The 72,089-nt window shown below is 31.8% G+C and overlaps 5 protein-coding genes and 1 long non-coding RNA gene across 6 annotated transcripts; 3 read left to right on the top strand and 3 right to left on the bottom strand.

Moving 5' to 3' along the window:
* The first annotated feature begins 13,251 nt into the window (after positions 1–13,251).
* On the top strand, positions 13,252–21,233 carry LOC124919800 (pumilio homolog 1-like). The gene is made up of 9 exons (XM_047460137.1): positions 13,252–14,152; positions 14,763–16,237; positions 16,320–16,461; positions 16,609–16,716; positions 17,496–17,708; positions 17,801–17,911; positions 19,411–19,605; positions 20,509–20,683; positions 20,778–21,233. The coding sequence occupies exons 1-9, from the start codon at positions 13,562–13,564 to the stop codon at positions 20,825–20,827; spliced, it is 3,060 nt and encodes a 1,019-aa protein (XP_047316093.1). The 5' UTR covers positions 13,252–13,561; the 3' UTR covers positions 20,828–21,233.
* A 5,787-nt stretch (positions 21,234–27,020) lies between these two features.
* LOC124919801 (probable arabinose 5-phosphate isomerase) lies at positions 27,021–29,068 on the bottom strand. Its single transcript, XM_047460138.1, has 3 exons — positions 28,314–29,068; positions 27,914–28,137; positions 27,021–27,410 (listed from the first exon to the last, which is right to left on the bottom strand). The coding sequence occupies exons 1-3, from the start codon at positions 28,962–28,964 to the stop codon at positions 27,254–27,256; spliced, it is 1,032 nt and encodes a 343-aa protein (XP_047316094.1). The 5' UTR covers positions 28,965–29,068; the 3' UTR covers positions 27,021–27,253.
* A 5,258-nt stretch (positions 29,069–34,326) lies between these two features.
* LOC124943565 (mitogen-activated protein kinase kinase kinase 20-like) lies at positions 34,327–35,097 on the top strand. The gene has a single exon (XM_047484062.1). It carries the CDS (start codon positions 34,327–34,329, stop codon positions 35,095–35,097), a length of 771 nt encoding a protein of 256 aa, XP_047340018.1.
* A 12,025-nt stretch (positions 35,098–47,122) lies between these two features.
* Positions 47,123–48,007, bottom strand: LOC124933133. The gene is made up of 2 exons (XR_007098850.1): positions 47,919–48,007; positions 47,123–47,547 (listed from the first exon to the last, which is right to left on the bottom strand). It is a non-coding gene; the product is annotated as an uncharacterized LOC124933133 (long non-coding RNA).
* A 27-nt stretch (positions 48,008–48,034) lies between these two features.
* On the bottom strand, positions 48,035–48,843 carry LOC124943548. Its single transcript, XM_047484047.1, has 2 exons — positions 48,135–48,843; positions 48,035–48,078 (listed from the first exon to the last, which is right to left on the bottom strand). Exons 1-2 carry the CDS (start codon positions 48,841–48,843, stop codon positions 48,035–48,037), a joined length of 753 nt encoding a protein of 250 aa, XP_047340003.1.
* Positions 48,844–53,388: 4,545 nt separating this feature from the next.
* LOC124943534 (mitogen-activated protein kinase kinase kinase 20-like) lies at positions 53,389–54,169 on the top strand. Its single transcript, XM_047484033.1, has 2 exons — positions 53,389–53,673; positions 53,750–54,169. Exons 1-2 carry the CDS (start codon positions 53,389–53,391, stop codon positions 54,167–54,169), a joined length of 705 nt encoding a protein of 234 aa, XP_047339989.1.
* Positions 54,170–72,089: the final 17,920 nt, after the last annotated feature.

Here is a 72,089-nt window from a genome sequence, read left to right as displayed (position 1 = left end):
TAAAGATTATTTTGACATAATAAAGAATTGTTAATTCTAGTTTCCGTATATTTCAACGGGTATGAACAAAGATTGGGAAGAGTTGTTGAATATCTCTCGTCGTCGAAATAACGTGGTTACTCAAACTTATTTGGTGTTATAAACTCTATGATTTTATCTTCTAAGGGCTTTTAAGCGAAAGTGGAGGTATAATGATTTATCTAGTGAATGGCTCGAACAATGAAGATTGATGTGTGGCTCATAACTTTTTTATGGCACGATATACGTTATGGTGGAAATTCTTCTTCTTCTAAGGGCTCTTGAGTAAAAGTGGAGGTACACAAAGTTATCTCATTAATGGTTTGAGCATAGGTGAAGATTGAAGTGTTGAACTCATTTATTTCTTGATGGCTTGACTTTTGTCAAGGTGGATATTGTGGGTAAACTCGTGTATTTTCTAACGGACGTGAAATTCGTCAAGATGGAGATTGTGGAATTTATAGTTTATTCATCACATCTCAATAAGCGCGGTATTCGCCCAAGGTGGAGATTGTTGGGGTTTGGGCTCATATTTAATTAGAGTTTATATATTGTAATGGGCTTTAAGCCTTTATTGGGCTTAGGAGTAGTGGTTTAGTCTTTTAGCTTTTGATGTACTCCTATAAATAAAGACATTATAACCTAGGGTTACTTGAGCCATTATTCCATGGAAAATCAATAGAATTGACGACTCCCCGAGTATGTAGGCATTGTTGGTCGAACCTCGTTATATCTTGTGTTCTTTTTATTCTTTACCACTTGATTTCTATATCTTATTTTATCGTGTGTTTAGATTAGATATTTTCTCAACAAAAATTCCCAAATTTCTTCTATGAATACCACTAGAGCCTAAGGCATGATACTAGTTATTGTTGAGTCTAAAAATAAAGGTCCGAGAGTTGATTAAGGAGGGAGTCTATGTGGTGCCATGCCATACCAAAAATAGATGAAGGTGGGGACGTTGTGTGGCTACAAATATCGTTAATGGGTCCTCACAAGAAAGAAAGGCTCAAGTATGTTAGGTCTCAATCCATTTCTTTGACATTCTTTTTTCTTCGCCCTCTTAATAACTCTTGATGCAATTTCGTCCTTTCTCTCCCTCGGTAATTCTATTGACGTGACTCTATTTCTCCCCATTATAATTCTTTGGGTGTAATGTATTTTCTCCCTTTTAATAATTTTCTCAATAGGGTATAAAATGATAACGTAGTGAATAAAATAATTTAGAATACACGACTCATGCAAATGAACCATTTCATCCTTTGAAAATGATTTCTAAAATAAAATGTTATCCAATTCACATGTCAATATTATGGGAATTTTCCAAAATGTTTTTTCATGCAACGCGAACTATATTTGGACATAATTCCTCCAAGAGGATATGTAAATAACATAATAATTAGGCCCGATCACACTCGCCACTTTGGCAAATAAGGAAAGGGTTGTGATCTCTCTTTAAAAAACACCCGAAAAAACCTTGTATCAATATTAGGAGCATTTTTATTAACATAAAAATTAAAATAATGAGAAAAAAAGCTTTCACCAAAAAATAAACTTTTATCTAAAAGTGAAAAAACCCATATGTCAATACAATGGGCATTTCTAAGATGGTTTTTCATGCAAACGAACTACATTGTGACATAATTCCTCCAAAAAGAGGATAAGTAGGCAACCTAGTCCTTAGTCCCGATCAAAATCATCTCGACTTATTCTTTTCTTGAGAATCAGAAATTGTTTGCAATCAAATGTTCTATGAGATCCTCGAAGCAAAAGGATACATGAATCAAGTAGGTGTTAGGGTAAATTCGTTTAATTTTATGATTATTTCAAAAAGAACTCAATAGATTCCGGGAAAAGTCTATATGATTTTTTTATCCAATCGTATTATTGGTCGTATCTAATGATTGCTAAGAGATCTAGAATGTCAATGAAGCTCGTGGAGGTGATAGAGGCTAAGTCTAAAACCCATGTGGACTAGAAAAACGTCTAGCTTTCTAAAAAAGAGAAGAAATGAAAAGAGATTACTCAAGAACTCTATGCTAAAAAATAACAAAGTATATAAGGTTGAGAAAATTAAATCACTACTTAAAAAGTCAAGTAAGATTTATGTCTTCAAGACGAGACAGATTTACTAGAGATACTAAAAATAGAAAGGAGGGTTTTCGTGTTGGTTGAAGCATTGAAATAATCAATCATAATCCAAGTAAAACTTTTGTCTTCAAGGCGAGTGTACAGAGTCTACTAGATATACCCCGATTTCCATATACTTGGCGTGGTTGAGATATTGAAATCACCACTTGGTGTTCGTCAAGACTTTGTCTCGGACTTAAGTGTACTAATTCTATCAAATATACCTTGAGTATAAAGAAGATCACTCAAGATTGAAAAGTTCTAAAAATATCTCAAAATGAAAAAAAAAAAAGAATAAAAAGAAAGTAAGATAGAATTTTGAAACCACATGGCCTAAAGTAACATCCCATGAATCAAATAATTCTTAAAAATTGAGCTAGAATTCAAATGGTGAATAGAAAACGCTCAAAGAAATTGTTGGTTTACAACCTCGAATATATTATTGACGTTCTTTAAATCGAAAATAAGAAAAATGGATAATTTGTCTTGTACGTGTTTTATTTATCTCGCTCCCATATCCATCTTTTTTTAGAAAATGATTTTTTTCCTGAAAAGGATCTGTCCTATTTTCAAGGTTTTATATCCATTTGAATGCCCCGTCATAAATGATGATTTCTACGATCCGAAATTGGTCAGTCTCATGTCATACCTATCATTTCGAGTGATCCACCCGCGTCGAGGATGCAATGAAGGATTTTAAATGGTAAACTAGACCCGTGCATTATTTTAGGAAAAGACTTTTTTTCTACAGAAGTTAAGTTATAGAACCCTTTGACTTACCTTTCTCTCGAATTTCATAAAAAAGTAGATATGAAGACTATCCTTGCAGAATGTTGTCCTATCTTAGAGATGAGAAATCGAAATGAAGTTTTATAGAATAGAATTTTTTTTGGGCTCGTACATGTTTTTGATTAGTACATGTAGAAATATAGTTATATAATTGACTTTAAGAGTCGTCACTTTAGTTTACTTCACAAAGAAACTAAATGAAATAAAATCAGAGTATTCTCGTATTAAGGGTCTGGTGATTGGTTACGTATTAGTAAATGGTCGTGGCGTTGTGTCATATACGCGTATCTAAAGGATAGTCTCTACTCGAATATAGTTGGCCATTGAATTTTAAGAAGGATTTTACACATGCATTTTGAGTTCATAATTTTTTTGCTTGTGAATATCCTAATCCCGTGTCTAAACTAAGGGATTAACCATATTTCTTGTTTAAAGATGACTCTAAACTTTTATTAGGTTTAGACAAGGTCGATATAAAGCCATTAAATTCTCTTGGTTTCTAATTATCATATCTTATGTATATTCGTAGGGCTATCCCCATTCCTTGTTCATAAATGACTACAAACGTTAGTTAGATTTAGACAAATATCATGTAATGAAACCTTAAATGCATCTTGGGCACAAATGAACACACATGTGAATAAAAAGATTTGCATGTTGTTTGCTTGATGGTTCAAACTGTGGATCCTTATAGAAAATGAGTCCATGAGTATATGAAGATGTTTGTTGAGGATTTCTGATAATTGGAGCCATGTTTTTGTCACCGCAAAAATCAAGAATTTTTCTAAAAGTGTTTGATTTTTTTATGCATGTCAAGCACATTTTTAAGAACGCGTTGTACTCGAGTTTAGAATTTTCAGAGTTGTAGAACTCCATGTATGACACTATGAAAATGAGTATTTTTTCAAACATGCTCTGAAAATTACATGGAGGTTAAAAATATTTTTATGGATCCACTGTAGAAATTTTATAATTTTTTAGAATGTATAAGTCAATATATAAGTTCTCAAAGTTAGGTCATTTTCTAAACGTGTCCTAAAAATTGTGGAAAAATAATATTTTTAACCATCTTTGAATTTTTTTTGGTTTTTCTAAAATGATTTGGAGGCTCCAATTGAGAAAGAGAAGTTGTTTGGTGAAAAAGAGAACCAAACAAGACCTTATAAATTTTATAAATGTTAAAATTGGAACTTATAGTCAAAATTGGACATATATAAAGTTCAGAGGTTGATTTGGATGTGAAAAATAGTCCAAGGGCTGAAATAACTTCCTCGTGATGACGTTTTATACACGGACAAACAACTATCCTACCTTCATTCTCTAACCATAGGCTAACACATAAGAGTAAATGCATTGCTGATAAGCTTTAATTGATCGACTGCATGTTTTTGAATTGAGATTACAAAGAGAATTCACCTACTTAGAAGAGAAGTGAAAAATAGTATAAGACGTGAAGGAAGATTTGTTGACTACCTACACAAGAACTCACCGAAGAAGAAGAATGCTCGCCGAAATTCGGTTTCACAATTTCTCTCTTGGGTCTCGGAGTTCTCCATTTTCTCAAGTGTATTTATCTCTCTCTAGAATTCAACAAATGGTTCAACATTACCTCAATTGAATGAAGAAATCTTTTAAATACCTCAAGTAAGGGTAAATAAGGATCTATGAATTTTAAAATTGAAATTGGCTTAGTGAGTTGCACCGACCTATTATGGTTTTTTAGTGAGTTTTCGTCGAGTTACGCTTGTAAGCTACCAGTTTGTCTTCATTCTCCAATTTGAATCGGCTCAAATGATGAAGTATAGACCAAGTAACGAAATTTTGAAGTTTACCTTCTTTTGAGTTTCAGTTTCAGCAGACAATTTATAACCGAGACATTGAAATGTTATAACTTTTGACTCAAACCACCATTGATGTTGAACTTAAAGGCATTGAAAAGGTAATTGAATTAGCTGAAACTTTTTTCTTGCTCACGAAGTCCAAAACAAACCGAAGGTCCATGCAATTATTGATGGAACGTTAATGGTCCCGAATTGAAAAGTTTGGCTTACGAATGACCTAGCATGGGCTGTAGGCCAAACCATGAGTTCTATTTGGTGGATGACCTAGCATGGGCTGTAGGACAAACCATGAGTTCTATTTGGTGTCAACAGAAAGCCAACTCAAAGATCATTCCAATGGTAGCTAATTTGTACCAAATAGTCGAGATCAAAATATATGAAGTTACAGCTAGCTTCAGTTCGTTATAGGATCAAAATGGGTGCACTTGCATCGTTTTGTTTAGACATATAGACCACTTTAATCGTCGAATGGAGGTTGTAAACCAGTGTCATCCGATCAGGCTATGTCTTAGCTTTCCAATCGTGGGTAGAAATTCAGTTTTGAGGCCTTATGACTCAAATTATGAATTTAAGACAAAAAGTATGTCTGGTTTGATTATATTCTAGAAACTTTGTTTTGTATCGATAATTTCTTGTGGTCAAAAGTTTCAATCCAAAACAAGATTCAAACAAACTTTGTAAAAGACTCTTCGGACTTTCCAAATCATCAAAGATCATCCTATCGAATAAAAAGGCCTAGTAATAGTTTAAAGTTGGAGATTCTTAATGATCTTCCTTCTGTCGGGTGATACCGAATGAAAAACACCATTCAATCAAATATGGTTCTTGCTATGTCACGATGATATTAATTTATAATATTATTATATAAAAAATATTATATTATTTAATTAAATATTGAATAAGAAAACTAAAATAGGAGAAGTTTATATAAAATATATTAAAAAAAATCTCAAAACAAATATTAAAAATATATTTAACTAATAATATCAATAAAATATTAAATTTATCAACTTTTAAAGTTAATGAGAAATACTTTATATATTTTTAGAAAAAAATTAATATTAATTTAAATAAAGAGTTATATATATATATATATATATAATTAATTTATAAAATAACATATTAAATTAAAAAACAACTAAATCTTAATTTTAAATAATAGAATAAATTTGTAAGAACTAAAATTTTAATTAAAAAAAATCCAACAATATTTTAATTTGTTAAGAATGAATTCAATTTTTTTTTAATAATCTCACAAAAATATTTGTCAATGATAATTAACGGGAAATTTGATGAAATGGCCCCATAACATACTAAAATCCAAAAATGGACTGCGCTTGCTAATGTTGGCAAAAAAGGCCCTTTTGCCCTGCAAAATGTCAGAAATACCCCTCGCGCGCCAGATTTTACGCTCATTGACGCGAATTGACATTCACACGATTTAGATTAAATCGCGTGATTTCATTCACGCGTTTTAGATGAAACGCGTGATTTCATTCACGCGTTTTAGATGAAACGCGTGAATGACAATTCGCGTTTTTCAATTTACGTGAATTCCCATCCACGCGTTTCATCTAAAACGTGTTGATGAACTCACGCGATTTATATTAAATCGCGTGAATGGAAATTCGTGTCTTTAGTCTTATATATAACTTTTGGCCCTAATTTAAAACAAAACCTCCCCGATTCTCCCTCCCACTCTGACTGCGGCCGACTTTCCATTCCGACTTCCTTCAACATCCATCAAGATCATCGTTCCTCAACATCATCGTTCCTCAACATTATCGGGATCCTTCCAACATCATCGTTCTTCAACATCATCAGGTCAGTTTAGGGCTTAAGGTTTAGATTTAGGTTTTGATGTATATTATACCGTTTATATTCATGGATATTGGTGTATTTAGGGTTTAAGGTTTGGTTTTGATGTATATTATGTCGTTTCCTATGTATATTGATGTATAGGTTTAGGGTTAGGTTTCGATGTATATTCTGCCATTTATATTCATGGATATTGGTGTATTTAGGGTTTAAGGTTTGGTTTTGATGTATATTATGTCGTTTCCTATGTATATTTATGTATTTAGGTTTAGGGTTAGGTTTCGATGTTTATTCTGCCATTTATATTCATGGATATTGGTGTATTTAGGGTTTAAGGTTTGGTTTTGATGTATATTATGTTGTTTCCTATGTATATTGATGTATTTAGGTTTAGGGTTAGGTTTCGATGTATATTCTGCCATTTATATTCATGGATATTGGTGTATTTAGGGTTTAAGGTTTGGTTTTGATGTATATTATGTCGTTTCCTATATACTGATTGATTGTTGGTTTTCCTATATATACTGATTGATTGTTGGTTTTCAATTACATGAATATTGTATGGTTAGCTATTGATGTATATTCTACTGTTTATATTGATGGATATTGTAGTATTTAGATTAGGAGCTGCCACGACCGCCACCACAACCGGTTTTCTCAGTTCGTTCAACAAAATGGTATTTAATATGTAGGCAACAAACACTGTTATGACCTTATGTCCCAATCAATTATCACCTGAAGATAATGTATGTTCTATTCTCTCTACTATGTCCATATTAACTAGTTTTGAATGTAATAACCATTATATTATTGTTTTACACAGTTGTTGATAGTTGAATTTGCTCGCACTTTTGGTGCAAGGGTGTCTCCGAAGTGGAGAGAAGATGTAACCCATGTTATTTCTTACACTGATCATAATGGTGCATGCGGCCGAACTCAAAAAGTATTGAAGACAATTCTAAACGGGAAATGGGTCCTTACTATTGATTGTGAGTCTCTGTTAACACGATTTGTTTCATACATATGTCTGTTAAATTAATATAAAAATTGTTTTGTGTAGGGATAAAATCATCATTGAAAACCCAAAACTGTGTTGATGAGGAACCTTATGAGGTTAAACATGATAATCATGGAGCACAAGGTGGTCTTAGAAAAGGCAGACTTCGGTTGTTGAATAATGTGAGTTTGGTCTTATTCCTCCTATCTGTACTTTTATTATTTTGCTTGATAACTGAAATTATTTTCTTTGTTTATTTTTCAGCGTTCGAAACTGTTCGACGGTTACATTTTTATATTTGTAGGGAATTTCATCCCACTTTACAAACAGGATATCATTGAGTTAATAGTTGCTGGAGGTGGTAGTATTAAAGAATCGGATAATCCAGATTATCCATTTGCTGAGCCAAGGGATGCGAAAACTATAATAGTATATTTCGAGATAGACATCAGGTATCGACCAATTGAAAAGGATTTTGATGTTCTTCCCGACAATTGGCTTTTTGAGACAGCGGCTGCTATGTCATTCATATTGGATGAACATATTGTTCCTCATACAAAGTTGCTTCAATCTGTTGCTGCTTGTGATTTGCAGCATTTGCTTACTTAATTTGGAGTTGTTTAGACTTTTGTTAACAATACTTATTGTTCTTCTATTTATGGTGGTTTATATTACTGAATATTCTTCTATTTATGGTTTATTACTTTTGTTAACAATATGGTTTGTTGATTTATTGCAATATGCCTTATTTATCGTTGTTGGCTTTCTAATAATTTAGGTGAGTTAATCGATTTGATGATACACCATACTACAAACTCACGTATATTGTGTAGAATGCTTGAATGTAGTATCATAACTTATGCTTATTTAGAACAATCCAACATAACTCATGTGTATTGTGTATAATCACGCATATTCGCTTTCTTTGTTTACAACATAACTCAAACACAAGGAACAAGGAACAATGTTGTTATTCACGCGTTTCATCTAAAACGCGTGAATAAACTCACGCATTTTAGATGAAATACGTGAATGACATTCATCGTCTTTCAATTAACGTGAAATGCATTCACGCATTTCATCTAAAATGCGCGAGTTTATTGACGCGTTTTAGATGAAACACGTGAATTTCAATTCTCGTCTTTCATCGTATATAATATTTTTGTGCCCTAATTTATAACAAAACCACGAATCACTAATTTCCCCTTCTCTCTTCTCTCGCTTTCACCACTCCGACACGACCCTCAAACCGTACTCCCCTGAAGAACTCAACCACGAGCAGCAGCAGCTGACGACTACGACGACACCACGAGACCTCTCCGTTTGAATTTGTGACCCACTACTCTTCGTTCTCAAAATGGGTATGTTTATTTTATGGTTTTTAGTGATTATGAACACTAGGTTAGTTAAATTATAGTTTAGCTAGGTTGTATTCGAATGAATGGGAATCAATACTATGTTGTTATTCTAGTATTAAGGTTTAGGGTTTGCTGGCATAGTGTAGCTGATTCACGCGTATTTCACTCATGCTTATTGATTCCCACTCACGCGAATTAAGCTTTGAGGTAGAGTTTACTGGTATGTTTCGTGGAGATACAATATGCCAGGAATTAACCACAAGTTTGCTTCAATGGACCTATTGGATAGGGAGCTCTTATCCCATTAGATTCATTGAAGCAAACTTATGGTAAAAAGTTGCTGCATTGGATTTCCTGAAACTCTACGAGCAAACTCTCCTTGGTAATGGTAATGTTGTTGAACTTTTTTCAATTCTTGTGATGTTGTTGAACTATTTTCAATTGCAGCTCAAGTACCTGTACTTCTTTACTTTGATGGAGAGTGGAAAACTACGGATGATCTTACTCATTTTTCTGCAAAGTCAAACAACGGTATGATTGTTCCCCAAAATTCTACGTATGCCCAATTAGTTGATCAAATTTATTCTACTACCGATGTTGACAAATCTAGATATGATTTATTGCTTCAAGCCAAGTATAATGCTCCTGGAATGATTGCCAAATTTTCTTATATAACTGATATAAAAAAAGATGTGGATGTGGAGTTCTTTTTACATGAAGCAGTTTCAGTCCACAACCGCACTCCATTGTGTGTATCCTTAGTAGAGAAGTCACTACCAACTCAAGAAAGTGTAGCGGTTCCAGAAATTGATGACCCCGACGTCTTCCCGAAGCAGCGTGAGGTTTTCTTCGAAAATGAAATTGAAAATGAACATTTGCGTCTGAATGTGGGGGATGATGCTGATGATGATTGGGTTCCTATTACCCAACCTAGTAGTTCTGATTGGGTTCCTAGTACCAATCCAAATCCAAGAAGTACTTGGGTTCCTAGTACACAACAAAACAATGTTGTTGTTCGTACTCAACCAAGCTGCAGTGAATGGGTTGCTAGTAACATACCAAGTAGTGAAAATCTTATACATGAGGCAGTAAGTACCAGAATCGGATTGGAAGTCAGTTCTTTGTTTGAGAATAAAAAAGAACTTCAACTGAGGTTATATAAATATGCCATGACTAATCATTTTGAATTCAAAGTGGTGAAGTCAAAAAAAGAACTTTGGGTTGTGAAATGTTTGGATAAGAATTGCAAGTGGAGACTGCGTGCTGTCAAAGTAAATTCCTCGGAAATGTTTGAGATTCGTAAATTCGTAAAAGATCATACTTGTTCAATTGTGACGAGGCAAGAGAATCAAAGGCAAGCACCAGCATGGGTGTTTAGGGAATGCATGAAGAGCAAGTACATGGACCATCACCATGACCACATGCCCAAGAAAATAATGAAGACATACAGACTACTTATGGAATAAAGTTGTCTTATAATAAGACATTCTCCTTCTTTTTCTCCCCTAGTGTGGCTGATAATATGTCAAAGTCTTGTTGTAGTTGGTTTAACATCCGTTTAATGAGAATTATTTCATTTCTCATTTCAGTTTTGATGAGAATTATTTCATTTCTCATTTCAGTTTTGAATTCATTTAGCTCCTTCGAAAGTTCATCCAATCTACATCTATCCTGGGGAGTTGTTACTGTTGGATTCGGGGGAGAGGATTCTTCGTCTTCGTCTTCGTCTTTTCTACTCGTGGCGCTCTCGACAGAATAAGAGTTGTTGGTGCTGGTGCTGGTGCTGGGGGTAGGGTTGCGGGTTGTTCTTCTCGTGGAAGGTTTGGCTTTGGCTGGAGTAATTTGTCTTTTCTTCCTCATGACAGTTTTTTTTATGAGGAACTCCATCGTCAATATCTCCAAATTTCCTCTTTATGCAGTCAAGATAAAAAAAGACATCATAAACATTACCTCCCATATCTTCAAAGTCATCCCCAGCATATAAGATCTTCTCTTCTTCAGACAATTCCATTTTCTTAACAATCTTGCCTTGCAGGGCAGTGTGAAGATCAGAGGCAGTGCTCTTCCTCTTTGATTTGTACTATATTATCCTTGGGCAGACAGGCTCTTCCGTTTGAAGCGTCGTTTTAATTGCAAGATTGGGGACAAACGTTTGGATCACCTCATAAGTCCACACTTGTAAGGATAGTGCGAACCCATATACGGTATAAGAAACATCGACATCTTTGTCTTTGTCTTTGTTCTTCTTCCCCGAGGCGGCATTCTTCTTCTGCAGATATAGCTTCCTGTAGCGATCAAGGTCTTTGGTCAAACCCTTGATGGTTGCTCTAAAGGACACCTTTCCCCATGGAAAATTGAGGAAGGTGTCGATGTCATCGACCATGCTGAAGAGTTTCATATTTATTATCCTCTTCGGGTCAAGGGCAAAGAGATAATGGGAAACAAGGTATACCAGCCCCAATTTCCATGCATCTTCCCTATCAGAGCAGGACATAAATTTTGAATGAAGGTCTACTATTCTAATAAGTGGAATACTTTTAAAATATTTAAGAACCAAAGTTGGAGATTCTTCAACCTAATTGAAAATTATTTGCTCCATAGGGAATCTCCCAAAATTGAGACCTGTAACCAATGCAAACTCCCTCATCCTGAAGCACAGCTCTTCTCCATTCACAAGGAACTTCATCTCCATAGAATTTGAGCTGGACTTCCTGAGGAGCATGTGGTGTATAATCGTTCATGAGAACCGCAGTAACGGGTGCCCTTTGAATAAGAATCTGAATTGGGTTTCCTCTACCCTTTCAGTTAGATTTATCTTCGCAAACTTGGCCGCAATATTTCCCATATTGGTTTTCCAAGATACCCTCCCAGCAAACTCGGATATTATAGTGGACTCCATCTACAAAACAAGGAACAACATGAGAGTAAGCAAATCGAATTAACCATTGAGAAATGCTTGCAAATTTCTTAATACATTAAGGTGCAATAAAGTAAAGGTGCAGTAATGGACAGTAATACAATAAAGGTGCAGTAATATATTTCTCAATGGACAGTTCTAAATTTCTTAATATAACATAAAAACCTGTCTCATTGGCATTCTATTAAGGTGCAGTAAAGCAGCAAAAGTTAAACCCTAAGCCTACACAGTCAAAGAAAACACAAAAATACCATTTCTTCACAAGCACATAACAAACACAAAAATGCCATTTTTTAAACGAGAAATGAATGAATAAACGTGAAATGCATGCATGCAGAATAAGAACACTGTTACAATACTCGTCATATACCCTAAAAGCATTTACAGACATAAACGAACCAGAACCAAACCTTAAACCCTAAATACATCAATATAAATCAATATAAACGACATAATACACATCAAAACCTAACCCTAACCCTTAAGCCCTAAACTCACCGGAATATGTCGAAGAGACGGTGGAAAGACAATGATGTCGAATAGACGGTGGAAAGTTGATGATGTTGGACGAGGAACGATGATCTTGATTGATGTTGAAGGAAGTCGGTAGTTGAGAATAAGTGGTTTTGGAAGTCGAGGTGGGATGGAGAATCGGGGAGGTTTTGTTTTAAATTAGGGCCAAAAGTTATATATAAGACTAAAGACGCGAATTGTCATTCACGCGATTTAATATAAATCGCGTGAGTTCATCAACGCGTTTTAGATGAAACACGTGGATGGGAATTCACGTAAATTGAAAAACGCAAATTGTCATTCACGCGTTTCATCTAAAACGCGTGAATGAAATCACGCGATTTAATCTAAATCGCGTGAATGACAATTCGCGTCAATGAGCGTAAAATCTGGCGCGCGAGGGGTATTTCTGACATTTCGCAGGGCAAAAGGGCCCTTTTTGCCAACATTAGCAGGCGCGGTCCATTTTTGGATTTTAGCCTGTTATGGGGCCATTTCATCAAATTTCCCTAATTAACTAACTATTATAAAATTTTAAATTTATGTGATAATATAAAATTTTTTAAATTTATGTGATAATATAAAAAATAAAATAAGATACTATATGTTTTAATAAAAATAATAATTAAAGTTTAAAAGTTTCCCAATTTCTTCTAAATATAATAAAAATAGGAAGATATATAATTTAAGAATAAATAAAATAAAGGTAATAAAACCCTAAAAGTTAGCAAATCTCCTCCCATGACCAAATCCCAAGCGTCATAACCTCATCCAACGGTACATATTTCACCACCTCTCGTGCTTATCCGTGCTCTACAGTCATTTCTTTTTAATTTTTTTTTTTGTTTTCTCACTTCACTCTTCATTCTTTCCATCTTCCTTCTTCTCAACATTCCTCTCTCTGTCTCCAAGATGCGATACTAACCGGCGCTGGTCGTAGCTGCTGCTAAATTGATGCGATTGTTCTTATTTAGTCAATCCCTGTACAAAAGATTTCGTTTTTTAGCTTAATATTCAAGCTTATCTCATTTCATACAAATGAAAGATTGAAACGTTATATACCTTTTTCAGTTAATGGACCAATCTTTGTTAACTTCAGCTGAAAATTCTTGATCTTTTCTTGTTCATATAACTGTTTGTGTGTGTGTATATATATATATATGAATGTTGGGTATACACAATGATAACTGAAAGTTATTCTAAGATGAGGTCGGACAGTGGTGTCCGATCGCCATTTCAAACTGATTATGGGTATGGGGACGAGTTGGGTTTGTTGTTACAGGGAAGACAAGGTGAGATTAGTGATAGAGAAAGAGATATGAATCTGTATCGGAGTGGTTCAGCACCGCCAACTGTGGAAGGTTCTTTGACTGCTGTCGGAGGACTGTTTGGTCATGGCGGCGCTGTTGATTTTGGTGGTTTGTCTGAGGAGGAAATGAGGTCTGATCCTTCTTATATTGCGTATTACTACTCGAACGTGAATCTAAACCCTAGGCTTCCTCCTCCGTTGTTGTCGAAGGAGGATTGGAGGTTTGCACAACGACTGCAGGGGAGTAATGGAGGAAGCTCGGGTCTTGGGGGGATTGGTGATAGGAGGAAGGTGAATAGAGAGGGTGAGGATGTGGGTAATGATAGGTCTCTTTTCTCTCTTCAACCTGAGTTTAATGGAAGTAAAGAGGAGAGTGCTGCTGAATGGGGTGGTAATGGACTCATTGGACTGCCTAGTTTGGGACTTGGGAGTCGTCAGAAAAGCATAGCTGAGATCTTTCAGGTGAATGTTGATATTGTTTATTTCTACTTTTAAGTTTCATTTTTAATATTTGTTTCTTTGTTTATCTCTCTTACTTCTGAAAGATCTTGACTTTTTGATCTTTTGTTTATTGATAATTTGTATCATGTACAAAGTTAATGGAAGATGACCAACCCTGTCTTTGTTTCATGGTGTACTTAATTTTGCTGGGTGAACCAATTTAGATTTGAAATTTTGGAATTGTGACTCAGTTTTAGTATTTTACAGGTGAAACTTGGATAATGAAAACATCATCTACAATATAATATGAGCCATGAAATTTGGTACTTAGAAAGAAAGTATACCACTCTCTGCTTCGAGCATTGAGAATTGGAATTCCATTTTGATCGAAGGCACTTGTTTATTTAACCATTAACTCCGTGAAACAATTGATTTATATTGAGGTGGAGTTTTCTTTCCTTTGCGGGTCTTGTTATGCATTGGTTATGGAATAGCATTTTGGCAGTGATGATAGTGTCTGTATATATGATCACTTTTATTTTTTGACTCTTCTTCTAGCTTGGCAAAACATGTTCTTAGTTCTTACTTTCCTTCTACACGATCATTTAATCGTGGAATTCTCTTAATGTAGGACGATCTTATCCACTCATCATCTGTTTCCAGAAATCCCTCTCGTTCTGCCAGCCGTAATGCGTTGAATGACATTGCTGAATCGTCTGAATCCCATTTTGCCAAACTGCATCATGAACTGGCATCAATAGAGGCCTCGGGCTCTTCTGGCAGGCCAATGGTTCAGAATACTGTTGGTGGATCTGTGGCTCATACCTATGCTTCTGCATTAAGCAATTCCTTGTCAAGAAGCGCATCTCCTGACCCTCATTTTGTAGCCAGGGCTTCAAGCCAACATATTACACCTGTAGGAAGAATTAGTTCTACGGATAAAAGAAATCTTCATAGTCCAAACTCATTTAAGGGCATGACACATTCTATGGAGGAATCAGCTCACCTTGTGACCGCTATGTCTGGATTGACTGTAACAGGTAATGGAGTGCCGGATAAAGCAAACCATATCCAGTCTTTGATTCGAGAGGAGACTAATGATCATCAGAACCTTCATTACATGAAAGTGGATCAGAACCATGCCAAACAATATCTACATTCAGAAACCTTGGAATCTCCACAATTTCATCCAAATGCTAGTTTGCAGTCTACAAAATCGTTGTATTCAAATTCTGGTAAAATAGATTCAACTAGAATGGATATGCATGGGCAATTTGAACTTCACAGTCCTTCTGTTTCCTCTGGAAACACCTATCTGCAAGGTTCCTCTAACTGGGCCCACAACAATGCAGTAAATTCCCCTAACGCTCATCAGAATAAGGATGGCCTGAATCCGTCATTGTCAAACTATAGTTTGAATGGGTATATTCTAAATCCTGCATCACCTTCTCTTATTGGAAACCAAGGCAGTAGTCTGCCTCCTTTATTTGAAAGTGCTGCTGTGGCCTCAGCCATGGGTCTCTCTGGCATGGGTTCTAGATCTTTTGGCAGTAATCTAGCCTTAGATCCCAATTTTCTCTCTGCAGCCTCAGAAGTACAAAATCGTAGTAGAGTTGGGAGTCAAAATGCTACTTATCCAATGCCCCATGTAGATCCCATGTATCTTCAATATATGATGAATGATCCGACGATGGATACCAATGCATATAATACAGACTTGATGGGTATTCAGAGAGCTTATTATAACTCATTGCTTTCACCTCCAAAGTCTCAATATAATCCAACATATATTAATTCTGGCAACCATAATTACTATGGAAGCCCAACATTCAGCCTTGGTATGCCAAATCTAGGAAGTCCATTGGCTGGCCCCCTTCTCCCAAACTCGTCTATTGGATCAGGGAATGCAGTCAAGTATGGTGAAAGGAGCTTGCGCTTTCCTTCTGGAGCAAGGAACCTTGCTGGAGGTGCCTTGGGAACCTGGCGCTCAGATGGGTGTGGTAATTTGGATGAGCTCTATGCTTCATCATTACTAGACGACTTTAAGAGCAACAAAACTAAATGCTTTGAGCTTTCAGAAATTGCTGGTCATGTTGTTGAATTTAGGTATGTTGAATAGTCTTAAATTTTGTCCTTCATTTGTTTTTTCATTTTGACCATTACTTCACCCAATAAGTTTCTTGGACAGTGTGGATCAGTATGGTAGTCGGTTTATTCAGCAGAAGCTTGAAACTGCCACATTGGATGAGAAAAACATGGTTTTCCACGAAATTATGCCTCAATCTCTTTCACTAATGACAGATGTGTTTGGAAATTACGTTATTCAAAAGGTATGTTAGACCTCTTTGATTTTGTTATTTGAACTTGGTACGATTTTTGAACCATACTTGTCGCTTCTTTATGATAATAGCTATCTGGTTGAGGTACATTGAATCGAAACATTTGATTTTGCTGATGTCTAGCTTACTCCTTTTCAGTTTTTTGAACATGGAACACCATCTCAAATAAGAGAACTTGCTGACGAGCTTACTGGGCATGTTTTAACTCTGAGCCTTCAAATGTATGGCTGCCGTGTTATTCAGAAGGTACCTGCTTCATTACCAAACTCAGTTTTTGGTTTTATCTTCATGATACTTGCATTAAAGACATAAGACTACTTTTTATGCATCATGTATCTTAAGCCATTTTTGTTATTTTTATGTTTATGCAAGTATACTATCTTGTATAGTTTTCTCTTTTTTTCTTCTGGAGATCATATTTGATAGATAAATTTCCTCATGAATGAAACTTCTCCTAACTGGCACAAATCTGGTTATGACATTTTGTTTCTTTGTACTCCCTCAACCAATGTGCTTGTAATTATCCAATAAAAGTACCCTGCTTCTATATTTTGCTGGCTCCTGGAGTGCTTAAATTTTCTTTCCCTCCTCAAATAGGAAGTTACTTCTTATTTTTTGTACAATCTTATTATCTTAAAAATCAAGTTTGGATAAGCATTTACGTTTTGCTCAATTAATGTAGCTAGCTATATGGGCGATCAAGGATTTCCTGTACTTTTTAGTAAGCACTGTATGGAAATTTGCCTTAATTTAGATTGAACTTCATTAAATCTATATGATTGTTTGTGTTTGTACTTGCTAATTGATTTTTCATGATAACATTTACTCATAGGATTTATTTTTACAGATTCCTTCTTTTTTAAGTTGTGAACAGAATCTTCTTGTAGTTTAGGGAGTGTAAATATTTAGCCAGAATTAAAGCATAAAGAATCTAGTGCAATGAGAACCTGGCTGACTAATATATATGACAATGGAGATTCATGTATTATTTTTTTTTTATCTAACTCTCTTTTTGATTTATCCAGGCTATAGAAGTTGTTGATTTGGATCAGCAAACTAAATTGGTTAATGAGCTTGATGGCCATGTCATGCGATGTGTTCGTGATCAGAATGGAAACCATGTTGTCCAGAAGTGTATTGAATGCATACCTCAGGAAGCTATTCATTTTATTATATCTGTATTTTATGATCAAGTTGTTACGTTGTCCATGCATCCTTATGGTTGTCGTGTGATACAGGTAAGGGGTGGTCTGCTTACTGCCTTCCATTTTTATATTTTAGGTGTACCTTTATTGGTAAGTTTTGACATCATTTTGCTTGCATGTAACAGAGAGTTTTGGAGCACTGTACAGATTTTAAAACCCAACGGATAATGATGGAGGAGGTCTTGAAATCTGTTTGCATGTTGGCACAAGATCAGTATGGGAATTATGTGGTTCAGGTATGCAAGCTTGGTTTAACTGTGCTGTTCTGTTATTCTGCCTCCTATTACGCCTTCTTCTTTTTACTTTTATAACTGTTATTTTGCAAAAGGTTTATGGGCTTAGTTGCATCTTTAGTGAAAGTCTAGGGGTTATTTTGTCCTTTATTTTTCTAAAAATAATTCCTCACGTTCTTATACATGCACAGTATTTGGTATCAAATGTTTCAATAGGCGTATACATGCCAAATTTAAGAGTTTGTTTAGAGCTATTGGCGGGAGACAAAATTCAAATGAGGTGTATAAAGTTGAAAACTTACACAGGAAAATTAGAAGCATGTTTATGCCTTAAACCCCCAAGGTTCTGCAGCATATAGGCTCGATTTACTTGTATGTTCACTTTCATACTTCTAATTAATATTATGTGCTTGAGATGTGCATTTATCATATATATATATTATAGGTATATAAGTAATTATACATAGACAGGTTCTGAAGCCTACCACATAACAATGGTGATTTCATGAGATTTTGAATTATTTTATTATTCAATATTCAAGTTGATTTGAACCCTTCATCTCCAAAACTTATTTATTTAATTTTTGCTTATATTCAATTTACTACGATTATGAAGAGAGATAGTGCAAAAAATTAGAAATAGAATACCTGAAGTAAGTACAATCAAACAAAACTAAAATAGTTAAGTGACTTATCCTCTTTTTTTTCAATTTAAATAGCATTAATATTCTATTTATTTTCATGACATACTTATATTAATTTAAGAGCTCCACGATACAATTTCAATGGCGCGAAAATTGCCTTAATCAGAGTTTGGAAATGCCGTTAAATTACAGTTGGAACTTTACCATTTAAATAGTTAGTTGGTTACATTTATCATAACCAAATTCAGAGATATTGACTAAAACTACCATAATTATCCCTACAAGACCACAACAATACGATTCAAACAACACAAAAATCAATACGCCAAAACAGTGTTGGAACATGTCCTATTGACCAGCCTAATAAGGATCCAAATTACCCGGATTGGACCCAAATCAATAAATTGACACGGAGTCTCTTTTGTCATTTAACCCAAATAACCCTGAATAATCCACTTTTCAGCGACACATTTTTTAATAAGATTATTTAGAAAAATACCTAAATCAATTAAGCTCTTAGTTATCTCAAGGCAAAAGAATGATTCTGTGATTCCATGGTTATTTAGTTGTTTGAAATCTTCTTCCATACCATTTTATTAATTCTAAATAAGCATACCAAAATGTAAGATCACCTGAGTAATTGAATAATTGACATTCCAATCCTAAATTACCATTATTTGTTATCAACTCCAACATCAATAAAATCATTACTCTTTTTCCAACGGGATTTTAATGAAAAGGAAATTCAGTCTTTCCTACTCTAAATATTAAATGAAATCTGAGAGTAATTGTTTACTCAACACTTCTATTCAGTAGTTATCTGTGTTACTATTCTGATTCTTCATTGAATTGTGATAGCATGTAATGGAACACGGAAAGCCTGAGGAGCGAACTGCAATAATTAACAAACTAACTGGGCAAATAGTTCAAATGAGTCAGCAAAAATTTGCCTCCAATGTTGTGGAAAAGTGCTTGACTTTTGGAACCCCGGAAGAGCGTCAGCTCCTTGTGGATGAAATGCTTGGATCTACGGATGAAAGTGAACCTCTACAGGTACCAAACTCAAATGTTCCATTGCCCAAGGGTATTTTTGTTTGTCGACATTATATATATATATTGTATTTTAAATTCTGAAGTAATATTTCCTTTTTTTGATTGATGAAAAATGGGTTGTGATCTAAGAATTCGAATTAAGTATTAAAACAACGTAGCAAAAGCAAGACATGCCCTGCTAACGGGAATTTTTGAATGAAACCCTCACATACAAATGAGGTCTTAGAAACACCTCAAATAGGCCAAAAATAAAAGCGCAACAAACCTCCCTCCAATAAGCTATAGACGAAGGTTGAAAAGAACCTGGGACCAATAGCCAGATGTATAAGTTGAGTGATCTTTTGAAGTTAATGCAGATGGATTGATTACATTGAAGGTTTTCCTATTCCTTTCATATCAATGTATCCATATAATAGATAAAGATGCTAAATTTCATACTTTCTCCATCATTTTCCCACGCTTTTCCATTCAAACTCATAAGGGAAGAGGCTGCACAAGAGAGATCCCATTTGCCTATAAAAAAGAAGATGAAGGAAAAAAAATTTCATGAAACTTTAAACTTGATAAAAAGATAGGAAGATGTATCTTCTACATTTTCTTTGCAAAGACATGATCATCTCTCCAAACTGAAACCTTCATGCTTAAGTGATATAGTTGACGAGGTCATGTCGTGTGGGATGTTGTGCTGGTCTGCTCCATGAAAAAAAAAACTAGTCTAAAACCTTTGGAATGCCTATTGTTCTCCACAGTTGATTGTTCTTTTAATCTTTGCATGGATATTTAAAAAAATCTGATTGAAAATCTTCTATTAATCCAAATTCTATCAAATTGAGTCAGGATTATTGAAGAGATCATCTTCTAAATAAGGCTTCTTTGTTTGTTGTCTACATTTGTTCCATGCAGGTAATGATGAAGGATCAGTTTGCAAACTATGTTGTACAGAAAGTGTTGGAAACTTGTGATGATGAACAACTTGGACTGATCCTTAATAAAATAAAGATGCATCTAACTGCTCTAAAGAAATATACTTATGGAAAACACATAGTTGCTCGTGTAGAAAAACTTGTCGCAGCTGGAGGTACATTTTATCTTATGTTTTTCTTTCTTCTGTCAAATCTAGGCATAATATGTGCATTTGGCTTTATCGAAGAAGAATATTTGTGTGGGTGCAGAAAAAAGGATCAGTGTTCTATCTTCTTCGTCTTCTTCATACCCTGGATAGAAGTGAGTCAGTGTAGGGAGAAAAGAAGTGTATTGTACAGCTAACGGAGGCTGCTGGGTGATGCTAGTTATGTGAATGGTGGGTCTGAAAATAAAGTTGAAAAAAGTGTTTGGTTGGTTGATGTAGGTAAAAGTTTATTTATAGATTTGCTTAATATTAGTTGTGGTATAATTAGAAAACTTGCAGGCTGGTGAAGGGACACGAGTGTTTTATTGTCTGTCTATCTTGTCTGTTTAGATCACATGTTTGTTTAGTGGATCATGTTCATTTCTTTCAGTCAAGACTGTATAGTAGAACATCAACATCAACAACAACAAGTTATGTAAGGAGGTGGAGAAGAAGATATGAGCTTTTTCTGTTGTATGGATAATTTTTGGTTTATTTAAATGACTTTTACTTAATCTAATAATCTAGTTCACTTATCTTCTTAATATGTAGTCCTAATAGCATTTATGTTTTAAACTAGAGTCGTAGTTCGATTTTTATTAAGAATGTGTTAATATATTATTAAATTATTAAGAATGTGTTAATATATTATTAAATAAGAATGAATAATTTTATTTATTAAATAAGAATGCCTTGATGTTGAAGTAGGGAATATGATAGTTTTTATTAGTAACATTTAATGTTTGATGATTTTAAATATCTATTTTTTTTTTTTTTTTTTTTTTTTTTGTAGTGGTGGAAGTATTTATGAAAATACAATGATAAATTAATGTTTAACTTAATTTTTATACAAACTAGCATGTGTACAACTAATAATTTAAAATCCGATGCTAAAATGTAATAGCAATTTTAATTTACTCACATATTAGCCAAATTAATCACAGTTCATGCGACAATTTAAAAATTAAATTATTATTATATATATATATATATATATATATATATATATATATATATATATATATATATATATATTAGTTAGTTAAAAAGTTAAACTTATATTGTTAAAACTTATCGCGTTCATAATTTGGTGTGAATTTAAAATATAAAGTCTTATTAACTTAGTTGGTTAAATGATTGTCTTTGTTTTTGTTACGATGAAGTTCGAAACATACCTATAACATTTTTAATTTTATTTTTAATCGTTTTAAGTTTATGGACGGGTCAACCCACAATCCGAATCAAATATCCATTTACTTTCACATATATATCTAAATTAACCACAATTATCGACTCGACAATCCGGAGATTTTGAAAATTAAGCATCATTATATTTATATTTATATATATATATATATTTATATATATATATATATATTTATATATATATATATATATATATATATATATATAATATTTTTATTATTTTGGTTTATAATTTGGATACTAAACCGATAGTCATGAGTTGAGAAACTAAAAAATTTGCAAAACTTTTTTCTTGATTGGTGGAATTGATATAAAAAAGTTATTTGATTTTAATATATTATGCTTGACCTATTATTCTATTTATATCTATATTTTTTTTTTTTTGAAATGTTTTAGGTAACTTTTATACACATTTTTGTAAACTGAATATAACTTATTTTGTGAAGTTTATAGTTTTTTTTAAAATAAATCTTATATTTATAATATTTGATTTCCTATGAGCAAATGTTGGTTTAGATCTAGACAAGTTTGTCAAGTTTTCTTAGAATTCAATAATAAACTCAATGATTTATGTAGAGAATTTCAGGTTCCTCAAATTCTTAATGACGTAATGTTTAGTCTTCTTTGTAATGAATAGTTTGATTGGATTATACCAATAATAGAATGTTATAAAAAATAAAAGATGGTAGGTGTTTGAAGGATTAGTATTTTTTTTCTTTAATATTGAAATTTAATATAAATCAACGACCATGATCTTCACTTAAACTTGAGACGTTTTAAATTAGAATCGAACATGTATTTTACGTATTAATATTGAAGAGAGAAACTTAAATGATATTGAAGAATTATTACGAGGATCGATTTATTTTCAACCAACTTTGTTTGGTTTATTTTGTAAACTTGTGACTTTAGTTCTTTTCGGTTATTTTTGGGTAATATATGTTCTTAAATATCAATATGAATGGAATAATAAATAAACAATTGAATTGAAATAAAGAGGATGAGAAAGTAACAAAAAAAAAAAAATAATACAAAATATGTTTATAACATTTTTTTAGTCCTACTTCTCCTTTAATTCAAATAATCAAACTCTATTATTGGTATGTTAGTCAAAATTATCTATATCCATGCCACAATTATTTATTTATTTTCTTATTAAATAAGAGTTTATTTTATAAATAAAATCCAGTAAAACTTAAAATATTTTTGATAAAAATCAAATTTAAAACTTATTCAATCTACACTAATTTTCAAGGAAATATCTAGAAATTAGAGTTGCAGAACTTGAATTTAATATAATCCTAAACTTTAGTTTTAACTCTTACATTTAGAGAAGGGTAAATAAGAACTTTCACTAAATTGAATGACTTTTATTAGACTTTCACTAGTTTGAATTTAATATGATTGATACCCGATGAACTTGTGTTTGGATTAGTCAGTCAATCAACAGATTCTAAAATGAACCGAATTTGAGTTTGAACCGGATAACAAACTGAATTATATATGTATATATATGTTCTTTATTTAATTTCAAGAGTAATATTGGAAAATTTTGATGGAATTGATTTTTATCCTCTTTACTTCTCTAACTTTGTTAGATGTTTGTTTTGTTGCGTGAAATTGAACCTCTTTTTCTTCTTACTAATAATTAGACAATTCTCTTTACTAATAACATGAAATAAAATTGTAAAAATATCACGGGTTCGATTATATCTGAAACACTTTGTGTTTTAAGCAGAATCTATACTAAAAATTTAAATGGGAGCAGTGACTATCAACATTTAGTTCTTTTTTAAAATGATTGGGTTTTTCTCCTAATATATATAGAATAAACTAAAAAAAAAAAAAAACTGAAATAAGGGTATTGACGAGTTTAGGGTTTCTGTCTACAATCGAAGAAAGGAGTTGCCGCCATGGTTCTCAAGTACGTAGACTTCATTACTATTTCCGTGTTTGAACGTTTAACTCAAATCAATATGTTTGTTTGTACATGTTTGTTTGTACCATTGTCGGCATTATGCATCTTCTCGAGCTTTCATTTTGTCATATAAGAGATAGATGAAATTGGAGGGAGATATTTTGTATTCTTCTTTACTGTAAGCAAACGGAATCTGATCTAAATTCTGATAGATCAAGTTTTGTGTTGATTCTTAAATCTCATTAATCTCGGAATTCTAGATCTGGGAATATGAAATTCCGCCGCCTTTCTCTGTGTGTTATAACAGGTGTTCATTGTAATACCCTTTGTCTCGAATTCTAGCTAACAAATATGGGTTTTATGTTTGATTATCATGAAGTGAACTAATTGAATAAGAACAGAAAACTGGAATATGGATAACATCAATTGCTAAATGATTTTTCTTACCTTTCTATGATTTTATCAATCTTGCTTCTATCAGAAGCCTATACTTGCCATCTATTGATTAATAATAAAAAATGATTCATTGCTTGTGGAACTGTAAGCTGTTCAGATTACCACTTGCACAATAAATTTGAAAACACTTTCACTAGTTGGACAACTTTCTTAAAATATATAAGACTTTCACTAGTTTTGAATTAATTTAAAACTTGGGATGTTTTGAATTGTGGACATCATAAATATACAAGACTTTCACTAGTTTGACAACTTTCTTAAAATAAAATAGTCATTTCGTAGAGTAATGATAATTGTAATAATCTTTGTAGTGTGTAGTCATTTTGTGTTAGATATGTTGATAAACGTGATAAGTTTTGCAGCGTGTAATCATTTCGTGTAAGATGTGTTCATAATTGTTGTTAGAATAAAAAAAAATTGTATTAGAATGATATATATTAAATTACATAAGTTATGTCTATTATATAGACATTACATTGAGCTTATAAGAAAACTAATAATATAATATACTAATGATATTATCACAATTTATAATATTGTGATAATATCTTACATTATATATTATCTTATATTCTAACAATTGTGATAATTTTATAGTGTGTAGTCATTTCTTATCAAATGTGTTAATAATTGTAATAAATTTTGTAATGTATAGTCATTTCGTGTGTTGATAAACATGATAAACTTTGCAGTGTATAGTCATTTTGTGTTAGATATGTTGATAATTGTGATAAACTTTATAGTGTGTAGTCATTTCGTGTCAAATATGTTGATAATTGTAATAAGTTTTGTAGTGTGTAGTCATTTCGTGTTAGATGTGTGGTGATAAAATATAATTCACCTACACCCCATCATTTTAATTATGTCGAATACATATACACCTTTAACTTTTGTGAAGAATGTCTATACAAAGAAAAATTGGAACAATGAAAGATTCGTATTAAGAGATCTATGTAGGCACAACTTTAACTATCCAAAACGCAACAAATGAGACTTTATGCATGTATAAAGCAATTGAAGATATGCATCAAAGCGGTGTTAATAAATGGTGTTAATGAATATAGTGTGAGTATTAAGACATTATTTGATTTAATTTTCAAAATTATTATTCAGACGTGTTGTAATTAATTATTTGAACACGACAAATGCTCAAAGTTAAAGTGTTGTTTACGAAAAAAATATAAATTTAAAGCAGGCTGTAAGTCTGATCACGAGTGGAACAATGTTAAAAATTTAGAAAAATTTAAAGATTATTCCACAAGTAACTGATGAAACAATTTTGCAACTATCTCTCTTTCCATATAGAAAATTCTAACTCCTGAATTTGTCGGGTTAACATTCCATTGTATCTCCTCATTTTCTCTAAACATAGAGAATTCAGACATTGGTTCTCAATCAGAAAGACCTATCGGGGATGAAGAAATTTTTTTTGAAAAAAATGATGATAATACATTATCGATGATAAACATTATGCAGAAAACAAACAAATAATTTCTTAAAAAATGAGAAAGTAAACGAATAAATTAAATATAATTTGAATATGAAAAACCAGAACTATGCACTCAATGAACTTAAAGACAAATAAAATTTTATTATAAAATTCGAGTTCTATAAAAGATCCAAAAATAGAGCATTTATTGAAACTGAATATGCACGATTTTTTTATTTTAAAAAATGCTCAAGGTCAACTAGATCTATTCACAATCGCTCAATTAGATTTATTTACAGGTACATTTTTTCAACATTTCAATAATATTGGAGGAATGGTTCTAATTTACCATTATTGTAAGAAATGTAATTTTATTTTTAAGTAGGGTAAGAAATGTAATTTTAGTTATTGTAAAAAATGTAATTTTTATTTTAAAGTATAGTAAGAAATGTATTTTTAATTATTATATTTTGTTATTTTTAAGTTTTTTTTATCAATATTGTTATTATTATAAATTTATGATATTTGAAAAAATATTAATAAAAATATATAGGATAACAACAAAAAATTAAAAATATAAATAAATTATATAAAAAACTAAATATAAAAACTTACTTAAACTAAAAGTTAAATTATCAAATTAAATGTTTGAAATAAATTATATATAAAAGTTATAAAAGTTATATATTCAAATCAAAACTTCTTTAAACTTAAAAGAGCTTTAAACATTGAAAATAAAATAAAATAATTACATTTTTGTTCCTATTTGAGAGAAAAAATAAAAAACAGATGAGACCAACAACCTTGAGTTTGAGTAGACCAAACGAAGACATGAGAATAGTTTTGGGGTGAAAAATGTTTGGCAAGCAAATTGATAAAGGGATCAAATTCATCTTTAGCCTTGAAAAACTTTCAAGGCTAACAAATTGTGGATAAATATGTTGATCATTAAAAGCTATTGTTGTTAAAGACATTGATCAGAACAAGCTTAGAAATGCAAATTGTTGATAATGATATTTGATACGTGTGAACACATATCTTCTTTATTAATAATATGTTTTAAAATAATATTTGAAGTATTATTTTTTCTTAGTTATTTTTTTTGTCATTGTTACCTTAACTAGTTGTAGCATATGTGCAAGAATGAACACCATTGTTTGATGTTCCTAGCTTAGAAACAATTTCATGTCTGATGATGAGATATTAATCAAAATAAACAACATTAAACAAACCCCTAGTTGAATGATATTGTCAATCTAACTAAAGCAATGCAAGGGAAACAATATAAACACAATGAGTTCAAACAAATTGATGGAAGTCTTTATTATGGATTGAGCTATTAGTACAACACTCCAATACAAGATCAAAACATCCAATTGTATCCAAAAATACTAAAGAATAACGTATAAAATGATATACACTGATTCGATAACCACGAACTGAAATAGGAAAAGAATTAGTAAGAAACAATATGACAATTTCTATTCATACTATAATAGTCTAGAGAGGATTTGATTGATTGATTGTTTATTCACAAGCCAGCTGCAACAAGCTCATGCAACTTAACAAGGCCTATCAAGACATTCTGATCATCGACTACCGGCAAAAACTGAACCGGAGATGGTGGAGATTCCATCTTCTGCATTGCTTCAATTGCTAATGCATCTGCCCTAATTGTTCGTGGATTCCTACAAAAACAACAACAAATCTCTATAACCATCTATAACATATCCAAATAGCCCCTCTTATCCCCTATCAAAAACTAAAAATCTCAATAACCTCAAATAATCCACTTTTTCATCCAAATCAGATTATTTCAACCAAAAACAAAACCTACATCAAACAAGCTCTAAGACAGATGCATCACAATGGCTGCTGTTTCCACCATGAACAGATATCCAATGATGAAAACAACAACACCCTTTACAAGTTATACCTATTGTTCATAAACAAACCCATTAAGAGTGTCAAAAGACAAATAAAAAGTGTTTAGAAATTAAGGCCATTATGTCATCATCTTCAGCTGCAAGCAACTTCCAATGCCATCAAATTCTATAAACTTTCAATGTAGTCAAGATTGCAAGTTAATAATGGCTTTTTATCAAAATATGTACAAGTTATTCACTAATCATCATCTATCAAAGCCTTAACATCCAGATATGACATCGAAAACCATCAATGTTAGTTTTACCTGTTACACATTTCTCCAACTGTGAGTTTGAATATACCCTCTCTGCTAGCTTTCAATGTTCGCCTCAAATCACCATCAGTAAATGTGCCCAATAGGTGGTCATTGTCGTCAATAACAAGGAGACAACCGCACCCTTTACTAGTTAGCTCTACTAATTGATCCATTATTGTATCTCCTTCCTTGCAAACTGGGAGATCACCTCGTGTTTTCATTACATCCTTAACCTGCAATACCAATCACATCACATCAATGGTTGGTATACAAGATGTAATGACTTTCGAACAAACAAAGGGGGTTTGAACTATACAAGTATCGTTTGCTACAGATTTCTCATCAACAGATCCAGATCCATGTAAGAAACAAGCTAAGATGCACCAATGGAGGAAACATAAGTACATACCTTGAATATCAAGCTCTTCCCGATCCGCCCAGCTGGATGGTTTCCTGCGTACTGTTCTCTCGTCAAATTCCTCGCACTCATAAGTGCAATCGCCACCGTATCCCCAAAAACCATCTGAATCGCCGTCGAGGTCACTGGCGCTAGATCAAACGGGCATAATTCTCTCTCCAGGGGCAAATGCACGTTCATATCGCACACCGCCATTAGCGAATTCGTCTCCATCGATGTGACAGAGATCAAATACGCACCTTTTGCTTTGGCACATGGCACAAGTCGGAGCAATTCGTCGGTGTTCCCGCTCTTGCTTAAGAGTACTAAAATGTCAGAATTGGTGAGAATGCCGATATCACCGTGAAGAGCGTCGGTGGGGGACAAGAATGCGGATCGGATGCCAAGAGAAACGAGTGTCTGCGAGATCTTCTGGGAAACGAAGCCGGATTTTCCGACACCGGAGAAGAAGATTGTTCCGGTGGTGTTGAGAAGAGTCTGAGTGAAGGCTAGGGTTTGGGAAAGATCAAGGTTGTGGAAGAAGAAGTTGAGATAGTTTTGTTGAGATTTGAATAGATTTTGGAGATTGTTGGGATCGATTGAAGATTGTTTTGAAGGAAATGAGAGATCTGATGAAGAAGAAGGAGAAGGAAGAGATCCCATTAGTTTTCTTCTTTGAATTTGAGCTCTCTATGTGTCGGTTATCATCAACCGACCAATCTTCTCTTCTCTTCTCTTTAGTAAGATCCAAATCTCATATTTGAGGTATTGTGAATTCCTTTAACCATCAATAATATCCTTTTAAATAAGATAATTAAATAATATATATGCACATATACCAATGTAATTTAAATAAAATAATAACATTCATTTAAACTCTTTAAAATAAGTAAAATTTATAAAAGAATTATAAATATTTAATTTAAATATATATATTTTAGGAGGGATATGACACGATAACGAGTTGAATGATACTAACCCAGTATTCCAATCTTTAGTATTTCGGGTTAAAATCTCTAATTTAAACATGACCCAATTTACTTAACTCAACTTGAACCAAATTCGATGTAATTGATTCACGCCTCTATTTCAAATTAAAATTACACCAACACAAAATAAAAATAAATCATAAATTCACTTATACAAAAAAAAAATGAGTGGGTGAGTGAATATAAAATAATAATATAAAACTCAACAAAAAAAAACTTGTAAACGAGTGTACTTTGGGTTATTTTAGGTCGATCTAATTTTGATTTGTTTATTAATCAAGTTAAACAGGTTGACTCAACCTGATTTTAACTCGAACAAAAAAAATACATGACTCTAACTTGATTTTTTTGGTGTTCGGTCCAGATCGTGTTTTCGTGTCAAGTTTAAAATTGTCGGCCATAATATATTCTCACATATCAAGAACTTCAATAAATATCTCCTCAAACACATTCTTCAAATATATGTTCCTAACTTGACAAATATATCTAGTACACTATACTCACTTCAGCCATCATACTTAACATATAAAATATTACAATTAAATAATTTGAAATTAATGTGTTTGAACAAATAATAATATTACAATAGAACAAGGGACACCTTCGAAAAGGATAGATTTATTATGGGTTACATGAGTTCACTCGAGGTTTATAAAGCACCAGGCTAGCATTTAAATTTTCAAAATCACGGAGGGGATGGTTTGTACCAGAAGAAGATCCTCAATTACAACATAGTGCGGGAAAAATGATTGATGTCTACTTTGGTGATGGTAATGGTACTCTTTTTTGGAATGATCCATAGTTTTGAAGGGCAATCGATCATCTCTAAGGTGGAGTTTGATCGAGTTCTTATTTGAAGGGGCTGTCAATCTGCAAATGTGAGAACCAAAAGGTGTTAGAATTCTTGAGGAGGTGAATAACTTAATTTTATATGATCGTTCAGATATTCTTATTAAATAGAAAGTGGAGGTTAACGGTGATTTCAATTCATACCTGTCATGAAACTGTTTGCGGGTTAGAGGGCAGTCTGTTCCTTGGTCTCATTTGGTTTGGTCTTTTAAGATCATACCTCAGCATCAAGTGGTCCTTTGAGTTACATTATGTCAAAGGCTCATGATAAGAATATTATAAGTAGGTAATGACTATTCATAGTTTGAGTTGTGTTCTTTGTTTGGAAGGTGATGAGTCAATTGCTCAAATTCTTGGAGAATGCCCATATGCCAATACAATTTGGGGAAGATTTGCAAACTCCATGAGATTGCAAAATTTTCCATATGAGGGGATTCACATTAAGGATTTAGTGTTTGGATAATCCAAAAGTTCTTAGTTTTTTTTTACCAATGTCAGGAAATGCTACTTTGGAGCTATTGTATATCATTTGTGAATGGAGAGAAATAATAAGTTTTTTTCAAGGATAAAAAGGAATGAAGATTAAGTTTGATGTGATATTGTTCTTGATGGCCATGCTCTTATTCATTCGTGGAAGCGAATACCCACAAATCCAGATAATTGGGAAGTTTGCCAAAACTAGTTTATTAATTTTGATGAAATCACTAAGCTTTCTAAATTTAAGGCGAGACCGACTTTTGATTTGTTAGTGGTTTGGGTTGTTTGTATGCTTGTTTTTGTTGTTTTTCATTTTATTTGTCTTGTCTTTTTATTAAATTAGAGTAAATAGTTGTTTTTGCTCTAATTTAAAACTCATGTACTTTTCCTTTTGGGTTTTTAATTAAATAATGATGAGTCGTTCACCAAAAAAAAATATTACCCGTTTAAACATAGTTAGTAAACTAACTCATTCCCTTCACGATCCATCAATCTTGTAAAAGAAATAGTAATACATTATATAATAACTTAGTAAATTGTTCATGTCTACCAAGTGACTTAAACTTGAAACAAAAATAAGTAATTGATCATTTCATCTCCCTTCAAGTGCTATTACCAGATTTCTAATGCTACAATTATTGTAATTGAAGAGTTTAGTGAGGCTAAAAGAAGCCCCAGTCTTGTCGCGATGTCATAAGGACTGAGGAATTGCATAATCTGGATCATGTTTTAGACTCATCAATAGAAGAATATGTAGAGAAAACTGTTGTGGATTCAACTGAGTTTATTGTTGATAATATCCATTTCCCTCCTGATCTGTTGCATAAATCATGCACATGATCTTTCATGGTAATACATGTCTCTTTTGTCAACTAGAAAATAATAATTTGCAAATACTACATAAATGAAGTTTTCCAAGATTAGAGCTTTCTTTTGCATATTTTTAATAATAAAATTACAGTCCTTTCTTTTGGTAATATTTTCACATGAATGTTAGCAATGGAATAATTACATTATAATCATTGAAATCAGTTGAAATTTGTTGTACAGAAAAATGTCATATTTATTGGAAGATACAATCATATTTTGGAAATCCAACGCAACTGTCTTTAGTAAGTTATCTTTCACTTCTTTACCTCTATAATTAGTTCAGTAACTTGTGCATTGTTCTTCAATTTGTTATGCCAAAAAAGATTGGTTATGCTTGAGTTAGTTAACTCTTTTAACTTATTTTTTTCGTCTAAATTTGAATTTAAGTATTCATAGAAAGACCTAAAATTTAGAGGATTTAAGGGTGATATTTTTAAATTAATTGTTGTGTTTGAGTTGTTTTGTTAACTAAGTTTGGCGGATTTTCAAGTATCTATCATTGTTTTAAATTGTTTCACAACATTAAATAATGACTAAATATTATATATTCTAGCACTTGTTGAATATAAATCTCAATATAAAAAAATGACTAAATATTCTATATTCTAGCACTGGTTGAATATAAATATTTAAAATATTGAAATTTATTTATTAATTATCTAATTACTTTTGATCTATTTTTTTTTGGGATAAATTACAAATTTAGAACTCTGTATAATTTTTTTTTTCAAATTTAGAACTCTCCTAAATTTTTATCATTTAAAGAACTCAAGTTACACTATATTGTTATATTTAAAACTCTCCGTTTAACGGTGTTAGATTACAGTTAAATCCGTTAAATAAATTGTCATCTCATTTTATTTATTTAATTAATATAATTTTAATTACACCTCATTAATCATATACCTATATCCTCCTCTTCCTCCCAAAATATATTTAGATAGTTGTTATTTGAGCAACAAAACAATAAGAACAATAAAATGAGCAGAGTACCAAATTGCACTAAATTAACGATGCACGAGGTCAATCCCAGATGGGTTGGTTGGGATCAATCGAGATATCAACAAATTTCAACCATTAGAAAACCAGTATTAAGTACTCTCTATCCTCGCACAAAACATTCAATGGTTCCGTCAATAACAATCGTCCTCACCATATTCTATATATATATATATATAATGATGCTTAATTTTTAAAGTGTCCAGATTGCCGGGTCGAGAGCTATGGTTAATTTGGATATCTATGTGAGAGTAAATTGATACTTGGGGTCGGATTGTGTGTTTACTCGCCCAGAAATTTAAAATGGTTAAAAATAAAATTAAAAATGATATATGTATGTTTCGAACTTCCAACCTAACAAAACAAGTACAACTCTTTAACCAAATGTGATTGAGATGTGGTTTGTCGATGATTAATAAGCCGGTATCAATTGAAAGTGATTACAAAAATATGAATCAAATATTTAATTAACCAAAGTATAAGGTCATTAGGTTAAATATTAAAAAATATGAATTAAATATTTGATTGACCAAAGTGAAAGTATAAAGTCACAAGATGAGAGGTTCATTCAATTTTTTTATTATTATTTATTATTTTTTATTGTAATAAATTATTTGTAATATATTAAAAATTTTAAATATAGATCACATATTATTATTATTAAAAAATATATCATTACATATTAGAATTATATATAAAGAGGTAATTTTATTAAAAATATTTTTTAATATCTATTTATTCTTTTAATAGTTTGTTAAGGTTATTAAATTTAAATTTATTCTTATTAATTAGCTAGGCATAATCTATTTTAAATTCTCCAATTAGTTAGTTAAAAGGTTATTAAATTTAAACTTTATTTTATTCCTATTAATTACCAGTTATTTTTTTAATAGTTAGCTTTTAAAATATTTTTTTATTAGTTTAAAATTTATTTTTTATTCTTTTAATTTATTAGTTTGTTAAGAGGTTATTTAATTAAAATTTTATTTTCTTCCTATTAATTATATTAATTAGGTATGTCAATTTATATTAATTAGCTTTTTAATTTTTTTTATTCTTTTATTAGTTAAGAGGTTATAAATTTAAATTTTATTTTATTCCTATTATTTGGTATATTGTTATTTCCTATTAATTAGCCTTTTTAATTATTTGTTTATTAGTATAAATTATTGTAAGTTATGCATTATATATCGGTTCAAAATTACAAGATCACATATTTATAGATTTTTTGAATTTTATTTCCCAATAAATCAAATTCTTTCTTAATTACAAGTTTTTTTCTCTTTCTTCTTGTTAGTGTTTAATCACACTTTATATGTATTTTTATGTTAATTAATATTTTGAAATGAATAAACAATAATTTTTATTTTTATTTTTATTTGATATTAATATATACAAATTAGAATATGTTATTTACATTTTATTTAAGAAAAATCCATCCATATTATAATCTAAAATAGGATTATGTGATTTATTATATACAAATTTAAATAATTAAGAAAAAATCTCAAATAATAGATTTATACAATATAAAAATATAATTTTTAAATATAAGATATAATAGACTAATACTATTGGTTAAACCGATGTAAAAATTTAAATTGTTCAATAATATATAATAATAATAATAATAAAAGAATTTGAAATTATAAGTAATAGAAAAAATTAAAAAGAAAGAAATTTTCTTTTTTTTTAAGGATTAAGTGGCCAATTATCTTCCTAAAAATTAGGAATATAGTTTAAAATTTATATTATATTAATAGACCAAAGTGATAGTAATAAGTAATTCCATTCTATATTATTTTCTCCCTCAATAAATTTATACAAAATATCAATTAACAATGGGTAACGATCAATGGTGGGAAAGGGGGAGAGTTCTTGGTGTTGGTAGTTATGGGGTTGTTTATGAAGCTCGTCCATTGCCTGGCGATCCTATCTCTCTTATTCTTCCGCCACTTATGGCAGTTAAATCATTCATTAGTAAGGATTCTCTCGACCGAGAGAAACAGTTTTTGTCGATATTCAAAGATGATCATCCAAACATCATTGGTTATTATGGTTGTTCGGATTTCAACATATTTTTGGAGTATGCCTCCGGCGGCGACTTAAAGAAAACCTGTGGAGGATTATCGGAGATGGAGGTGAGCGAATATGTTAAAGGAATTTTGTTGGGTTTGAAAGACATTCATCAATTGGGTTTGGTTCATTGCGATATTAAGCCGGAGAATATATTATTGACCGGCGATGGAGTTCCAAAGATTGCAGATTTTGGATTGGCCATGAAAGCAGGAGTTGTTAACAGAACTGACGGAAGGCGAGGGACGCCAGAATATATGGCGCCTGAAGTGATAACACACGGAGTATATAACTGGCCATGTGATATTTGGGCATTGGGTTGTACTGTATTAAAGATGCTAACCGGACAGAAGAAAGTATGGGAAGGATTTCCGACTAATAAGGATATAAAGAATTTTGTGGCAAAACACGACGTCGTACCAGTAATTCCTGACGGGCTGTCATTTGAGGCAAAAGATTTCTTACAAAGGTGTCTTGTGAGGGATTTTTGGAATAGATGGAATGTTGAATCACTTCTCAGTCATCCGTTCGTATAGACGAAAGAACTCAACTCATAATTTGAATTTTTATTAATTTATTGAAAAATTACCCTTGTAAAACTATAAGGATTTTGTAATATATAATATAATTCTTTTATGATTTAACTTTTATTGTTTTTAAATAGTTTCTTATATGCATGGTGCTGACCAAGAATGACAGAAAAACATTATATCATTAAATTGATTTCACAATTAAATACTTTCAAGCCACTAGTCTTGGACTGAATTTGAATGTCATGCATAGAACTTCCACTTATGATGAACCAACAATTAGCCTAAGCTCCTTGCAGTATTCCAAACAGAATTCAGATTAGATTAGATGTTAATGTAGAAGTCGATCGAACATTCAGCGATTTTCCATTTTACGTGATTCAACCGAAACATTATCAATAACTCATTACTTATAATGAGGAGTCATGATATAACAACAAGATAAAAAGTAATTATCAGAAGAATTCGAATATCACATGAATCCGAATCCCATTCATTCAAACATGCATTTTCATTTACGTTCGTAAACATTGAGTTATTGGATCAAGTAGATTATTATCAAATTATATATAATAACATGATCAGATGGCATCCGTCCAATAGTTGGCTCGTAACCAACTGAGTTTTGTAGCATCTATTCAAGAATCGTTCAAAACTTTTTCTTCATTCTGTTGTTATGATTTTGATATGTTAATTTGCTTCGTTTGGTAGCCTAGCTCGAGTTCTTACTTCACTAAGCCAAGTGTGTCTCCCAGGTCATGTTAAAATTTCATCATATCATGGAAGCAACTTAAGGCCAGTTTGGATGTCTGCTTTATATAATTCTCCTAATAGTTAATTTTATTAAAAAGATTAGTTTTATATTCTCTTAATAATTAGTTAAGGTTATTAAATTTAAATTTATTCCTATTAATTAGGTTTTTTTATTTCATTAATTACCATGTTATTTTTATTAGTTTAAAACATACTTTATATTTTAATGTTATTAATTTAAATTTTATTTTATTCCTACTAATTACTATGTTATTTTTTAAATTTACATATAACATAACCTTTATACTCACCTATATTGTCATTAACATTTAATATATATATATATATATATATATATATATATATATATATATATATATATATTTAAATACACATTAAAGTGTATATTAATTCCACAAAAGTGGCCTAGTATAAAGAGTCGACCTAAGAGATTAAAAGATTACGGGGTTCGATTCCCACTGAAACCATTTTGAATAGAAGTGAGAGCATGATTGTGGGTGTTATTCTAGTTCTTTATAATTCAAAAAAAAAATAGTAGGGTGTAAATTAATTTATTTTATAATGTGTACAAATTAATAAAAATATTTGGAATTATTAATTTTACTCTAGGAGATTATTCTTCATTATGATATTTAATGTATTTTTTAATTAAGGAGAACTTGTCTTTCGCTTCAACTCAAATCGCTTTCATATATTCGATCTATTCTTACTAAATTATGCATTAAATTGTATGGATACAATAATATTTATACTAACATTTTAATGAAATAAAATAACAATAGTTCATAACATTTATAATCATATAAATAAGTCATCTAAGTTATTGGATGACAATAACTTTATACATAGGATTTTTCACTAATAGAAATTTGTTGTAAGACTTCGCCACTATTACTTTGGTAATTATTTTTGAAGTAATATTGTTCACTGCACAACTATTACTCTCATGTGAAACACACTTCACATGTCGATGCGGTGAAGAGAACTCTCAAATGATGCGTGTTTCACATGTCGCCTCTAATGTGAAGCGCGTTTCACATATCACTACTTTACGCTCTTAGGTGAAGTGCGCTTTAATGTCGATGCTTTACGCTATCAAGGATGTTAGGGTTTATAAATAAATACCAAACATGCCTTAGTCACAATATATTTTTGTGGAAATATCCCAAAAATATTTTGAAATTATTTTCTAATTTTTCGGTATATTTAAAAAATGGTTTGGGTCCCAAAATTACATAAACAATTTTTGGTTTTGAAAAGTGAAACCAAACAGACCTTAGGACCAGATTCCTAGACCCACGGTCTGGATGTTAAGAATTCCCGGTCCTTTCTTGAGATTATCGACCTGAGTGTATAAACTCATCGGTCGTTTAGGCATAAGCGGCATGACACGATCGACACAAACGGCATGATTTTTACTTGCACTGTAAGTCATCAAATTAGCGTCGAAATCACCATTGATTAAAAGAAGCGCGATCGGCATAGGCGACACAGCACGATCGGCATGGGCTACACGATAGGTACATGCTGCACAACACGATCGACACTAGCAACACAATATAATCTTACATCGTAAGTCAACCATTAAGTGTTGTTAGTCTAAGGTTTATTGTGTATTTTCAAGCGCCGCTGGAATTTTCCCTCGATTGTAGTTTATCTATGATCATCTCTTAGGGTTTCTACAATTACCCTGTTTGATAGGATCAGCGGCAGCAATAGAGACATGGGTCTAGCTATTGATGACAGCTTCGAATAAACGATTTGATAGAAATCTTGTTAAGGATTTAAATCACTTTCTATTCTTCACAAATCCTTGCAAACTCTTGAACGATTCAAGTGCAGAAACGTTTTCTCAGGTTTGAAGCTAAGAACCAAAGAATGAGAAGATGACAGAATGTAAATGACACAGCAGTTTGTTTATGGATGTTCGAAGCAAAACTCTCATACGTCACCCTTTCTTCCAACCACCGGAAGGATTCACTATATGTTTCTTAGAATCAAATATAGTTGCACGGCTAGCTCACTGTTGAACAGAACAAACTCTGTTCAACTTACAGTATATTGAAGAATATCACTCAGCTAGACAATACTTTGATTCTCTATTTCTCTTGATATACACACAATAAGGCAAGAAAGAAATTCGTGAGATTGTATGTGTATCAGCTTGTATGTTTTCGTATGTTCGTCCATTGTCCTTGAAGATCTTTAAATAGAGAGAAGGTACCAACAATCGGATCTTCTATAATGACACGTGGCGAACTTCCATTGGAAAGACTCCATAGTACGCAGGTACAGCAGACTCTGAGCACCAGGATCGTGGCTGTACCAATCTGGTAGTGCACCGAATATTCTTTTAGGATTGTCCTATAAAAAACAAATAGTGGGAAGAATATTTGCTTACATGGCATTAGTTAATTGGTTGCAACTAGTTGTCGTACTGATCTGCACGGAATAGTGGAGCAGGAGTACTAGCATACAACTAGTTGATCATGGGTAGACGGATGCTAGCTTCAAGCAACTACTTAAGCATGACATTAGACGTTTTTCAATTAGACTAACAAGTCTAATGAAGTTAGACTCCCCCGTCTAATAGCATGATCCATTAGACCACCTGGTCTAATGGGATTAGACGACACGTCTAATTACGGTTCCCTTCAGACTAATCTAAAGGTGTTAGACTGCACGTCTAACTACGTATCCGTTAGACTGCACGTCTAACTACGTATCCGTTAGACTGCACGTCTAACTATGTATCCGTTAGACTGCACGTCTAACTACGTATCTTTTAAACTGCACGTCTAACTACGTATCCGTTAGACTGCACGTCTAACTACGTATCCATTAGACTATACGTCTAACTACGTATCCGTTAGACTGCACGTCTAACTACGTATCTGTTAGACTGCACGTCTAACTACGTATCCGTTAAACTACACGTCTAACTACGTATCCGTTAGACTGCACGTCTAACTCAATGCGTCTAATAGCCAATAAGTCTAATGAACCTCATTCAGACTTAGTCTAATATAACATGTTTTCGATACACCTGCACCAAAAACAATTAGACAGCTTAATTTAAGTTTTATACAACTCATCATCAAAATTCCATTAGTTAGAATATTTTAACCCTTAGTCAAAATTATTTGACCCAACAATTTCCCCATTTTTGATGATGATGTTAAAACTTTGCACAATTTATGAGATAAACATCCATCCAATAGAAGAAAGAGTCAAACTTGTTCACCAACTTACAGAAATAAATCCCCAAAACTAATATTTAGAAACCATGTTTAAAGAACCAAGTTCACAAACTAACAAAAGATAGTTTAGGTGAAAAGCGATTATTGTTCTTCCTTTTACACGAGTGGGTCGATTGGATAGAAAGATCCTTGACATCTGAATTCTTCACCATTCAGAAGGTTGTGAAAAGGAGGAAGAGAACGGCCACCACGACCACGACCACCACTTCTGCCACCACGATCACCGCTGCGACCTCTGCCTCTTTTGATTGACCTATCACTATCATCACCGGTTTGCTTTCACTTTGATCTGGTGCCTGTTGAAACAACACCACCTCTTTTGCCGCTATTGTCATCGCCTTGGGTAATGAGATTCTTCTCTTTTTTAGCAACAACTTTAGCGTCTTCTTCATCCTGAATCTTCCTTGCAAAGGAATCAGCCTGTTCCAACCGCTCAGCATCAGCTCTGCTCATATTATCCTGAATCTCGACCATCTAATTTCGAAGCAAGCTTATTCCATCCATAGCTTCATTATGGAGTTCACGACATTTTCCCTTTCACAATCGATAAAATTGCTCTGTCATCTGAAGAAGTTCTTCTCAAATTTGGTGTATGTCTTGTTGAGGGTATTAATCTCGTACGTGTTCCTCTTCAAAGTTTGCTACATCTCATTATTGGTTTTAAGAAGATCGACAAATTCCTTCTTGTTTGCTTTCTAAGTCTTCATTATCTTCACCATATTTGATTGCATTTTAGTCACATTCTTCTGAAGAGTTCCCATCAATGCTGTCATAGACTTCATAAGCTTCGTACCACCGGCAGATGATCCTTCATTAGATGAAATCTCTTGAGAATCAGCTGGAGCGGTCTGAATTGGACTGATATGGGTGTGAACCTGCATGGAATTTTTTTCTTCTTCATCATCAACAAAATCTTCACGTACCTTGCGAACCTGACAGGGCGACCCGTCTGAATGTTGGGAAGGTTGACAACATCATCATGAATATTCACAACATTGATATCAGGAAACGGTCGAGGCTTGGGTGATCCTGGAATGAAATATTGAGACAACGAAAGCCCTTATGATGATTCATCATTTTTAGCTTGTTCCCCCTCAAATGAGGAACTCTTCTCTGATTCCTTGTCTTTTGAGGGTTTCCCCTCATATCTAGCTTCATCGGGCTGACTTACTTCAGCCTCTTTTTTTTAAGATGCCTCTGCTTCAAGAACAGGGGACTCAAACACTTCCTTTTCCTGGGTAACAAGATCTTGAACAGGTTTCTTAACAACTTCTTCTTATTCGATAATGGGATTGGATTGAATAGGTTCCACAATTTGCTTAATTATTGGTTCAACTATTTATTCAACATGATTAGGTTGAGGATCCACCTCTTTATTCGTATTGCTTTGTTCTTGTACATAATTTTCTTTATCTTCTGTTTCATGTTCTTTAACCACATTTTGCTCTTTAAAAATAGACACATTTGTATCGTTTTCCTTCATCTCTACTTTTTGACCATTATGAATTTTCTAATCTTCTTCCTTAGCCAAATCACATTTTGGGCTTGCATGTTGGAAAGTATTGTAGAAAGAGAATCTGTCTGGCCTCCACTCATTAGTGATTTCCATGACAGTAGGTTTTCCTTTTCTGTCTACTACTGTCATACTTTTCGGCAGTGTGTTTCTAGGATGCACCTCAATACTAATTCTCGCAAATGTTAGGTGCTCTCCTCCTTTAGTAATTAGATCCATGTATAATGGTCTACCTAATAAACCTGCAAATTGACTAAGGGCTTCAAAATTGTACATATGTGCAGGTATATTCCATAGCTTGAACCATATCTGTGCAGTTTCTTTTGCCTTACTAATAGGTTCAAGTCTTCGGACCATTTTTCTAACTTCATATAATTGGATCTTATATATGTATGCCCATTTTCTAGAATTTTCTCTAGATTAGATCCCTTCTTGAATTTAATGAAATATAAATCATGGACTTTTTCTAAAATTTTCTCCAGTCCTTTTCTTTCCCATTGCTTCAACCATGCATCTTTACTAATTGAGAAAAATACTCTGTTTTTCCCTATGTAGTTTCCCACAACTACATTTTCCCATTACTCTATACAGTTTTCCTCTACTTCAATAGGCAATTTAAATTCAAATGAAGAATTCAGTACCTCCACTTTTGTCTGTGTATTGTCCAAGTAGATATTCCCTTTATAAGAATGATCTTCTAACTTTTTCGTATTGTTGTTCTTCCAGACTTCATTAGTTTTCCATGTCGAGTTGCTCTTGATAGTATATGACTTAGATTTGGGAGCCTTCATTATTTCCTTCATTGTAGCAACTGACCATTGAACAATTTCTTCATATTCTTCTTTTTTCAACAGATTCCAGTCTTGAAGATAGTGGGTGTTGAGTTGATTTGTAACCTGTTGTGCTTTCTCCTTATTGATGACAATTTCTCCCCTTTTGGCATGCATAAGGAGCTTTGTAATCTGATTCTTGAGCCCAAACAGATTAACTCTTTCATTATAGCGTATCTTCAAAACTCCTTCATTATCCCCTTGTTTTCCTGCATTATTTTCAATAGGAATTTTCCCAGTAGTAGTTGAAGCGGATTGCTTAATTGTGTTGGTATCCTGCTGTTCTTTGATAACTTTTTTAGAAATTCTTTCAAATTCTTTGACTGTTGCTTCCTTAATTCCTTCCAGCACAAAATTCCTAACTTCTTTTAATTTATTAATTTTGTTCTTCCCCTTCCCCATAATGGCATAGACAGAGTAATAGAACAAATTAATTGCAGAAACCCAAAGAGATGATCAAAAGTAAACCGCAATCGAGAGAAAAATCTAACGACGCTTACAAATGTACAAGAAACCCTAAAATAGCAACACTTAATGAACGACGCAAGACAATACCGGGATGCCCATGTCGATCGTCCCGTGCCGCTTGTGCCTATTGTGTCGCCTATGCCGACCGTGTCGTGCCGCTTGTGCCAATGACGTTTCCTTTGATTAATGATAATTCCGATGTCGATCCAAATCTATCATCCAAATCTCTAATATAGTCATTGTCAATCAAACCTACTAATTCAACAACATTTCATTTCTCGTAGGATTTCAAAATCAGCCCTAACATATAAGTATTACAGGAAATTGGCATCCAAGATGTAACAAGTGAGTAAAAAACTTAGACTTCTCAATGCCCAACTTCAAAGTTTTGATAGGAAAAAGCTTAAAAATATCTTGATCAAAATTTTAAAAGCAAGGATTGAGCTGGAAGGAATCCAAAATCAGCTTCTCAATTAGGATATTTCCCCTCATTTGCAGAACGAGGAGGAGAGGAATACTTTGGATTTTTTTTTATTAGATTCTATGAAGAGAGTTTTGCTAAGCAAAAGTGAAGGCGGAATTAGTTATCATTAAGGGATAAAAATACTACTTTTTTTTATATCGGAAGTGCTCAACCAAAATTTTTAGGAACTTTGTGTTCAAGCTAAAGAGGATGATGTTAGCATGGCTTAAGGGAACGAACAAGTCCATGAATCATGATGAGGCAATTCGGTTCTATAAAGAGCTCATCGACACAAGGAAAGAGATAACAAGTTATAGCAGCTTTCTTCCTTTGGTTAATAATGTTGTTTCTGCGGAGGATAGTAGAAGGTTGATTGAAATTGTTTATGGTGGAAATATTAAAGAGGCTGTTTTTAGTATGAATGGGGGATAAAAGTCATGGTCCTGATGAGTTTAACGCAACATTCTTCAAGGAGAATTGGGCTGTGGTGGCTTAAATAGTTCATGATCTTGAACCTAATTTTAAAAAGTTTCATACTCAATAAAATCTAGGGCTTCCGTCCCATTTCTTGTTGTAATGTAATTTATAAAGCTATTTCAAAAATCATTTCTACTTGTTTCAAAAGTGTTATCTCTAAATTTCTTAATTCTAGGCAATCAACTTTTATCTTTAATCATTATATATCACACAACATCCTTCTTATTCTTATGCAAGGCCTTTTAAAAGACTATGGTAAAAAGAACTTTCACCTTGAGTAGCCTTTAAGATTGACATTCGTAAAGATTTGATTCAGTTAAGTGGAGTGATGTCCACGAATTCCTGATTGTTTCTGGTTTGACTTCTATTTTTATTAATTGGATTATGTAATGCGTACTACTCATCTCCTCATTTTATTGTATGTGTTAATGGTGTCCACAATGGTTTCTTTAAAGGTAAAAATGGTGTGAGGCAAGGGAAGGGGACCCCTCTTCGTACCTTTTTGTCCGTCCTCATCATGAAGATTTTTAATTGTATCTTTAAAATGATTTTGAAGATCTCCCATAACTCCTCCATCCACAATGTAGGGAGAACGATGTTACTTACTTATACTTTGTAGATGATCTTTTATATTGGTTCATGTAGATGTAGATACCATTAATACAATTAAGGAAACATTAACCCTCTTTTATATCTTTTATGTTCATTAATGAAGATGACAACTTGGCTTTTTATGGTGGCGTGAATGATGATACAAAAAAAGGATATTTTCAGCATTATGGAAATCAAGGAAGACACTCTCCTAGTCAGATATGTTGGAGTTCCGCTCTCATCAAGGCAATTGCAAATGTCTCATTGCAACCGCTCATTGAGAAGGTCAATAATTCGGTAATGGTATAGACGTCAAAGTGACTTTCTTATGCATGATGGATTGAGCTTGTTAAAAGAGTCATATTTGGAAACATTAGGTATTGGTCTCAACAAACTCTTATTCTAAAGAAGAAGGTGATGAAAGAATTGATCGTATTATGCGTGACTTTATATGGGGAAGTCAATGTTGGGTGAAAAAAAGGTTAAATGGGAGCCTGTGTACAAACCTAAGGAAGAAGGAGAACTGGACATAAAAAATATTTTTAATGGAATTAAACTCTTACTTATCGGCATTTTCTGGCTCTTTCAAAAAAGACGAATTCATTATGGGTTAGATGAGTTCACTCAAGATTTATGAAGCACGATGCTATCATTTATAATTTCAAAATTAGGGAGGGCATGGCTTGGTCACTAAAGAAAATCCTCAATTTACAATATAATGTGGGAAAAATGAGTGGGGTCTTGGAGTTCTGCTCTCATCGAGGAATTTGAAAGTGTCTCAATACAAGTTGTTCATTGAGCATGTCAAGAATTAGGTAATGGGATATGCATCAAAGTGACTTTCTCATGCACGCGAATTGAGCTTGTTCAAAGAGTCATATTTGACAATATCGGGTATTGGTCTCAGCAAATTGTTATTCTAAATAAGGTGATAAAATAGATGATCATATTATGTATGAATTCATATGGGGAAGTCAAGGTTAGGGTGAAAAAGGGTTATGTAGGAGCATGTGTGCAAACCTAAAGGGAAAGAGGACTAGAAATAAAAAATTATTTGGAATGAAATAAAACTCTTACTTATCGGCATTTCTGGGATCTTTCAAAAAAGACGGATTTATTATGGGTTAGATGAGTTCACTCAAGGTTTATGAAGCATGAGACTAACATATGAACTTTCAAAATGACTTGGTCACTAAAGAAGATCCTCAATTTACAACATAGTGCGGGAAAGATATCAGCAATCTGTAATTTAGTGGATATGTGCTGCAATTTTATAAAACCAGATAAAAATTGATTTCGAACTACATGACAATCGATGTCTAAATGTTTTGTCCGCTCAGGATTTTCTGTAATATGAATGGCTGCCTGATTATCACAATGTAATGTAATGGGTAATTGAAGAATAATTCGGAAATCATTAATAAGATATGAAAGCCACTTAATCTCGCAAACTGTCACAGCTAAGCTGCGATACTCAGCCTCGGCTGAAGAACGAGATACAGTGGGTTGTTTTTTTGTTTTCCAAGAGATAACCGAATTTCCAAACATGATACAATAACCTGATAATGATTTTCTTGTTTCTAGACATGAACCCCAATCAGAATCAGAGAATGCCTCAATATGTAGTGAATTATCAAATGGAAAAAACAGTCCCAAAGAGATTGAACCCTTTAAATATTTAACCAAATGTAAAGCTGCTTCCCAATGACAATTCATTGGTTGATTAACAAATTGAGATAATTGTTGTACAGCAAATGTAATATCTGGTCTAGTATAATTAAGATATAACAATCTCCCAATAAGTCTCCTATATTTAGAAGGATCTGCCATTATATTCTCATGATCATTGGAAAATTTAATGCCTTTGATCATGTGTATTTTAGTTGGTTTACAACCCATAAGACCAACATCACCAATAAGATCAAGAATGTATTTCCTTTGATTAACACAAAAACCATTATTGGTTTGTGCAATTTCAAGACCAAGAAAGAACTTGGCTTTCCCAAGGTCTTTTATGGTAAATTTAGAATCAATAAAATTCTTTACCAAAGAAATTTCAGTCAGATCATTTCCAGCAATAAGAAAATCATCAACATATATGAGCAAAACAGTGATACTAGATTTAGAATGTTTAATATAAAGACAATGATCATGTTCTGATTTAATAAATCCTATTGTAGTTAGACTTAAAGAAATTTCAGCATGCCATTGTATTGAAGCCTGTTTTAAACCATATAAACTTTTATTTAGTTTACAAACAGGTTTTTTTAAATCAGAATGTACACCCTCAGGAAGTTTCATATAAATTTCCTCATCAAGATTGCCATGAAGAAAGGCATTATTGATGTCAATGTGATGTAAATGCCATCGTTTAGAGGCAGCAAGTGCAATTAAAAAACGAACTGTAACTGTTTTAGCAACAGGTGCAAAACATTGATGGAAATCAATTCCATCTTTTTGATTAAAACCTTTAGCCACTAAACGTGCCTTACATTTGTGTAAACTGCCATCAGAATTTAACTTTGTTTTGAAAATCCAGCGACAACCAATGGCCTTTTTTCCTTTTGGTAAAGTTTTAATTTCCCAAGTATGATTATGTTTTAGAGCTTCAAGCTCATGTGTCATGGCTTGAATCCAATCAAGATTTTGTGAAGCCTCTAAAAATGATTGTGGTGTGTAAGTATGATCAACATTAGAAAGAAAATTAATGTATTCACAATCTAATAGAGAATTTATAAAAGGATAAGTGTTAGGGGTGTATCTACTGGAATTTGTGGATTCAATCTCAACATGATTTATTTCAAAATCTTTCAACCAGGAGGGTGAATGTTTTTCCCTAGTACTTCTTCTATTTTGATGAACATGATGAGAATCAATTGAATTAGGTAAAGTAACAATATGATCAGTTGATAAAACAGGTTGGTTATCAGATAATTGTAAGTCAGATTGAGAAGAATGTTCAAGCAAATCAAGTGGACTGTCAGAAATAACTTCATGTGTTTTATCATCATCAAAATGTATTTCATTATCAAAAATAATAGATGATTCACAACTATTTGGAGCAGATATTGTGTAATGTGAATTGTCAGTTATATTTTGATATGGAAATATATCTTCATAAAAGACAACATCTCTCGAAATAGTAACAACACCGTTATTAATTTCATAAACCAAATAGCCTTTTTGATTAGATGGATAACCAATAAAAATACATTTAATGCCACGATCTTCAAATTTGGTTTTATGCGGCAAAACATTTGCAATGTAACATAAACATCCAAAAACTTTAAGATGATTATATGAACAGTTATCTTGATGTAGCATAAAATATGGTGTTTTAAAATCCAAAACTGAAGATGACGTTCTATTAATTAAATAAGTTGCAGTAAGAAGAGAGAAAGGCCAGAATTTAATATGAAGTTTGGATTGATTCATCAATGACCTTGCCACATTAATCAAGTGTCTATGTTTTCTCTCCACAACACCATTTTGTTGTGGAGAATAGGCACAAGTTTTTTGATGAATGATACCTAAAGAATTAAAAAATATATTGAATTTTGAATTTATAAATTCAGTACCATTATCACTTCTTACTATTTTAACTAAAGATTCATATTGATTTTTCACCAAAGTAATAAAATTTTTCATGTTTTCAAATACACATGTTTTATCTTTGAGAAGAAAAATCCAAGTGCATCTACTATAATCATCTACTATGGTTAACATATAAGAAACTTGAATTATTGAAGGTTCCTTATAAGGTCCCCAAAGGTCAACATGAATAAGTTCAAAACATTTTTTTGAAACAGAACAACTATCAGGAAAAGACAATCTTGACATTTTTGAAATGGAACAAACTTCACAATGGTGTATCTTATTTCCCAAACCAGGGTAGACATTATTCATGACTTTAGGAGATGGATGACCAAGTCTATTATGCATTCTAATACAATCAATAACAGGAGATGAAAATTCAGTAGAACTACTATGAGAAATGTCTTTAGAACAATAACGAAGAGAAGAGAAAAACAAATTTCCAATTTTCTTCCCAAGCTGAAATTTGTTGACCAATTTACGGTCCTGCAAAATACATTCATCTTCATCAAATATGCACATCATGTTCTCATCTTTAATCAATTTTGCTACTGATATTAGATTATATTTGAAGTCTTTTGCTATCATGACATCTTTTAGCACTAATCTTTCATTTAGTTTCATATCTCCTAATTCAACTATTTTTTTAATTGATCCATCCGCTAAATATAGGATCCTTACTTTCTCAAGTTTTCTAATATTAATGAGCAGTTTTCTAGTATTGCAAACATGACTGCTTGCCCCTGAATCTATCAGCCACATTATGTCATTGTTATCATCATGATATGTGCTCATATTGTGTTCAAATGTAAATGCATAACAAGAATCATAACATGTTGGAATTTTAGTGTACTTACCTGCACTATACTCTGAAGTTCCTGCTGCTACCTTCCCTTTTCCTTTTGAATTTGCCTTGCACCATTCTTTGAACTGTTTATATTCCGTTCCAGTAACCTCTGCATGTTCTTCAATGTCATCCAATGGAGAATTTGCCACATTTGCTGTGTTGACAGCAGCCTGTTTTTTTCTTGATTGTTTGAACCACTCCGGATATCCAAGCAATTTGAAACAACCTTCTTTTATGTGACCTTTTAGTCCACAGTGAGTGCAGATAGAGTTCTTGAAGGGTTTGAATTTTTCAGCAGGTAATTTTAAACTTCCTTCAATTTTCTGATTCTTGTTGTTCAATTCTGTCTTCTCCTTCACCATCATTGCAGTGTATTCTCCTTTAGATATGCTAATATTCCTCTTAGTTTCAACATTAACTAGAATAGTAAATGCCTTATGAACTGAAGGCCATGGATCTGATGCTAGCATATTATCCACAACATGTTCATAAGAGTCATTTACTCCCATCAGAAACTGAAGCAACTTTGCTTCTTCAACATCTTGCGCTACTTCACTTACAACCTTACATCCATAACAATTAACAACATCAGATCTATCACAGTTGCACTTTCTTGCTGGCTTCAAATGTGCAGTTTCATCCCAAATCAATTTAACTTTGGAATAATGCTCAACAATATCAGAAGTACCTTGTTGAATAGTGGATATATCCTTCCCTAACTGAAAACGTCTTGGTCCGTTGTTGCCTTCGTATGTACTTCGAATATCTTTCCATAGTTGTTGAGCAGTTACAGCATTCTGGAAATGAATTTTCAGGTTTTGATCCATAGTGTTCATTATCCAGTTTCTCACCATAGCATCCACTAGCTTCCATTGCATTACTCCATCTGCATCTAGTGGCATCTTACAAGATCCGTCGATGAATCCGAGCTTCATTTTTGCCTCTAATGCTAGTCTAATACTTGTACACCACTCATAGTAATGAGATCTTGTTAGTATAGAATTAGTAATTATTGCACCTGTGATGTCTCCATTTTGAAGAAGTAGTGGATCGGTGTTGTATTTCCTCTTGTTCGTCATTCTCCTCTTCAATCGAGTCTCTGTTTCTTGATTATCAGCTTGATAGTCACTAAAGAAGATCCTCAATATAAAACATAGTGCAGGAAAGATGATTGATGTTTGCTTTGGTGATAGTAATGATACTCTTTTCTAACATGATTCATGGTTTTGAAGGGAAGTCGATCATCTATAAGGTGGAGTTCAATTGAGTTCGTATTAGAAGGGATTGTCAAGGGTGGTGATTGGAATGCATTTATGAGGCGGGAACCATAAGGTGTTAGAATTCTTGAGGATGTGGATAACTTAATTTTGTATGATCGATCCGATATTCATAAATGTAAAGTGGAGGTTAATGGTAAGTTCAATTTTAACTTGGCATGAAATTGTTTATGGGTTAGAGGTAAGTCCGTTCCTTGGTCTCATTTGGTTTGATCTTTTAAGATTATACCTCGGCATCAAGTGGTCCTTTCTCTTATGTTCAGTGAAAGGCTCATGACAAGAGATATTATAAGCATGTAACGACTAATCGTAGTTTAAGTTGTGTTCTTTGTTTGAAAGGTGATGAGTCAATTGCTTATGTTCTTGGAGAATGTTCATATGTCAATACAATTTGGGGAAGATTTGCAAACTCCATGAGATTGCAAAATTTTCCAAATGAGTGGATTCACATTAAGGATTTAGTGCTTGGAAAAACTAAAAGGTCTTTGTTTTTTTTGCCAATGTCATGAAATGCTACTTTGGAACCATTGTATATCATTTGTGGATGGAGAAAAATGCTAAGATTTTTTTCAAGGATAAGAAGGAATGAAGATCAAGATTGACGTGATATAGTTCTGGATGGTCATGCTCTTATTCATACGTGAAGGCGAATACCCACAAATCCGGATGATTTAGAAGTTTGTCAAAACTGGTCTATTCATTTTGATGAAGTTACTAAGCTTTCTAGATTTAAGGCGAGACAAACTTTTGATTTGTTAGTGGTATGGGTTGTTTGTATGCTTGTGTTGTTGTTTTTCATTTCATTTCATTTATTTTTTTTTTATTAAATTTGAGCAAATGGTTGTTTTTCTCTAATTTAAAACTCTTGTACCTTCACTTTTGGGTTTTTAATTAAATAATAGTAGGTCGTTTACTAAAAAAAATATTACAGACAACCAACAATCCTTTTAAACAGTTGAGTAAACTAACTCATTCCCTTCATGATTCATCAATCTTGTAGAAGAAATAATAATACATATATAATAACCTAGTAAATTGTTCATGTCTACAAGTGACTTAAACTTGAAACAAAAATAAATAATTGATCATTTCATCTCCCTTCAAGTGCTATTACCAGATTTCTAATGCTACAATTATTATAATTGAAGAGTTTAGTGAGGCTAAAAGAAGCCCCAGTCTTGTCGCGATGTCATAAGGACTGAGGACTTGCATAATCTGGATCATGTTTTAGACTCATCAATAGAAGAATATGTAGAGAAAACTGTTGTGGATTCAACTGGGTTAATTGTTGATAATATCCATTTCCCTCCTGCTCTGTTGCATAAATCATGCACATGATCTTTCATGGTAATACATGTCTCTTTTGTCAATTAGAAAATACTACATAAATGAAGTTTTCCAAGATCAGAGCTTTCTTTTGCATATTTTTAATAATAAAATTACAGTCCTTTCTTTTGGTAATATTTTCACATGAATGTTAGCAATGCAATAATTACATTATAATCATTGAAATCAGTTGTACAGAAAAATGTCATATTTCTTGGAAGATACAATCATATTTTGGAAATGCAATGCAACTGTCTTTAGTAAGTTATCTTTCACTTCTTTACCTGTATAATTAGTTCAGTAACTTGTGCATTGTTCTTCAATTTGTTATGCCAAAAAAGATTGGTTATGCTTGAGTTAGTTAATTCTTTAAGTTTTTTTTTCTTCTAAATTTGAATTTAAGTATTCATAGAAAGATCTAAAATTTAGAGGATTTAAGGGTGATATTTTTAAATTAATTGTTGTGTTTGAGTTGTTTTGTTAACTAAGTTTGGCGGATTTTCAAGTATCTATCATTGTTTTAAATTGTTTCACAACATTAAATAATGACTAAATATTATATATTCTAGCACTTGTTGAATATAAATCTCAACATAAAAAAATGACTAAATATATTCTATATTCTAGCACTTGTTGAATATAAATATTTAAAATATTGAAATTTATTTATTAATTATCTAACTACTTTTGATCTATTTTTTTTTTTGGGATAAATGATAAATTTAGAACTCTTGTATAATTTTTTTTTTCAAATTTAGAACTCTCCTAAATTTTTATCATTTAAAGAACTCAAGTTACACTATATTGTTATATTTAAAACTCTCCGTGTTAAATTACAGTTAAATCCGTTAAATAAATTGTCATCTCATTTTATTTATTTAATTAATATAATTTTAATTACACCTCATTAATTATATAACTATCTCCTCCTCTTCCTCCCAAAATATATTTAGATAGTTGTTATTTGAGCAACAAAACAATAAGAACAATAAAATGAGCAGAGTACCAAATTGCATTAAATTAACGATGCACAAGGTCAATCCCAGATGGGTTGGTTGGGATCAATCGAGATATCAACAAATTTCAACCATTAGAAAACCAGTATTAAGTACTCTCTTTCCTCGCACAAAACATTCAATGGTTCCGTCAATAACAATCGTCCTCACCATATTCTATATATATATATATATATATAATGATGCTTAATTTTTAAAGTGTCCAGATTGCCGGGTCGAGAGCTATGGTTAATTTGGATATCTATGTGAGAGTAAATTGATACTTGGGGTCGGATTGTGTGTTTACTCGCCCAGAAATTTAAAATGGTTAAAAATAAAATTAAAAATGATATATGTATGTTTCGAACTTCCAACCTAACAAAACAAGTACAACTCTTTAACCAAATGTGATTGAGATGTGGTTTGTCGATGATTAATAAGCCGGTATCAATTGAAAGTGATTACAAAAATATGAATCAAATATTTAATTAACCAAAGTGTAAGGTCATTAGGTTAAATATTAAAAAATATGAATTAAATATTTGATTGACCAAAGTGAAAGTATAAAGTCACAAGATGAGAGGTTCATTCAAATTTTTTATTATTATTTATTATTTTTTATTGTAATAAATTATTTGTAATATATTAAAAAATTTAAATATAGATCACATATTATTATTATTAAAAAATATATCATTACATATTAGAATTATATATAAAGAGGTAATTTTATTAAAAATATTTTTTAATATCTATTTATTCTTTTAATAGTTTGTTAAGGTTATTAAATTTAAATTTATTCTTATTAATTAGCTAGGCATAATCTATTTTAAATTCTCCAATTAGTTAGTTAAAAGGTTATTAAATTTAAACTTTATTTTATTCCTATTAATTACCAGTTATTTTTTTAATAGTTAGCTTTTAAAATATTTTTTTATTAGTTTAAAATTTATTTTTTATTCTTTTAATTTATTAGTTTGTTAAGAGGTTATTTAATTAAAATTTTATTTTCTTCCTATTAATTATATTAATTAGGTATGTCAATTTATATTAATTAGCTTTTTAATTTTTTTTATTCTTTTATTAGTTAAGAGGTTATAAATTTAAATTTTATTTTATTCCTATTATTTGGTATATTGTTATTTCCTATTAATTAGCCTTTTTAATTATTTGTTTATTAGTATAAATTATTGTAAGTTATGCATTATATATCGGTTCAAAATTACAAGATCACATATTTATAGATTTTTTGAATTTTATTTCCCAATAAATCAAATTCTTTCTTAATTACAAGTTTTTTTCTCTTTCTTCTTGTTAGTGTTTAATCACACTTTATATGTTAATTAATATTTTGAAATGAATAAACAATAATTTTTATTTTTATTTTTATTTGATATTAATATATACAAATTAGAATATGTTATTTACATTTTATTTAAGAAAAATCCATCCATATTATAATCTAAAATAGGATTATGTGATTTATTATATACAAATTTAAATAATTAAGAAAAAATCTCAAATAATAGATTTATACAATATAAAAATATAATTTTTAAATATAAGATATAATAGACTAATACTATTGGTTAAACCGATGTAAAAATTTAAATTGTTAAATAATATATAATAATAATAATAATAATAATAATAAAAGAATTTGAAATTATAAGTAATAGAAAAAATTAAAAAGAAAGAAATTTTCTTTTTTTTTAAGGATTAAGTGGCCAATTATCTTCCTAAAAATTAGGAATATAGTTTAAAATTTATATTATATTAATAGACCAAAATGATAAGTGATAGTAATAAGTAATTCCATTCTATATTATTTTCTCTCTCAATAAATTTATACAAAATATCAATTAACAATGGGTAACGATCAATGGTGGGAAAGGGGAGAGTTCTTGGTGTTGGTAGTTATGGGGTTGTTTATGAAGCTCGTCCATTGCTTGGCGATCCTATCTCTCTTATTCTTCCGCCACTTATGGCAGTTAAATCGTTCATTATTAAGGATTCTCTCGACCGAGAGAAACAGTTTTTGTCGATATTCAAAGATGATCATCCAAACATCATTGGTTATTATGGTTGTTCGGATTTCAACATATTTTTGGAGTATGCCTCCGGCGGCGACTTAAAGAAAACCTGTGGAGGATTATCGGAGATGGAGGTGAGTGAATATGTTAAAGGAATTTTGTTGGGTTTGAAAGATTCATCAATTGGGTTTGGTTCATTGCGATATTAAGCCGGAGAATATATTATTGACCGGCGATGGAGTTCCAAAGATTGCAGATTTTGGATTGGCCATGAAAGCAGGAGTTGTTAACAGAACTGACGGAAGGCGAGGGACGCCAGAATATATGGCGCCTGAAGTGATAACACACGGAGTATATAACTGGCCATGTGATATTTGGGCATTGGGTTGTACTGTATTAAAGATGCTAACCGGACAGAAGAAAGTATGGGAAGGATTTCCGACTAATAAGGATATAAAGAATTTTGTGGCAAAACACGACGTCGTACCAGTAATTCCTGACGGGCTGTTATTTGAGGCAAAAGATTTCTTACAAAGGTGTCTTGTGAGGGATTTTTGGAATAGATGGAATGTTAAATCACTTCTCAGTCATCCGTTCGTATTGAGAAAGACGAAAGAACTCAACTCATAATTTGAATTTTTATTAATTTATTGAAAAATTACCCTCGTAAAACTATAACGATTTTGTAATATATAATATAATTCTTTTATGATTTAACTTTTATTGTTTTTAAATAGTTTCTTATATGCATGGTGCTGACCAAGAATGACAGAAAAACATTATATCATTAAATTAATTTCACAATTAAATACTTTCAAGCCACTAGTCTTGGACTGAATTTGAATGTCATGCATAGAACTTCCACTTATGATGAACCAACAATTAGCCTAAGTTCCTTGCAGTATTCCAAACAGAATTCAGATTAGATTAGATGTTAATGTAGAAGTCGACCAACATTCAGCGATTTTCCATTTTACGTGATTCAACCGAAACATTATCAATAACTCATTACTTATAATGAGGAGTCATGATATAACAACAAGATAAAAAGTAATTATCAAAAGAATTCGAATATCGCATGAATCCGAATCCCATTCATTCAAACATTTTCATTGACGTTCGTAAACATTGAGTTATTGGATCAAGTAGATTATTATCAAATTATATATAATAACATGATCAGATGGCATCCGTCCAATAGTTGGCTCGTAACCAACTGAGTTTTGTAGCATCTATTCAAGAATCGTTCAAAACTTTTTGTTCATTCTGTTGTTATGATTTTGATATGTTAATTTGCTTCGTTTGGTAGCCTAGCTCGAGTTCTTACTTCACTAAGCCAAGTGTGTCTCCCAGGTCATGTTAAAATTTTATCATATCATGGAAGCAAGTTAAGGCCAGTTTGGATGTCTGCTTTATATAATTCTCCTAATAGTTAATTTTATTAAAAAGATTAGTTTTATATTCTCTTAACAATTAGTTAAGGTTATTAAATTTAAATTTATTCCTATTAATTAGGTTTTTTTATTTCATTAATTACCATGTTATTTTTATTAGTTTAAAACATATTTTATATTTTAATGTTATTAATTTAAATTTTATTTTATTCCTACTAATTACTATGTTATTTTTTAAATTTACATATAACATATATTAATACTCACATATATTGTCATTAACATTTAATATATATATATATATATATATATATATATATATATATTTAATTAATTAAATTTAAATACACATTAAAGTGTAAATTAACTTCACCAAAGTGGCCTAGGGTAAAGCGTCGACCTAAGAGATCAAAAGATTACGGGTTCGATTCCCCTTGAAACCGTTTTGAATAGAATTGAGAGCATGGTTGTGGGTGTCATTCTAGTTCTTCATAATTCAAAAAAAAAATAGTAAGGTGTAAATTAATTTATTTAATAACGTGTACAAACATTTGGAATTATATGTTGAACTCTAGGAGATTATTCTTCATTATGAAATTTTAATATTTTTTAATTAAGAAGAACTAGAATACATTCATTGATTTTCGCTTCAACTCAAATCGCTTCCATATATCCAATCTATTCTAACTAAATTTACGCATTAAATTGTATGGATACAATAATATTTATACTAACATTTTAATTAAATAAAATAAAAATGGTTCTTAACATTTATAATCACATAAATAAGTCATTTGAGTTGTTTGATGACAATAACTCTATACATAGGATTTTTCACTAATAGAAATTTGTTGTAAGACTTCTCCACTATTACTTTGGTAATTATTTTTGAAGTAATATGGTTGACTTCACAACTATTACTCTCATGTGAAACACACTTCACATGTTGATGGGGTGAAGAGAACTCTCAAATGTCGATGCTTTACGCTATCAAATGATGTTTCACATGTCGCCACTGTGAAGCGCAATGAAGTGCTCTCTAATGTGAAGCGCGTTTAACATATCACGACGCTCTTAGGTGAAGCGCGCTTTAATGTCGATGCTTTACGCTATCAAGTGACGCGCGATACACATGTTATTTCTATATTAGATTAGGCCCGCCAATAAATATTAGCTATTATACTACTTTTTAGCTAATATAAATAAAAGTAATAATTTATGTACAAATTAAAGTATTACATACAATCATGAGTGATATGAATAAGTTAAATTGAATTAGTCAGAAATGAAATAATAAAATTGAGGAGTAATTGATGTTTCTAGTTCCATGTGGTCCGATGAGAAAGTCTTCAAGATCTATTGTTTAAAGCAGCCAAGTGAAGTGAATGCGTGCACGTAGTTGACCCTACCTGAGAAAGATGAGATGACAAAAATACAGTAAATTGAGTGTTAGCATCTATGTTCAAACTTGCATTCCAATGTTGTAAAATTGATACTGTAGTTATTGTTGACATTGAAATTGAATGCTAAAATAGTAAAGCAATTAAAAATCTCTTAGTGCATAATGACTTGAAATAAATATCATAATTATTGTTATTTGACTAAAATAGTGAAATATCGGAATTATTATTGCATGCTTGTTTTTCTTGTTGTTTAAAGCAATGAAATAGTGAAATATCGGAATTAAATTAGTTTGAAATGAAATAATAAAATTGAGGAGTAATTGATGTTTCTAGTTCCATGTGGTCCGATGAGAAAGACTTCAAGATCCATCGTTTAAAGCAGCCATGTGAAGTGAATACGTGCACGTAGTTGACCCTACTTGAGAAAGTTGAGATGACAAAAATAGAGTAAATTGAGTGTTAGCATCTATGTTCAAACTTATATTCTAATGTTGTAGAGTATTGTTGACATTGAAATTGAAAGTTGAAACAGTATAGCAATTAAAAATCTCTCAGTACATAATGACTTGAAATAAATACCATAATTATTGTTGTTTGATTGAAATGGTGAATTATCGGAATTATTGTTGCATGACTTATTTTTCTTGTTGTTTTTCTTTTCCTTAAATCTTTCTTTAAGACATCTTTTAATCTATTATCAAAGTATATTTTCTTCTTCACTTTAATTCATTTGACTCTTATAAAAGTATCATCACAATATTTAGATATTTTGAAGTATTATTGGATCTAAACTACTAATGTTTCTCAACATCAAACAGTAACTCCAAAATATCCATTTTTTATTGTTCGGGTTCACTTTCTTAATATTAATTGAGGAAAAATCTTCAAGATGTTTCTCATCGTGAATATTTTCAAAATATGAGAACATAACATTTTACCAAAATCAAATTACCGACTACACTCAATTTTATCACAAATTTTTCAATTGTAACTATATAATGGTATCTATTTTTAGAGGTGACTAATTTTATATTTTGTTTGTGTATCATATCTTTAAAAATTTATACACCACTTTCGTGAGACATTAACCATTGTTGTTCAAAACACTTGAATGCCTCAAGAGTGTATATATTACTTATATTCTTTTAAGACCTCAATTGTGTAGGACAAACATGGCACACAAATAGTTGATTGAAAATCAATTTTTAACTCCTCATATATACGATCATTAATAAATATTTGGAAGTGATTGAAAAATTCTAAGAACTTGTGTTTATAGGAGACATACATTTTCAAAACTATACTATTTATGCTATCACTTATTTGGGTTGTAGTCATATCTACACAACACATATATAATCCATATTCTAAAGCTCACTTTCCTTTATGCAAAACATACGCATCAACCATCATTGTCTTGAAATGCGCACTTTGTCAACATTAGATTTCAACTTCAATAAAATCTTTCTTTTCATCAAAATCATATATACATGAAGCAATATCCTTAGAAAACTCTCTAAACTCGTTGAAGACTCCTCTTAAATGTATGGTTGTATTTTGATTAATGTATTCAATACATAGACGATGATTTGTTTGAGGTCATTTTAATGTTAAGACCTTTGACATTGCCTCATCTTGATCGGTAAGAATTTTTGTTAATTTTTGTCAAATATAGTTGTAGTAAATGTCTCAAACAACCATTCAAAAGTCAAAACAGTTTCATCATATAATATAGAGGCATAAAAAATTATACGATTAACATCTACAAGTAATGCAATTGGAGGACCTTCATTGTTCTTCTTATAGGTCGTGTCAAAATAAACTATATCTCCAAAGAATCCAAAATCAGCTCGCATTTTAGCATCAACCAAAAAATATTGGTTATTAAATAGTCGGCATCAAATGAATAGCATAATAAAAATTAGTATCATCAAACTACATTTTCTACAAATATTCTAACACACTATATGTATCCCAAATCATACAATCTCATGTTCTTTTAGATCGTAAGTAGTTTTTGTAAACTTTAGGAATAAAACATAAATTGTCCCTCTCACATACTTATTTCGTCATAAGAGCATGAGATGTCTTTGGAGGGATTCTCACATCAGATGTCATCTCAATTTGTAAGCTTGTAGATGCAGATATATTCATATGACATTTATACATGTGAGATTTCTTGGTACTTGCAAAAGGATGATTATGCTCATTGAGAAAGTCCACTACTTGAAACACTGCCATCTTTATTTTCATTTTAGCCTCACAATCAAACCTTTTTTTAGGACGACTACATTTGACATAAATATCTCATTTGTCTTTTCCCATTTATCAGGGACGGCTATCACCAGGTCGCATTTGACTGGTGATTCTGTGGGCAGGAGTTATTAAATTCAATATAAAATTTGTTTTCAATCAAGATGCTTTTTTAAATAGGATTCTAATTTAAAACACTTTTATACTTTATAATTATTCAATAATGTGAACCTATGGTTATCATCAATTGTGATCTTATCAAACCCTACTGAATCGCAATTCATGCTTTGGCTGCGAAGCCTAGAGCAGCGATAACGCCCGAATCAGGGATGGCTATCACCAGGTCGCATTCGACAGGAGTTATTAAATTCAATATAAAGCTTGTTTTCAATCAATATGCTTTTTCAATAGGATTCCAATTTAAAATGCTTTAATACTTTATAATTATTCAAACATGTGAACCTAAGATTATCATCAATTTAAAAGCCAAATTGGAATAATTCAATTTGGTTTTCCAGGACAGCTTACAGGTAGAGAGTTTGAGATTTCAATTCGCAATAATTCAATACAAATTGTTGTTACCTGATTTTTCGTCTCATGAGATCCAGGTGTCACTTTAATGTCATCTCATCAAACTTCCAGAGAGAAGGCTACTAAGACTTTACACACTTGATAAAGAATTATAAGAAGGTAACATTATTTACCTTATTCTCAGCTTTGTAAATAATCTTTTTATATAACTGACATTGGTGCGAGGATCGCAATTCAACCTTCTTGCAAAGGATTTTGTCTGTGCAATCTCCTTTTCAAGGTGTGTATATTAATGGGATCTTTTTGTATCTAAAAAATAAGTATAATCATGATACAATAATAAAAAATCTCTATACTAAATAAACAAACATTACACTGTACACTAGTAAAATTAGGTCTTTTACCGAAAGTATAAACTCTCGGTAAAAGCCCTATATCTATCGGTAAAAGTCTTTTCCCAACAACCTGTCAGACTGTCGGCATCCGTCGGTATTGATGTTGTCGGTAAAAGTATAGAGACCTAACCCGACAGTTCTCATATCTTTCGGTATATCCTTTTCCGAAAGTTTTAGTGAATTCTTTCAGAAATGCTTTTACTTCCTTTACTGAAAGATCTATGTATATCTTTCGGTTTTTCTTTACTTTCTTTCCCAAAAGATTCATGCATATCTTTCGGCTCTGCTTCACTTCCTTTTTCCGAAAGATTGATGCATATCTTTTGGCTATTCTTTACTTCCTTTCGGTTTTGCCTTATTGTTTTTACCGAAAGATATGCATATATCTTTCGGTTTTGCTTTATTGCTTTTGCCGAAAGATATATGCATATCTTTCGGTTTTGCTTTATTGCTTTTGCCAAAAGATATATGCATATCTTTCGGTTTTGCTTTATTGTTTTTACCAAAAAGATATGCATATATCTTACGGTTTTGCTTTATTTCTTTTACCGAAAGATATGCATATATCTTTCAGTATTTTCTCTTTACAGATTTTGAATATTTTGTTTGTTTTTTACATAACCTTAACCTATTTAATAATCAGTCAAACCAAATAAATACAATAATCAAAAAATTTCATTACATTTTCCAAAATTCGAAATCAATACGTATTACAAACACACGTGTACGTACTAATCCAAAACATAATCCAAAAACATAATCCAACATATTTGTTCCAAACACGATAACATTATCCAAAAACTACATAATAAGCGTACTAACTCGGCGGTGGCTGTGGTGGTTGATTCGATATCCTTGCTAATATTTCTGCAATTTGTCTTTGCATGTTTTCGTTATTAAATTGAACTATCTCTTCCAGTTCATTGACCCGCGCCCGAAGTTGTCGGTTCTCTTCTCTTAACGACGACTCTCCACGTTGAGAATTGTCGCTCCTCCGCCGATCACGTTGAGAATATTGTCATAGCAACAAGGAATTCAATATATTTCAACAGAGAAATTGATCTCATTTTAATTCAGTTAGTGATCATAGAGAGATTACAGCTACAAATGATCTCATTTTAATACTAAAAAAGAAAATTGATTGAACAAGTCCTAATCTTACCTAGGTTCTTGTCAAGGATCTTGGTGAATTGGTTCAATGCAGGGGCACCTTCAATCGCTGTCAAAAGTATTCAATCTGCAAACGATTATACTAATAAATTAACCTATATGCAACCAACAGTAACAAATAAAAAGAATCAGAACTATACAAAAGCATACTTAATTCCCCACAATCAGGCCACCAATAGTTAGTGTTAGTATCTAAGAAAATAAAGAATAGAACAAATCTCAAACATACTCACTGCTTAATACCTGCTGATGATTAAAATTTTGAACAAACAAGAATCTACCCTAATAAGGTATAGATGTGTGAAGTCCTAGACAGACATAGATATAGTTTAAGATCCTAATCAGATCCAAAGATTTTGCACGAACAAGAATCTGCCCTAAACATGCAAAAAAAGAAAAAATCAAATAAAATGAAATACCTTTAAAGCAAGAGACAGAAAATGGCTTAAGAAGGCAGCGACCTAGGCTCTAATAATCAAGATCGATTGTCACTAAAATAAACTTCACTTTAGTATTGGTCAAAACATAAACACAACCAAGCATAGTTTAATATGTTTGTTGAAATCTGATCAATCAGTAATTTACAATGAAAATGAAAACAGTTGAAATATTTCAGGAATTGAATTGAATTGAAATCAGTTATTAGAACACAATTGTACTACAGATGGAAGCCCTAAAAGGAATGCATAATATAAGAAAAAGAGAGAAAGGGACCTCTTTCATCAACAACGTCAAGGGAGCAATAGACTATGTGATGAAGCTTTAGGGCGTCGTCTGCTTCGGTGAAACTCTGGATGTAAAGAGGATTGTTCGGTACGATTTCGATTGGAATCAAGTTCAGTTATTCAGATCATAAAGAAGATGATGATGATTTAACTAGTGACCGACAACAGCAACGCAGACAGTATCGGCCAACTAGGACCAATTCTTCGCGATTCAATCTGAAGAGAGACGGAAGAGATCTTCAATCGGGCGGAAGATCGGCGGATTCGACGGAAGTGTTCTTGATTGCGGCTGGTTTCGGTGTCGTCGGAGGGTTTCAGCGGAGAGGCGCGCGAAAGAGAGAGAGAGAGAGAAGAAAAGGGTTTCTGTCCGATGTGTGAAATGATATAAAGAGGCTATACCGAAAGTTTTAACTATATCTTTCGGTATTTGGCATTTAATAGTTGCCGATAGTTGTGCCTAAATCTTTCATCTTTGGATAAAACCGAAAGATATAGTTATTTCTTTCGGTGTTGGCCTTCAATAACATAAAACTGCTGGAAAGTAAGCAAACCTAGAAGATTTACTGTATATCTTTCGGTATTCCATAGAAAAACCGAAAGATATACCCAAATATTTTGGTTTTGGCCTTTTAACACCCAAAAAAACCAAGTGCTGAAAATTGGGCAAAACCGAAAGATTTATATGAATCTTTCAGTTTTACCCTTCAAAGCCGAAAAATTTGCTCTATATCTTTCGGTAATTGAACTTTTACAATTTACCACCTTCACTTAATTTAACCATTATTATATTTTATCCTTCAAACCTAAGCACAATTCTATACATATAATTTAAACAAAAATCCCTACACATACAAATATAAAACATACAATGATCAAATACAAAACTTGTATACATTTTATATAATCAAACAACAACCTATACTTGTAACTAATTAACTCAATTACACAATCCATCTACTTTGAATATTGAATCATAATTGATATTTTTGGACAATTAAATAAGACTCATGTACTTAGAAACCAAAACACCCAATGGAATAAGGGTAAGAAATTTGTAGACGATGTTCAAAGCCGAAAGATTTAGTGTATATCTTTCGGTATTCCATAGAAAAACCGAAAGATATACCCAAATCTTTCGGTTTTGGCCTTTAACACCCAAAAAAATCAAGTGCTGGAAATTGGGAAAAACCGGAAGATTTATATGAATCTTTCGGTTTTACCCTTCAAAACCGAAAGATTTGCTCTATATCTTTCGGTAATTAAACTTTACAATTTACCATCTTCACTTGATTTAACCATTAATATATTTTATCCTTCAAACCTAAACACAATTATATACATATAATTTAAATAAAAATCTCTACACATACAAATATAAAACATAATGACTCATTCTAAGTATATAATGATCAAACACGAAGTTTGTATACATTTTATATATATAATCAAACAAAACAACATATGCTTGTAACTTAACTCAATCACAAAAGAAACTTGTGAAGGATGGCCAAAGCCGAAAGATTTACCCTAAATCTTTCAGTATTCTATAAAAAAACCGAAAGATATATGTACATCTTTCGGTTTTGGCCTTTAAAACCAAAAAAACCATGTACTTAGCCATTTTCTGGATTTTTTTTTTAAATTGATCAAAGCCGAAAGATATATACTATATCTTTCGGTATAAACTTTAAAGAAAATCCTATACTTAGCCATTTTTTAAAAATGTTTTGGAAGGGATCAAAGCCAAAAGATATAGTATATATCTTTCGGTATACACCTTAAAGAAAATCCTACACTTAGCCGTTTTCTTGAAAATATTTTGGAAGGGATCAAAGCCGAAAGATATAGTATATATCTTTCGGTATAAACCTTAAAGAAAATCCTATACTTAGCTGTTTTTTAAAATGTTTTGGAAGGATCAAAGCCGAAAGATACACTATATATCTTTCGGTATTATATCTAAACACCGAAAGATTTACAGCCACTTTCGGCACCTATACCGACAGATTTATAAATCTGTCGAAAACATCTTTCGGTAAAACCCCCTTTATTACTAGTGGTAGTTTTGATCACGATCTAGAAAATGATCTCCTACCATATCAAAAGAAACAAAAAGATCTCCTACCAAACCGAAAAAAAACTCAGTTTTAACTTGAGATTGTGATTGACAAAATTCTAGCTTCCTGTTTATCACGGTTTTTCAAGTTGATCAATATTCAAAAACATCTATAAAATTATTTAGATCATAGTTTAGAAAATAATATGAATCCTCATTTTTATACCAAACAAAAAATAAAATCAGTTTGCATTTCATTTTTTTATCTTCTAATGGGGATAGTAGTTGTGAGCAGTTTCCAAATTGATATGATTTGATTTGCAGAATGATGAAGAAAATTGGAAGTTTAACTTATTTGATCTATTCCATGTGTCTATGTGAAGCAGGGCTAGGATTATTAAATGAAAGACCACACCAAGTAATCTTTCATCCATAAACTGGTCTATGACAGACCCGTTGAAGTTGGGGCCGTGTACAGGATTGGATGCTTAGACCTATACAAACCAGAAAACATTAACAGTAAACGGAACTTATTTCTGCTTAAAGGCAGACAAATTGGGGAAATCAACAAAAATTTAGCATCTTGTGTACAAACAAAAGTACAAAATGGGAAATGATATCTGATTCAAAGATGCGCCTATCTTATAGAATAGAAGATGGAATAATTGTTTGTCTGGATGTAGAACCCAACACCAATATATCATAATCACAAATAGATGCAAGTGCTTGAGTAAAAGTAATACTTGTGATCCTAGAAGCCAATGGTTCAAACTAGTTAACAGCACTACAAGCACTTGTACTGAAAAATTACCTTTCCTTAGTCTGACTTCTTAAAAAATGACTTCTCATGGATCTCTCATGTAGGTTGCTTCGATCACCCAGTACAAGCGGGTCGCCGTGATCGAGTATCGCTCATCCGACGACCTTACTTCTCCTGGATTGATTTTTCTCATGAGCTTTGGGTTGTGTGTGTGGCATTAGATAGAGTGATTCAACACCTTCTTTGTATACTACAATGACTTCTCCTAGTTGAACATCTTCTTTGTATACTACAATGACTTCTCCTGGATCTTTCATGTAGGTTGCTTCGATTAGGTCTAAAGCGCATGTTTCAGACGCTTACCCATTACAAGTAGGCGCCTTTTAGGATTAAGATCGCTTATATTTAATATTGTGGGAGAAAGACCCGCTACTTATGCCCGAAACCCGCGAGATTTCTCTTCTTTGCCCGGTCACTCACAATTCATAATATATAACATCATACTGGAATGACAAATCTCAATCTATTGATTGTCTTTCCATTTTAATTTTCATTCAGTAATGTCTTTGTTGTATAAGTCACCACTCATTTTGTAGCAGCCTTCCTGCCCAATGATCCTCAAAATCCTAATATCAATATCATATCATATGGGAACCACTCCTTCTCAGAATACCTTATTTTTGTAAGATGACCATTGAAAATAAACACAATCAGAAATATTTCATCAACATAAAACCATTCAGCAATTGGTAACATTAAAAGAAAAAAGAATGTCGTTGTTTATTCACAAACCTCTTGTCTACCACAAAGCATGGTAGATAGTGCTACATGAACCTGCAATAGTGTCTGTTTGCATATTAGTACCAATAAGAATAACATATGAGTAGTTATCACAACTTACTAATATGCTATATTACTATCATTTGCAATAAAAATCAATATATTGAAATGATGACCTTTTAAGGATGACCTTACTGTAGGTTTTTATTTCCGAAGTCGTCACCCAGCGTCTGTCGATATCGATAACCGCTCATCCGACAATCTTTTAGGAACAAACAACACTGACAGTCTAGAATTAACAACAATAACAACATAAACTTAAATGAGAGATGATAAAAACATTTAAATCTCTAATTCTTTTGAAAAGGCTCGATGAAAGTTCGATATACGTAGTGTGATCTTATCAAACCCTGCTGAAACGCAACTCCTGCTTTGGCTGTGAAGCCTAGAGAAGCGTCAACTCACGAATCAGGGACGGCTATCACCAGGTCGCATTCGATTGGGGATTCTTTGGGCAAGAGTTATTAAATTCAATATAAAGTTTTCTTACAATCAAGATGCTTTTTTAAATAGGATTCCAATTTGAAACAATTTTATACTTTATAATTATTCAATAATGTGAACCTATGGTTATCATCAATTGTGATCTTATCAAACCTTACTAAAACGCAACTCATGCTTTGGCTGCGAAGCCTAGAGCAGCTGCAACGCCCGAATTAAGGATGGCTATCACCAGGTCGCATTCGACAGGAGTTATTAAATTAAATATAAGGCTTGTTTTCAATCAAGATGCTTTTTCAATAGGATTCCAATTTGAAATGCTTTAATACTTTATAATTATTCAAACATGTGAACATAATATTATCATCAATTTAAATGCCAAATTGCAATAATTCAATTTGGTTTTCCAGAACAGCTTACAGGTAGAGAGTTTGAGATTTCAATTCGCAATAATTCAATACAAATTGTTGTTACCTGATTTTTCGTCTGCATGAGATCTAGGTGTCACTTTAATGTCATCTCATCAAACATCCAGAGAGAATGCTACTAAGACTTTACACACTTGATAAAGAATTATAAGAAGGTAACATTATTTACCTTATTCTCAGCTTTGTAAATAATCTTTTTATATAACTGGAATTGGTGCGAGGATCGCAATTCAACCTTCTTGCAAAGGATTTTGTCTGTGCAATCCCCTTTTCAAGGTGTGTATATTAATGGGCTCTTTTTGTATCCAAAAAATAATTATAATCATGATCCAATAATACAAAATCTCTATACTAAATAAACAAACATTACACTGTAGTTTTTATCACGATCTAGAAAATGATCTCCTACCATACCTAAAGAAACAAAAAGATCTCCTACCAGTGATCAGATCTGATGTGAAACGATTATGGAAATGAGTTGATAGAGCGGGAAAATATTTGGGACTAAAACATAACGATCAGACTTTATTTTGTACTATTTTTAACCAGACTCATTTTAAATAATAACATATTTGGAAGCGTTTTGATTGGTTAGCAATAGGGACACATGAATCTTCTGTACAATCATCCAATCACGTCCTCATTTGGATTGCATGGTGCGTCTTTATACCTGACGCACCACGCATCACGATTCACTGATTGTCTCATCTCCTTCGCCCATTGCGCTCCAAGTTTTGGCCGAGTCAACGAGCCTCCGTTTAATTCAGTGAGCCCGATCGAGTTGATCGAGCGACTGAGTCTCACCTCAACTGCCTCCTCCATTGTTCCTAGTTGTCGATGACTGGCTGAAAAATCCAGACTTAGCAATTCAAATCTCTAATCCATGTGATTTCTTGTCAAAATTGATTATCATCATCATTCTAACATATTTGTTAAAATCATTTATTCAATTCATAAAAAATAGTTTAATTCTAAAAAAAATCTAAAAACTCAATTCCAAACTAATTTTCAAAATTCTTGATCTTTTGAATTCGAATTATTAATTTTAATGATAATATTTTTGCAAAAGAACATTAAGGTCAATAAGACTAACATTTAATAAAATTAAAGTTGTGTCAACTTAAAAAAAAGAATGTTATGAAAGAATTGAGAGGCATAATTCTGTAAATCTATCACATCAATGATATTAAATAAAAGGAAGGTTACGACCTTTTGTTTTGTTTTATATTATTTTAATTTTATGTGTTTAGCCCCGTTAAAAAAAAGATTAACACCATCACTAACTGTTTATTTTTTTTATCAAAAAAAGTGAGAAACTCAAATTTCATCTATAAAAGTCTAGTTGGTAATACACAAATTGACAAATATGAATTCAATACACAAATTCAATATTTTTAATTGTTGGCTTAGAATGGACATTTTAACCATCCTTTATATCTAAAAGATATGCTAGATTAAGATTATATACTTAATTTTAAAATATGGCCACATCTAGAATGAAAAATCTAACATATATGACATTTCCAGATGAATCAAAGGAGATGAAAACCATGATCATGATAACATTAGGGAGTTGGGAAAAATCAATTTATGGTGCACCAATAATGAATAAATGGATTCAATAACCTTATCCTATGCCATACAGCATGAAATTACTCTACTTAATTCTAAGAAAAAACAAAAACAAAATCCTCTACTTAATTACAATAATGCCATATCACCCATCAACTAAATACACTCACCCCACCCAAAATAGTAAGAAAACTAACAGGAGATTGAGGAAGTAAACAAAATTTCTAACCAAAATTACTCAGACAAGCTGATTGGATACCTTATCATTGCTATCTTTCATCATTATCCTCTCTACATTCCTTAACCCCTTCAAAAATCTCATAATCCTCGAATCCTGTAAATTGAAATTGAAGATTATAAAAAGAATATGAACATCATTATATATGAGAATAAATAAATCAAGAGAGTTTGAATTACCAGTACCCAGTTCTTCCACGTCATCATCAGTTGTTGGACCTAAAAGTGTTGGGTTTCCAATGGGTGGGTCAACTCGGAGCTGGCATAATCATCCAAGCATTCTTCCTTTACCAGTCTTAACATTCTTGTTCAATTTAGCCAAACAAAACAACTAAAGCATACCAATCAAACTACTTAATATTTTTGTTCAATTTAGCCAATATCATTTCCATTACTTTCGGATCCCAATCTGCTGCTCTCGAAGCCCACCTACCTTGCCTAATCAACTGTTTGGCTCTATGCTTCTTTATTAGTGATTGAACTGTTGTATTTGATTATGACTGTTTGTGAGCATTAACCTCTTCCCTTGAATCAGTTTCGCTTCAAAGGAGTCATCACTAATCTGATAAAATAAATTATGTTTAGTATTTTAGGAATTTCACATTCACCTTCACATTACTTTTCTTCATTTTTGTCTCACTTGTTACGGTCTACTTTCAAAATTTCCTCTTCGCTGTCCTCCACTTCATTCTTATCACTTCTTTCATATAATTCTTCCCCTTTTCATTCTTCTTCATTTTCATCATTTGATTCTTCTTCTACTTTCTCTAATTCATCATCTTTCATTTCCTTCGATTCTTCATCATTTCCATCATATGCATCTTTAATTTTCCTTCTGTTATTAAATTGATTTTGCACATTTATTACTAAGATTTTTAAAAGTATTCCACAACGTACATCTGTTTGGCCTCCATTCATACATAATATCCATGTTTGTGGGTTTACCTCTTCTGTCAACTACTGTTATTTTAGATGGTAAGTGCTTCTAGAATGCACTTCAATGCTTATCCTCGCATATGTGATGTGTTCGCTTTCCTCCGTTATTGGGTCCATATATAATGGCTTCCCCAAGAGATTAACGAAATGGCTAAGTGCTTCTTCATTATACATATGAGCTGAAATGTTCCTTAGTTTGAACCAAATTTGGGTTGTTTCCTTGAGTTTGCTGCGTAGGTTCATACCTTCAGAGCATTTTTCCATCCATATAATTTGACCCAGCATATGTGTGTCCCAACTTCAGAATATTTTCTAAATTTGTCCCAACTTGAATTTCAAGAAATAGAGATCGTGGATATTTGCTGATACTTTTTCCATTCCCATATGCTTCATTACTTTAGCAAAATATCCTTATTGACTATGAAAGATACACGATTCATACTTATGTAGTTCTCAACAACTACATTTTCTCATTCTTAAATGCATTTTTCCTCTACTTCATCAGTTAGTTTAAACTCAAAAGAGATTTAAGAATCTCAAATTTTGGTTTAAAATCTCCCAAAGTTTTGCCTTTATATTTCTCCTCATCTTCATCTTTCTGTCCTGCATTTTTCTTCCTGACATCATTAACTTTCTAGCTTAAATTACTTTTGATAGTGTAGGACTTAATTTTTGGCACTTCATAAGATTCCTCATTGTTTTCACAGACCAACTAACTATCTTCCTGTATTTCCTCCTATTTTAATAAGTTCCAATCTTAAAGATAGTGAATATTGAGTTGGACAGTAATTTACTGTGTTTTTTTTGCACAATCTCTCATTTCTTTGTTTGAAACAATAATTTCGTAATTTGATTCTTGATTCCGTAGATATTTGCCCATTCGTTGTATTCAACCTTCCATATTTCATCATTTTTTATTTCAGGCCTCAAACTTTCCGTTTCATTCAGCACTTTTTCCTCAATCTTTTAAGAGCTCTGTTTCTGAATTTCCAGTTTCTTAGAGCTCTATTTTTGTTCTATTTCATCTATCGTTTTCTTGCTTGAATGGATTTCCACGAAGTCATGCACTTCTTTTTCCTTATTCCTATTCTTTCTCCCCATTTTAGCAGAAGAACGAGATAATGCAAGAAATTAAGAATGCAAACAACTTAGCCAAACCCAATTTACTTACAACCGAGAAAAATCTTCGACCAGGAATGACCGTAGACTAGAAAACTAGTGACCATATTTCACAACCCAACGACCTAAGAACTGAAAGCAATTGATGACCAAGAACAAACACGACCCAAGCGACATGTTCTGAAACAACCCTAGCGATCGTATTTCTTTTTTCCCGACCCAAGATTCGCGACACAAGTGAACATATTCCAGACGAACGTGTCAGACGTGTCGATTATGTCGATCGTACCGAATGTGCCAACGAATGTGACTCCAATCATGTTTATCGTAACCTAAGACCAAATTAAACAATCGAATTTCGCGCAAGCGTTCTAACTGTGTCGAACGTTCCAAACGTATTGACCGTACTCATCGTGCCGATTGTGCTAGACATGCCGAAGATCGTGATTCCGACGCAAATCTCCCCTAGTTTGTTTTAAACATTGTTAATATGTACTATATTTTAAATTAAATTTATATTTATTCTTTATTAATTAGGCATTTTATTTTATTAATTACATTTTTTATTAGTTTAAAATATATTTTAGATTTTTCTGTTAGTTAGTTAGTTAAGATGTTATTAAATTTAAATTTTATTTTTATTCCTATTAATTACCTGTTATTTTTTAATAATTTGCTTTTAAAATAATTTTTTATTAGTTTAAAAATTAATTTGTATTAGTTCGTTAAGAGTTAAGAGGTTATTAATTTAATTTTATTTTCTTCCTATTAATTAGGCATGTTATTTTGTATTAATTAGGTTTTTAATTTGTTTATATTCTTTTATTAGTTAGTGAAGAGGGTATGTTATTATCTATTATAGCTTTTAAATTATTTGTTTATTAGTTTAAATTATTGTTATGAATTATATATCTATTCAAAATTACAAGATCACACTGTTATAGATTCTTTGAATTTCATTCCCCCAAGAAATCAAATTATTATTCTTTTAAATTATTTGTTTATTAGTTTAATATTTTTTTTCTTGTTAGTGTTTAATCACCCTTATTATGAATGTTTACGCTAATGAATATTTTGAACTTAATAAATTAAAAAGAATTTATATATTTTTTATTATTCGATATTAATATATATAAACAAATTAGAATATGTGATTTAAATTTTAATTAAGAAAAACCTATCCATATTAGAATCTGAAATAGGATTATGTGATTTATTATATACAAATTTCAATATTAATAAAAAATCTCAACTAATATATTCATATACAATATAAAAATATAATAATACTAATGGTTAAACCAATGTAAAAATTTCATTTAATCAATAATAATAATAAAAAAATTTGAAATTAAAAGTATTCTAAATTTTTTTAAAAAGAATAAAGGAATTCTATTTTGTAGGAAATGAGAGACTTGATGGCCAATCTTACTGAAAGTTAGAAATATTTTCTAAAACCTATATGATATTAATAGATCAAAATAATAATAATAAGTAATTTCATTCTATGTTATTTTCTTTCAAAACAAACTTATACAAAATATCAATTTATAATGGCGAAGTTGAATGGTAGCAATCAATGGTGGAAAAGGGGGAAAGTTCTTGGTATCGGTAGTTATGGAGTTGACTGGCGATGGAGTTCCAAAGATTGCAGATTTTGGATTGGCCATGAGAGTAGGAGTTGTTCACGGAACTCACGGAAGGCGAGGTACGCAAAAATATATGGCGTCGGAAGTGATAACAAACAGAGTATATAACTGGTGGTGTGATATTTGGGCATTGGGTTGTACTGTATTAAAGGTGTTGATCGGATAGAAGAAAGTACGGGGAGATTAGTAAAGATATAAAGAATTTTGTGACAAAACACGATGTCCTACCAGCAATTTCTGACGGGTTGTCTTTTGAGGCTAGAGATTTCTTACAAAGGTGTCTTGTGAGGGATTTTAGGAGTAGATGGAACGTTGAATCACTACTCAGACATCCGTTCGTATTGAGAAAGACGAATGAACTCAACTCATAATTTGAATTTTAACCAATTTATTGAAAAATTACTCTTATTGTAAATCTATAAAGATTGTCTAATATATAATATAATTCTTTTAGGATATAACTTTTATTCTAAACAGAATTCAGATTAGATCTTATTACACGATTCATATCTAAATAAATGTATGTCTAGAAGTCCTCGACGAATTTTCATTCTACGTTCCATCATCAGTTAATTCAACCGAAACATCATCAATAACTCAGAACAATTAGAATCTCAATCACTTAATATTCATTCAACATT

The sequence above is a fragment of the Impatiens glandulifera genome, chromosome 1, assembly GCF_907164915.1.
Source record: "Impatiens glandulifera chromosome 1, dImpGla2.1, whole genome shotgun sequence".
Classification (NCBI taxonomy): Eukaryota; Viridiplantae; Streptophyta; class Magnoliopsida; order Ericales; family Balsaminaceae; genus Impatiens; species Impatiens glandulifera.
This window is presented reverse-complemented; position numbering and strand designations above follow the sequence as displayed.

Coding starts and splice junctions, on each gene's coding strand:
- LOC124919800 (XM_047460137.1), top strand. CDS start 13,562: ATGATAACTGAAAGTTATTCTAAGATGAGGTCGGACAGTGGTGTCCGA. Junction 14,153..14,762: donor GCATAGCTGAGATCTTTCAG/GTGAATGTTGAT, acceptor CTCTTAATGTAG/GACGATCTTATCCACTCATC. Junction 16,462..16,608: donor GAAATTACGTTATTCAAAAG/GTATGTTAGACC, acceptor ACTCCTTTTCAG/TTTTTTGAACATGGAACACC.
- LOC124943534 (XM_047484033.1), top strand. CDS start 53,389: ATGGTGGGAAAGGGGAGAGTTCTTGGTGTTGGTAGTTATGGGGTTGTT. Junction 53,674..53,749: donor GAGGATTATCGGAGATGGAG/GTGAGTGAATAT, acceptor TGCGATATTAAG/CCGGAGAATATATTATTGAC.
- LOC124943548 (XM_047484047.1), bottom strand. CDS start 48,843: ATGAAGCTCGGATTCATCGACGGATCTTGTAAGATGCCACTAGATGCA. Junction 48,079..48,134: donor AAAAGGTCACATAAAAGAAG/GTTGTTTCAAAT, acceptor AGAAAAAAACAG/GCTGCTGTCAACACAGCAAA.
- LOC124943565 (XM_047484062.1), top strand. CDS start 34,327: ATGGGTAACGATCAATGGTGGGAAAGGGGGAGAGTTCTTGGTGTTGGT.
- LOC124919801 (XM_047460138.1), bottom strand. CDS start 28,964: ATGGGATCTCTTCCTTCTCCTTCTTCTTCATCAGATCTCTCATTTCCT. Junction 28,138..28,313: donor GGAAGAGCTTGATATTCAAG/GTATGTACTTAT, acceptor TTGGTATTGCAG/GTTAAGGATGTAATGAAAAC. Junction 27,411..27,913: donor GTTGGAGAAATGTGTAACAG/GTAAAACTAACA, acceptor TTGTTTTTGTAG/GAATCCACGAACAATTAGGG.